The following is a 60,763-nucleotide window of genomic DNA, read 5'->3' as shown; positions in this document are numbered from 1 at the left end:
CCGCCTTCATCAATTCCGACGCCGAACCTCTCGAAAAAATCATTCGCTGAAGTGGTTGCACCGTCTCGGGCTTCGAAAACCGCAAATACGACACCTCATAAATACTTTTTTGCGGACTCGCCACCGACCGCTGTCGGTACAATTTTGGCTGGCGACAAAGGTCCAACATTGCTGTTTACAGATGCCGAGACCGAAGTCCTCGCAGCTCCATTTAGATTTGCACTAGTAGGAAAATTTTCGCATGGAGCACCCTCGTACAGCATGCTGCACAAACTGATCGCGGGAACTGGCATAAAAAATAAATTCACGGTTAGTATGCTAAATAACAGGCATGTCTTAATTTCCTTATCTTGTGAAGCAGATTATACTCGCTTGTGGCTGCGGCGTATTTGGTATATCCAGGGGTACCCAATGCGCGTCTTCAAGTGGACTCCTACTTTCACACCGTCTAAGGAGTCATCAATTGTACCGGTGTGGGTTAGTTTTTCGGAGCTACCAGCACATCTGTTCCGCAAGGAAGTTCTATTCATGGTGGCGAGCATGATTGGAACTCCTCTGCAAATTGATGATGCGACACTCAATCAGTCCAAGCTCTCCAAGGCAAGGGCATGCATTGAATTGGATCTTCTCAAACCGCGCCTTGAAGACTTTCAAATCCAGATTTGTGGGGCTACTATTGTGCAGCGTATTGAGTACGAGGATATCCCACACTATTACTCGTTGTGCAAACATGTTGGGCATCGAGACTCAGACTGCTATACGGAAGGGGATGCTCCCAAACCACCCCCAGAAGCCGAGCAATCGGGCTGTCACTGAGAAAATGAAAGGAAAGAAAGTTGCTGAAGAGGTCGGGCGGGACAAAGCAGTAGCAAAGGAACAGGTTGCGATTGAGACAGCCAAGGCATTTGAGAGAGGTGAATCAAGCAGGTACCCTACTAATCCCTCTAATGATGATGTTGATAGTGATAAACGTGGTACTGATATTGCTGATATCGAGACGTCGGATGTTAACTATGACTCGAATATGGAAAATGAAATGCATGTTGATAATGCTAACTGGTCAGCACACGAGCCTGCCGATAATCTTGTTGTGGGTGAGAACCACGTGGTTGTGCATGATAACATTGTGTCTGTTTTATCGCTAACACTACCTGCGATGATGGAAAAATGGGTGAGGAGAATTCGGAAAATAAAATGGCTGAAGGAAATTGGATATAAGTGGGAAATGCGACCATGCTTTTACAACAGAATTCAGATAAGGTGGAGACTTTGGTTAGTGATGCGACACCATTAAAGATCTGTGAACCACCTTGCTTGACCAATTGCAACCCTGCAGACTCGATTGAGCAGCTGTTACTGGAGCTGGCATCCCCGGACAAACTGCCTAGAAATGATTTCATCGTAGAGAGGTTACCGGAATACTTGGTCAAAAATACATCGTTGAAATTTCGAGTGATGAAACAGAGGAGTACCCCATGCGGTCCAATTTATTTTCAATGAAGAAGGGATGGAGACCCCGAAAAGTTTCCCCCACCTTCAGGTGTTTATCTATAAAAAAAAAAAAACCCTAAACCCTTAACCCTAACTACCAACCACGACCAAACCACCACTTGTTCAGCCTCACCACCACCTCCAACAGACAGCCCACCTCCTCCTCCACCGCGGCGTCACCGCCGCGCCGCCGTCGGCCGGTCGCTGGAAATTTCCACCGACGAGTGAAGCCACACGCGCACCACCATTGGATGCGTCTCGTAAAACCTGTCACAATGGTGCTGGTTGTGCAGTGATCGAACTCCGGACGCCGCCGGATGCGCCTTCCAAAGCTGCCTGAATCGCGCCATTTTCGCCCTTGATTCGCCGGCGACTTCTCTCTAAAATTTCGGCCGTTTTCCGGCAAGTTGCCGGCCGTACCATACACCATTTTGCTCGCCTTGACGAGCTCTACAATTCCTCTCCATCAATTTCACGATTCCTCCACGCATGAAGATGGGCTTCGACCTCGACCGCCGCTAGCCTCCGCCGTCGATTCGCCGTCGTCAGGGCGACCCACGGTCGAGGACCACCAGCGTTCGAATCCTCTTCTCAGTGCGAGTTGTTTGAAACTAGGCTCGCCCAATTTCATGGCCAGAGTGAAGAGATCTTACAATTCCCGTCCGTGCGCCGTCGCCAACGATCGGGCCGCCGTATCTCCGCCGTCCGACGTCGTTTCAATGGCGGACCACCACCATTGGCCTCGCCTGTCAAGGCGCAGCCAACCGTCCGGTCAGAAACAGCCACCGGAGAACGGCCAGAAGCTCCTCCACCAGCTGTTGACCGAGTTGACTCGGTCAACCCAATCAACCCAACAAATCCAACAGCCTGCTTCCTCGATCCCGACGCCGATCCTTCCGAAGAAATCATTTGCTGAAGTTGTGGCGCCTCCAAAGGCCTCGAAAACTGCAAAATCGGCACATCACAAATATTTCCCTACGGACTCGCCACCGGCCTCTTTCGGAACAGTTTTAACAGGAGACAATGGTCCAACATTGCAGTTTACAGAAGCCGAGACCGAAATCCTTGCAGCTCCAATCAGATTCGCGCTCGTCGGAAAATTTTCGCATGGAGCACACTCGTACAGCATGCTGCACAAACTGATCACGGGAACTGGCATAAAAAAATAAATTCACGGTTAGTATGCTGAACAACAGACATGTCTTAGTTTCCTTATCTTGTGAAGTAGATTATACTCGTCTGTGGTTGCGGCGCATTTGGTATATCCAGGGGTACCTGATGCGCATCTTCAAGTGGACTCCTACTTTCACTCCGTCTCAAGAGTCATCAATTGTACCGGTTTGGGTTAGTTTCCCGGAGCTGCCAGCACATCTGTTCCGCAAGGAAGTTCTATTCACGGTGGCGAGCATGATTGGAACTCCTCTGCAGATTGACGATGCCACACTCAATCAGTCCAAGCTCTCCAAGGCAAGGGCATCCATTGAATTGGATCTTCTCAAACCACGCCTTGAGGATTTTCAAATCCAGATTTGTGGGGCAACTATTGTTCAGCGTATTGCGTACGAGGATATCCCAAACTTCTGCTCCTTATGCAAACATGTTGGACACCGGGATTCAGACTGTTATTTAAAAGGCGATGCTCCCAAGCCACCTCCTCGGAAGCAGAGGAAGAGGGCTGCTGTGGAAGTGGAGCGGGGCAAAGCAGTTGTTCAGGAAGTTGGTGAGAGTTCAAAGACGAGGGACCAACCAGAACAACTTCAGCCTGCTAAGGACACCAGGTACCATACTGAGCACCAAACTGAAACTATGACTAGCGTCAATGAACTTTCTGTTCTTGCTGATGAAGTTAATATTCCCTGTGAGGCTGGAAAAATGGGTGATTTGCCTGCAGATAATCTTGTTGTTAGTTTTGTGGAAAACATTGTGGAGACTAATTTGCCTTCCGATAATTTGGTTATTGGTGCTGTGTATACTCTTATTGGGGGGGTGGAAATCCAAAGGAGGAAGAAACGGGTTAACCCAGGTAGCCCACGGCCAGTGAAGATCCAGGATCCAGTTTGCTCGTTGAACCTTAATCCGTCTGAGATCGAGGAAGGAGAACAGTTCTTTGCTTCTCCAACCCCGCCACGAAAATACAGACATCGTTGCACGCACTGGATCACTACAACCACTACAACCACTTAGAAACTTTTAAATATATTCTGTTTCACAATGTTAAGGAGTAGTACTCCTCTGGTTTCTTAAATGTTTTGTAAGACATCTGTTATTTATTTTTTAATGAAGATGGGATGGGGACCCCGATAAGCATCCCCCACCTTGGGGTGTTTTGACTAAAAAAACAAAAAACCCTAAACCGTAAACCCTAAACCGACAGTCACATTCTCCATTCATTCAGCAGCTTCACGCAAGAGGCCGATGCCGTCGTAGCTTACCAGTGAACCAGAAGATATGGCGATAGTACCTGCCGTAAACGAGGGAGAAAAGGTTCACAACGCTGTGTTGCTTTTCAACCGCTGGTCCTACGATGAAGTTCAGATTAGTGATATCTCAGTGGAAGACTACATCACTGCTACGGGAGCCAAGCATCCAACATAGATGCCTCACACAGCTGGGAGGTACCAAGCAAAGCGATTCAGGAAGGCTCAATGCCCAATTGTTGAGAGGTTGACCAACTCCCTGATGATGCATGGGAGGAACAATGGGAAGAAGCTCATGGCAGTTCGAATTGTTAAGCATGCCATGGAGATAATTCATTTGTTTACTGACTTGAGCCCCATTCAAGTCATTGTTGATGCTGTTATCAATAGTGGGCTAAGGGAAGACAGTGATGGCCCCTAACACGATTGACTTTCCTACACTCAAAGCTTCATTGGGCTGAGTCAACTCAGCTGAGTCAACTCGCTCGTCTGACAAGAAGCAACCCTCAGTTGCTGAAGCACAAACACCTCCACCATCTACCAAATCATTTGCTGAAGCACTCGCAAACCCCTCTCTACACCGCACCCGTGTCTCTACTGCGGCGGACCTGCACAAGTATTTTCTTGCCAACTCGACTCCAGCGAACGTTGGGAAGCAAGCCACACTTGAGGGGCGACAGACTCTCATTTTCTCTGATACTGAGACACTTTCATTTGTAGCGGCCTATCGTTTTGCTCTTGTTGGTAAATTCTCATATGGAGCACCGCAATATCGCAACCTTCACCGACTGGTGGCTGGGCTTGGAATCCATGGTGCTTTTACGGTTAGTATGATCAATGCTAAGCATGTTCTCATATCCATGTCAAATGAAACAGATTTCTCACGTCTCTGGTTAAGACGAATTTGGTACATACAAGGATATCCGATGCGGGTATTCAAATGGACCCCGACATTTACTCCTGCTCAAGAATCCTCTGTTGTTCCAATCTGGGTTAGCTTCCCCGAACTCCCAGCTCACTTATTCCATAAAGATGCTCTTTATGCAGTTGCTAGTATGATTGGAACACCACTGCAAATTGATGACTTCACTTTCAACCAGTCCAAGCTTTCAAAAGCAAGAGTCTGCATTGAAATCGATCTGCTTACACCGCTCATTCAGAAATTTGATATCCAAATCAATGGTATTTCGATTGTACAGAAAGTCGAGTATGAACAAGTGCCGGAATGCTGCACTTTATGTAAACATGTTGGCCACCAGGACTTGGAATGCTACTCCAAAGGGAACAACCCGAAACCAGCACCTCGTCGTTGAAATGAGGAGAGGAAGGAGCCTACTGCTGCAACGAAGAAAGGCAAGGAAAAAAAAGGGAAAGAAGCTACCAACACACCTACCAAAGCACTTGATGGAAAGGCAGAAAAGAGTAGCAGACGGACTGAGAGAGGTGAATGTTCGTATACCCAGGTACCGAATGCTGAACCCCAATCTTTTGCTATCAACGATATTAATTTACATGTTCATAATGATGAGATATTAACTGTTGGTAATGATACTATTGATAATATGCCTGTGGTTTGTGATAGAAATGCATCAAGTATGTATAATGTGCATGAGTTAAATTCTATTGTTGAGGAATTGAGAGATGATGATATTGTTGGGCATTGTGAGGGGGTAGCAAAGGAGGCTCCCCTCCAATGTGTTGCTCTTATTCCCTTTTCCCCAACCCATTTGCTATGCTTATTAAGAAGAATGAGGAGCAAGTGCTCAAAATGAATCAACCTGATCAACAACAAGGTGATGACGATCAGAGAATCTCTAGAAATCAGCAACAGACCTATACCCTTAACCAAGCTGCTAACGAACTTCCCTCACCGCCTGAGAATTACTATGATTTTGAAATTGAACTCGTTGAAGAAAAGGAAGAGGAATCAGCGCATATGGAGCAGATTCAAGATGGAAAATGCAAAACCGATTGGAACGCCATTGGGAAATCAGTTCAAACTATCCAACAGTGATTCGCCCAGACTGACTCCGAACGTGCAAAGATGAGAGTCACACCGTATGCCTCAGTAATTGGGAGCCTGATGTATGCTATGATCTGTACTCGACCGGATATAGCACATGCAGTGGGAGTAGTTAGCCGTTTTATGAGCAATCCAGGAGTGATGCACTGGGAAGCTGTGAAATGGATTTTTAGGTACCTAAGGGGTACTAAGGACCGAGCATTGGTGTTTGGTAAGGGCAAGCTTACCTTGTTTGGGTTTGTTGACGCTGATTTTGCAGGGAGTGACTATGACAGAAGGAGGAGCACTACAGGGTACGTGTTCACATATGACGGTACAGCCGTATCCTGGGTCTCAAAGCTGCAGAAGGTTGTCACACTGTCCACAACGGAAGCTGAGTACGTGGCAGTTACTGAGGCGGCTAAGGAGCTCATTTGGCTGCAACACTTCTTGGTGAATTAGGGAAACCTCAGGCAGATGTGATTCTTCATAGCGATAGCCAGAGTGCGATCCATCTAGCAAAGAATCCCGCGTTCCATTCGCGGACAAAGCACATCGAGATTGAATACCATTTCATCCGACAACTTCTGGAGAAGAAGGCACTGCAGTTGGAGAAGATCCAAGGAGAAAAGAACCCTGCGGACATGCTGACCAAGGCGGTTGCTATGGAGAAGTTGAAGCTGTGTACGGCTTCGACTAGCCTTGATGACTAGAGTGGACAAACCCGGCGGTACCAAGAAAGAAGTGGAGAAAAGCTAATCAATCTTCAAGTGGGAGATTGTTAAGTTGTGAAGATTGATTTGGAGAAGGAGAAGGATAACCCAATTCAACTTAGAAATCCCAAGTTGAGTTGGAGAAGGATAACCCGATTCAACTTAGAAATCCCAAGTTGAGTTGGAAAAGGATAAGTCATGGCTATAAATACTACTCTTATTGGCATTGTTTTGAAAAGCAGAGTAGAGAGAAAAGAAAGAGTTAGACGAGAGTGAGTGTTGTCTTTCACATGTGGTGAAGACTTACATACTGGTGTGTGTTGTACTCCTAAATTTTCCTCCTTTTTGAGTGTTTTCTCCTAGCTTGGTATCGCCCCCAGACGTAGGATTTATATCTGAACTGGGTTAACAAATTCGTGTCTTTTATCGCCTTCATATTCCAGCTGTTGTGCATCTTGACCCGATCTATTTCCTAACAGTTGTCGTAACCCGAGCAGGGATCCAACATGCCAAGACACGCCAATCACCACTCACGCGCCCATTACGTACGCAATGCCCGAGTACACAAACCAACGCCCGCCGTCCCACGACGCTTTCAAGCGTCGCGGCAGGCGAACTGCAGCAAGCACGCCCAAACACGCCCCGGTAGGCACAAAGATTCGGGATGAAACACGAGTTGGGAACCGAGGAGCACAAACCTAGGGACCTGAGCGGCTTGCTTGTGCGGACCGTCGTCGCCTGCCCCTCAACGCCTCCACTTCCGCAGGCGACGGGCTACTAGCAAGCGCACTCAAAAGCATACCCCAGCTCCCGAGCGGGAGCCTTGCAAGCTGGGATTGTCGACGTTTGCCCACCACAAGCTACTAATTTCAGCGTTGCAAGCCACAAGCGGCGACAAGCACCCCCGACCGTCGGATCCCGAAAACACCCACATCGGTCCGCTTATGCGAGGGGAGGCCGACCAACCTTGCTTGGACGGAGCTCGTGTTGGCCATGTTTTAGCAAATCGCAATCGAAGCTCACCCCCAACGATTTGCCGTTGCTGACGTGATGGCGTTCGGCGCACACGATACAAATGGGCATCGGCCGCACGCAACACCATAGATTCCCGCTCGAGCGCCCCGCCGGAAAAGCTCGCTGGACTCTTGCCGCCAAAATAGGGCCAACACAAGCCACACCCAAGCCATGAGGGCGGCCAAGGCTTAGGGGCTGCGGGGTGGCCGCCTTGCCCCTGCCCGTCCCCAGCGCCGAGACCCCCCTCAAACACCCTCCTCCCCCTATAATAGGCTTAAAAAAAAAGCTTTGTGACACGACTAGACATTGAAAAAGATGAGGAAGGCACTTTTTTGCCATTTTTGAATCATTTTACCGTATTTTTGCATGAAAATTTGCATGTCACCCTAAAATCACATGATTAATTCATTTTTCTTCAAATAATTTATTTTTAAGTTATGAAAATATTTATTTAATTATTAAAAAAATAATAAATAAAAGAAAAAAATTGAAAAAAATATGAAGACACATTCGACAAGTGAGAGAAATATGTGGAATAATATTTTTATTTTTTATTCACATATTCTTATCGCGAAATATTTACTTTATTATCGATCGGTCATATTATGCGTCCAAAAAGTTTGAAAAAGATTCGGAAAAAATTGGAGGGTGCACTTTCAAATTCCTTGTTTTCCAATAAAATCATTATGTATACATAAGCAGTGCGTCTTCACGAGCACTTCCGTGCAAGTTATCAGATGGAGCAACATCGATGTTTTTCCGGAATGCACTTTCAATTGTCTTCCCACAATCATCAACATCGGACAAACAAGCTTCGGGATGTCTCGAGACCTGACAAATAAGTCGTGGGCAAGATGTCTTTACATTCTAATGTCATCGTCGGAAGTGATCGAAGGCGACGGCCACGAGAGCAGTGCCGGACGGCAGCAGACGCGCCAGCGCCCACAGGCCGATGGCAGCAGACAGTGCAGACAACGCCTGCTGATGTGCGCGGGTGCAGGCAGACGAAAGCAGATGGTGTAGGCAGCCCCTGCTGACGTGCGCGCGTGTAGGAGGACGGCAGCACACGCGACCTGGCCGACCACTACCGACATGCGCGCGTGCGCCTGGAGCCTCTGTTATCAATGTGCGCGCGCGCCTGTGCACACACTGACGACGCGTGCACTCAGACAGACGTCAGTAGGCGGGCGCCTATGCAGGAAGCCCCTGCCGACCTGCGCGGGGGCGCCTGGAGGCTCTGTTGCCGACGTGTGCGCGCGCCTAAAGCCTCTGCTGTCGACTTACGAGCGCGCCTGTGGGGATAGTGCCGACATGCGTGCGCAGGCAGACGGCAGCAGACGGGCGCCCGTGCAGGCAGCCCTTGTTGGCCTGCGCGCGCACCTGCCCGGCCACTACCGACGTGCGGGCAGGCCTGGGCAGACCCCTGCAGTCTCCCGCCCGCGAGCAGGCAGACGGCAGTAGATGGGCGTGTGCGCAGGCCTTGCCAACCACTGCCAAAGTGCGTGAGCGCCTCGAGCCTCTACACTGCCGACGAGCGCGCGCGCCTGGGCCGGCCCCTGCCGATGTCTCTGGACTCCCTAACGTTGCCGTCAACTGCCGCGTCCCAGTTCAGGAAATTTAACCCGATTCCCTCTTGGAGCACGCGCTGAACGCACTGTCTGTCGGGCTTCCCCCGACCCTTAGGATTGACTAACTCATGTGCAAGTGTCGTTCATATGGAACCTTTCCTATCTTCGGCCTTCCAACCTAGCGACCGCCACGATCGCCGCGCCCTCCTACTCATCGGGGCCTGGGCCTTGCCCCGACGGTCGAGTATAGGTCGCGCGCATGAACGCCATCCATTTTTGGGACTAGTTGATTCGGCAGGTGAGTTGTTACACACTCCTTAGCGGATTTTGACTTCCATGACCACCGTCCTGCTATCTTAATTGACCAACACCCTTTGTGGGATATAGGTTAGCGCGCAGTTGGGTACCGTAACTCGGCTTTCGGTTCATCCTGCATCGCCAGTTCTACTGATAAAAAATGGCCCACTTGGAGCTCTCGATTCCCTGGCACGGCTCAACAGAGCAACCGTGCCATCCTACTTATTTAACGTTTGAGAATAGGTCGAGGGCATTGCCCCTCCCCCCCCCCCCCCGATGCCTCTAATCATTGGCTTTACCCGATAGAACTCGCGCTCGAGCTCCAGCTATCCTGAGGGAAACTTTAGAGGGAATCAGCTACTAGATGGTTTGATTAGTCTTTATCCCCTATACCCAAGTCAGACGAACGATTTGCACGTCAGTATTGCTGCGGGCTTCCACCAGAGTTTCCTCTGGCTTCGCCGCGCTCAGGCATAGTTCACCATCTTTCGGGTCCCGACAAGTATGCTCACTCGAACCCTTCTCAGAAGATCAAGGTCGGTCGGCGTTGCACCCCTCGGGGGAAATCACGCCGGTCAGCTTCCTTACGCCTTACGGATTTGCTCGCCCGTTGACTCTCACACATCTCAGACTCCCTGGTTCGTCTTTCAAGATGGGTTGAATAGGGACCCCGCTGGCCAGCACCAGGAGTGCGCAATTGTCGAAGCACGCCGGAGGCGCCCACTGTACGCCGCTATCGGGGCGACGGCATTCCGCGGGTATATCGACTGCCCGGGCTTTGGCCGCCGCCTCAATTCGCGCTGGTCCGCACCCCGAGTCGATCGACGGATCGGCTCTCGCCGTTCCACATCCGACCAGGGCACATCGCCGGCCCCCATCCGCTTCTCTCTCGACAATTTCAAGCACTCTTTGACTCTCTTTTCAAAGTCCTTTTCATCCCTCACGGTACTTGTTCGCTATCTATCTCTTGCCCGTATTTAGCCACGGACATAATTTACAGCCCGATTAGGGTTGCATTCCCAAACAACCCAACTCGCTGACAACGCCTCGTGGTGCGACAGGGTCCAGGCACGACGGCGCTCTCACCCTCTCCGACGCCCCTTTCCAGGGGACTTGGGCCCGGTCCGCCGCTGAGGACGCTTCTCTAGACTACAATTCCGACAGGGAAGCCGCCCGATTCTCAAGTTGGGCTATTCCCGGTTTGCTCGTTGTTACTAGGGGAATCCTTGTAAGTTTCTTTTCCTCCGCTTATTGATATGCTTAAACTCATAGGGGATGTTGTCACTGCCCGAGCAGGGATCCAACATGCCCATACACGCCAATAACCACACACGGGCCCATTACGTATGCAATGATCGCCATCCCACGACGCATTCAAGCGTCTCGGCAGGTGAACGGCAGCAAGCACGCCCAAGCATGCCCCGATAGGCACGAAGATTCGGGACGAAACATGACTTGGGAACCGAGCACAAACCTAGGGACCGGAGCGACTAGCTTATTTGGGCAATCGTCGGCTGCTTCCCGACGCCTCCACTTTCGCAGGCAACGGGCTACTAGCAAGCGCACCCAAAAGCATACCCAGCTCCCGAGCGGGAGCCTTGCATGTCGGGATTTCTGACTTTGGCCACCCACATGCTACTGATTTCGGGGTCGCGGTGTCACGGGCTGCCCGCACACTAGGCCCCCGTGACGCGCACTTCGGCCACTCAACCGTTCTACATGGCCGACCACTCAGCCTTCATCGACAGACGACGGACACCCAACTGTGTTAGAGTCTTAGGTGTAGGCCTTTTATTGCTTTGTTATTGCTTTGTTATTTGCTTTATGTTGTTTAGATTCCTCAAGGGGACGTTACGCCTCTTGAGTTGCAAATTTCAGCTTTCCTAGTGTCTAGTGTAGGCAATAGGATTTATTTTTTTAAGCCTATTATAGGGGGGAATGAGTTCAAGAAGCTTGGTTTAGTGACGTGTTGGAGTCCCCCTCAAGGCGAACCCCTTGCTCTAGCATCGTTGATCATTGTATACGCATTTTCAGTTCAATGCAATTTGGTTTTCTGAATCCGCGTGCGCAATTTACTGTTTTGTGATTGTTCCTCCCGACTCTGATATATTCGGCGCGCTGCATTAGTGCCGAGCGGAGGTATTGGCGGACGTAGTCAGCGGACTACTAGCCACACGACGCGTTGTGTGATAGGCGCCTCGTGAGAGGTGGTATCAGAGCCTCGTGCCACGATGGGGCCGAGGCGGACCGCTACTGCTGCGAGGGCATCGGGGCAAGATCCGGAAAGCCCGCGACATGCCGCAGCTTCAACCAGCGAGAGAGCTGAGAACCCGGAGGACGGACACTCCCGGTTGGTGGAATTGGAGACGAAGGTCTCTTCTCTAGAATCTGAGATCACGGTGCTGAATTCGGAGTTGGACGAGTGTCGGCACGTGATTCAGGAGATGGCTGGCGTATTCGGAAACGACAGCATTGCCGATATGCGGCGTGACATGGAGCAGATGTCCATTCAGATTGGACTGCTCCAGCGTGCAGTGGGTAGCACGCCTATGGTTGCTCACGACCCCGGTGCTAGGCTTCGAATACCAGAACCGAAGGCCTATAGCGGTGAGCGTGATGCGAAGGAGGTCGAGAACTTCCTCTTTGACATGGAACAGTACTTCCTTGCGGCAGACGTGCGGGACGAGGCAAGGAAGGTTGCGACTGCGACCATGTACCTGACTGGTGACGCAAAGCTGTGGTGGCGGACCAAGTTTGCGGAAATCCAGGCTCATCAAATACAGCTCGACACGTGGGCTCTTCTACGGGAGGCGATCAGAGAGCAGTTCTTCCCCGAGAATGTGGAGTACAATGCCAGGAGGGCATTGCGAAAGCTTGAACATACAGGTTCCGTGCGGGAATATGTCAAAGCTTTCTCAGCGCTGATGCTGAACATCCGAGACATGTCGGAGGCAGACAAGCTGTTCACTTTCATGGAAGGCTTGAAACAGTGGGCGAGAAACGAGTTGCAGAGGCAACGAGTGACTGATTTGAGTTCGGCTATCATCGCGGCCGAACGCCTGGCAGATTTCAACCAAGAGACTCGGAAGGATAGGCAGGCGACGCCTGGTCCTGCACAGAATAAGTCGAATGGGATGAAATCGTTCAGGAATATCTTCAACAGAGGTGGGGGAGACCAGAAACCCCACGCTCAGAATGGCTCGCAGGGCGGTTCAGACAGGAACAGGCCCCAAGAGAACAAGCAGGGAGCACCCGAGAGGAGGAGAGGGTGTTTCTTCTGCGATGGTCCGCATGGGTATCGGGATTGCCCGAAGAGACGGGTGTTGAATGCATTGGCAACGACCTTTGCCGACAATGCGTCATCCTCAAAGAGTGTGGAGCCACAAGCAGAGGCAGGTGGTGAGAATGACACGGAGGAGGATGAGGACAACTTGGGGGCCGTATCCCAATGGTGCAACACAGTCTCTATGGTGGCGGCGAAGAGAGTTGTGCCACCCCTTGCGAAAAAGACTGTCCCGGCTCTTACTGTGGAACAGCCGGAACTGAAAGAAGAAGAAGTTCAGCCCCGGATTCCTAGGAAGAAAGGGTTGATGTTCGTTGATGTGAAGATTCATGGCAAGCCGATTCGAGCCATGATCGACACTGGAGCCTCTCACAACTACCTTGCGAGCGCCGAAGTGGCGAGACTCGGGCTCGTGCTGGAGAAGGGAGTTGGGCGTGTGAAGGCGATCAACTCGGCTGCACAACCCATTGCCGGTGTAGCCAAGTCTGTGCAGATTAAGGTTGGTGCTTATGAAGGAAAGACCAATCTTTCGGTTGTGGTAATGGACGATTTCAAGCTTATCCTCGGGCTTGAATTTCTACGGGATACACGCACAGCTGTTCTACCCCATGTCGACTCGCTGATGATGATGGGAGCGAAACCGTGTGTCATCCCTACCTTGGCCGGACGTACTGGAGAGAGGAATTTGTCGGCCATGCAGTTTGAGAAGGGTCGCAAGCGGAATGAACCATCCTACTTGTGCACTCTTTGCCTTGATGAAATAGAAGAGGTGTCAGGGCCCATCCCGGGCGGCATTAAGAAACTGTTGATGGAGTTTGAAGACGTGATGCCAGGCGAGCTGCCTCGGAAGCTACCGCCGAAGAGGGCAGTGGATCACGAGATTGAGTTGGTGCCTGGCACGAGGCCGCCCGCCAGGGCACCGTACAGAATGTCGCAACCTGAGCTTGTGGAGCTTAGGAAGCAGTTGAAGGATATGTTGGAGAGCGGAATCATCAAACCCGCGAAGTCACCGTATGGAGCGCCGGTCCTGTTTCAGAAGAAGGCCGACGGCTCCCTACGCCTGTGTTGTGACTATCGGGCACTGAACAAGATCACTGTGAAGAACAAGTACCCGATACCGTTGGTGGCAGACTGCTTCGACCGTTTGAGTGGAGCGAACTACTTCACGAAGATAGACTTGAGGTCGGGCTATTGGCAGGTCCGAGTCAAGGAGGGTGATGAGGCGAAGATGACAGTTGTCACGAGGTACGGAGCTTTCGAGTTTCTTGTCATGCCTTTCGGCCTAACTAATGCTCCCGCAACCTTCAGCACCTTGATGAACCAGGTACTTCACGGTTTTCTTGATGAGTTTGTGGTGGTGTACCTGGACGACATTGTGATATACAGCAGAACCTTGGCCGAGCACGAGGACCATTTGCGGCAGGTTCTGACGAGACTCCGCGAGCACGAGCTGTACGTGAAGGTGTCGAAGTGCTCGTTTGCTCGGGAGACTATCAGTTTCTTGGGACACATCGTGGAGAGAGGACGCATTCGGATGGATCCCAAGAAAGTACAGGCTATCGAGGAGTGGAGACCGCCGAGCGATGTTCATGACTTGCGCTCATTTCTTGGCTTGGCGAACTATTATCGGCGTTTCGTGAAGGACTACTCCACGATCGCACGGCCTTTGACAGACTTACTGAAGAAGACGGAGACTTGGAATTGGACACCCCAATGCCAAGTAGCCTTCGATGATTTGAAGAGAGCGATGATGACAGATCCTGTGTTGGCCTTACCAGATATGTCAAAGCCATTCTTGGTGGAGACAGACGCTTCAGACTTTGCTTTAGGAGGAGTTCTGATGCAAGATGGCCATCCAGTTGCCTTTGAGAGCAGAAAGTTGAAGGATGCTGAACGACGTTATTCAGTGCACGAGAAGGAGTTGTTGGCCGTAGTTCATTGCGTTCGACTATGGCGACACTATTTGTTAGGCTCTCCCTTCGTGGTCAGGACGGATAACACTGCAGTGAGTCATTTCATGTCGCAGCCGAAGCTGACCAGTAGGCAGGCACGTTGGCAGGAGTTGTTGTCAGAGTTTCACTTCGTGTTGGAGTACCGGGCCGGCTCCAGCAACCACGCAGCTGACGCCTTGAGCCGCAGGGCGGACTTGGCGAACTTGGAGTCGATAGCAGCGCTCTCCTCTAGCGCGGCTGCTATCTCTGTGAAGGATCAGGTGCGGGAGTTACTACCGAGGGATCCCGCAGCGCAAGGCCTGATTCGGCTTGTCGAGCAGGGCAAGGCTCGACACTTTTGGATCGAGGATGGATTGTTGATGACCAAGGGAAACCGCGTATATATTCCGAGAGGCGGGGACCTACGGAAATCACTTCTTTCCGAATGCCACGACACACTTTGGGCGGGACACCAAGGACAGGAGCGCACGTTTGCCTTGGTGAAGAGGGCCTACTATTGGCCACAACTGCGGGACGATGTCGAGACGTATGTCCGCACTTGCTTGATTTGTCAGCAGGACAAGGCAGACCATCAGAAGAAGGCTGGTTTGCTACAACCACTTCCCATCCCAAAGCGTCCATGGGAGAGCGTCTCCATGGATTACATCTCTGGATTGCCTAAAGTCGGGGACTTAGGCTCTATTATTGTCGTGGTCGATCGTTTGTCAAAATATGCTACATTCATCGCAGCACCCAAACACGTTACAGCAGAAGGGACGGCTCATCTCTTCTTCAAGCACATCGTCAAACATTGGGGACTGCCAAAAGATATTGTCAGTGATCGTGACTCCCGTTTCACTGGCGTCTTCTGGACCGAGTTGTTCAAACTCCTCGGGTCCACACTTTCCATGAGCTCGAGCTATCATCCACAGTCCGATGGTCAGACAGAACGCTTTAATTCTATGTTGGAGGACTACCTTCGGCACTTTGTGCGAGGTACGCAGAAGGATTGGGTGAAGCTCCTGGATGTCGCTCAGCTGTGTTTCAATGCTCAAAAGAGCTCTTCGACTAACAAGAGCGCTTTTGAAATCGTCACTGGGCAGCAGCCGCTCCTTCCTCACACTCTTGACATCCCACAAAGTGTGAGATCCCCTCTTGCTCGAAGTTTCTCCCAGGAGTGGAAGCAGAATGTTGATATCGCTAAAAGTTGCCTGGAGACAGCTCAGAAGCGGATGAAGAAGTATGCAGATCAGAATCGCCGCTTCGTTGAGTTCAATGCGGGAGACCTGGTGCTGGTGAAGGTCCCGGATCCGAGATTGTCAAAGTCATCAAGGGGGAGAGATCCTCGGTTGATGCAGAAATATGTTGGTCCTTTGCCGGTCCTTAGGCGTATTGGGACGGTAGCATACAAGGTGGAGCTGCCGCCGTGGTGGAAGATCCACAACGTCTTCCATGTCAGCCAATTGAAGAAGTACTCAGCAGACAGGGAAGACGATACCCGCAATCAACCCAGCCGCCCACAACTCGAATTGAAGAAGATGAAGGAGAAGGTGGCTGAAGCGATCCTAGATCACCGAGTGACGAGTACCGCGAAGAAAGACCACACAGAGTACTTGGTGAAATGGAGGGGATGCAGCAGCGAGGAGAACACTTGGGAGCGAGTGACGAACCTAAAGGCGTTTCTACCCCTTGTCGAAGCGTACCGTGCTTCCGTAGCGCCGGGGACGTCGCTATCTCAGGTGGGGGAGAATGTCACGGGCTGCCCGCACACTAGGCCCCCGTGACGCGCACTTCGGCCACTCAACCGTTCTACATGGCCGACCACTCAGCCTTCATCGACAGACGACGGACACCCAACTGTGTTAGAGTCTTAGGTGTAGGCCTTTTATTGCTTTGTTACTGCTTTGTTATTTGCTTTATGTTGTTTAGATTCCTCAAGGGGACGTTACGCCTCTTGAGTTGCAAATTTCAGCTTTCCTAGTGTCTAGTGTATGCAATAGGATTTATTTTTTTAAGCCTATTATAGGGGGGAATGAGTTCAAGAAGCTTGGTTTAGTGACGTGTTGGAGTCCCCCTCAAGGCGAACCCCTTGCTCTAGCATCGTTGATCATTGTATACGCATTTTCAGTTCAATGCAATTTGGTTTTCTGAATCCGCGTGCGCAATTTACTGTTTTGTGATTGTTCCTCCCGACTCTGATATATTCGGCGCGCTGCATTAGTGCCGAGCGGAGGTATTGGCGGACGTAGTCAGCGGACTACTAGCCACACGACGCGTTGTGTGATAGGCGCCTCGTGAGACGCGGGCAACAGACAACGACAAGCACACCCAAGCTGTGTGGGTGCTACCGGAAGTCGACAGGCGGGGGTGCAAGCCGTCGCCGGCCGCCCTTGACGCCTCAATTTTTGCAGGCAACGGGCTACTAGCAAGCGCACCCAAAAGCATACCCCAGCTCCTGAGCGGGAGCCTTGCATGCCGGGATTTCCGACGTTTGCACACCACAAGCTACTAATTTCAACGTCACAAGCCACAAGCGGCGACAAGCACCCCCGATCGTCGGATCCCGACTGCACCCACATCGGTCTGCTTATGCGAGGGGAGGCCGACAAGCATTAGCGGACTGACCAACCTTGCTTGGACGGAGCTCGTGTTGGCCATGTTTTAGCAAATCGCAATGGAAGCTCGCCCCAGACGGTTTGCCGTTGCGGACGTGATGGCGTTCGGCGCACACAATGCAAATGGGCATTGGCCGCTCACAACACCGTACACCGGAAAAGCTCGTCGGACTCTCGCCGCCAAAACAAGGCCAACACAAGCCACGCACAAGTCATGAGGGCGGCCGAGGCTTGGGGGCTGCGGGGGGGCGCCTTGCCCCTGCCCGCCCCCAGCGCCCAGACCCCCCTCAAGCACCCTCCTCCCCCTATAATAGGCTTAAAAAAAAAAGTCTTGTGACAAGACTAGACATTGAAAAGGCTGATGAAGGCACTTTTTTGCCCTTTTTGAAGCATTTTAGCGTATTTTTGTATGAAACTTTGCACATCACCTCAAAATCACATGATTAATTCATTTTTGTTGAAATAATTTAATTTTGACTTATAAAAATATTTATTTAATTATTTTATTTATTAAAAAATAATAAATAAAAGGGAAAAATGGGAAACATATGAAGACACATGTGACAAGTGAGAAATATGTGGAATAATATTTTTATTTTTTATGCATCGTATTTGTATCGCGAAATATTTATTTTATTATATTCAGTTATATTATGTGTCCCAAAAGTTTGAAAAAGCAGCGAAAAAAATTTGAGGGTTCACATTCAAATCCCTTGTTGTCCAACAAAAATATTATGTATACATGAGCATTGCGTCTTCATGAGCACTTCCATACGAGTTATCAGATGGAGCAACATCGATGTTTTTCGGGAACACCCTGTCAATTGTCTTCCCACAATCATCAAAATCGGACAAATAAGCTTCGGGATATTTCGAGACCTGACAAATAATCGATGGGCAAGATGTCTTTACATTCTAATGTCATCATTGGGATGAGTGTTGCAAAGGTTTATGAAAAACAGCATGATGGAAGGCGATGAGCACGAGAGCAGTGCCGGACAGGAGCAGACGCCCCAACGCTCACTGGCCGACGGCAGTAGACGGTGTACGCAGCCGCTGCCAACGTCTTACAGGCTTGCTCTTCTTTCTCGCAGCGGAATGTAATTCTGATATACTTTTCCCCTGTGCGGCCTCAAAAGTGACGCCTTACCTTTGATAGGTCTTCGCACATATCAGAGTATAGGCACAGTCCGTCGCGTGTCTTTGACACTGAAACTCGCTAGCGCAACATCTGAACGCCTCCCATTGCTGCACCGCGTGCCCTTGCGCTCGTCTATCCAGAATGCCCATACTCGCTGAGGCTCTCGGCACTCGTGCCTTAACATACAATCTCGAAACCTGTCGACGTATTGCTTAATGGGAAGGAGCATCCTCGCTCCGCCTCGGCATTATGGCACTACGCTTGCGCCGGCGACGCCCATCTCATGCCCAATACTCACTTGGTTCATCCTAGGCGCTCGCCCTCGTCATGGCCGCCTTCCATGCGTTGCCCAAGTAGGACCGGATCATAAGTCCGAGGCGCAATCGCTATGCCGACATCTTGCCATTATCTCGCACGGCATGCCCAACATGCCTCCTTGCCTTTCAGCTTTGGCTTCATAATATGCCCACAGTGCGGCATCATCCCACGATCGCTCATCTTTAGCTAAAGGACCCCCATGGACTGCTTGAACTTAATAGCGCATTCCATGAGTTGGATCACGAGGTCTTCGAATGATTGCCTCGATCACCCATTCGCACCTGATCTATCGCAGCCTGCGGGGCAACCTTTCACATCACACGAGCCTCTCGGCAGTCTCGGCGCCCAACATAAGCCATCCTGGCCCTACGTTGCCAGTCAGGTTTCCAAGCCCTACGGGGACTCTAGCGTTCCTCTCATGAGCTGCCTAGAGCCGGCTCTTGAAGGCCCCCATCATGCCCCCAAGAGATGCTCATTTATTGCAGACGTCTTCTAAAGCTACTGCCGTCGTGCACGGGTAGGGCTGGCTGGAGCTCACCACTACATGCCCCCCCTTATAATAGGCTTAAGAAAATAATCTCTTGTTCCAAGAGTAGAACACTCAAAAGGCTGAGGAGTGCACTTTTCCAGCATCTCCAAGGATAAAGCACTCTGTTTCACACATTAAGCTCCTACTCGCGCCTAAGGTTGCGCTCCATCATTGCTGCGTGCTGGCTGACATCCCCTAGTCACCTGCACGTCCGCCACAAGTGTTACAGCCAACCTCTAGCACAAGGTGCGGCCTGTGACACCCTCACCCACTCGTTCTGTTGACATCCTCGTCAACACATACACGAAGGATTGATGTGTATGCGGTGCCCAATACTCTCTCTCAGTATCTCGCGACACCAGACCGACCTCCTGCTCTTTCGAGCGCTCCATCGTGAAGTGCCTCTCCAGCACAACATGTTATCTCCCACAACGATGCCTCTGCTGCACTCGAGGTGATCAACTCAACCCAAACGAAAGTCTGTGTGCTCGTCTACACCTTCGTCCTAAATCGGTTGCTAAGCTCCCCCACAAAACATAGTGTCTCTCATGCACTCATTTAATACTAAAATTGAACGGAAGTATGCGCTTCTCTCTGCACTCTCTTCCAAAGGTGGCAGGTAACTCTCAACAAACAATGCCTCAGATACACTGCCTGATAGCCTCAAGCAGGTAGTCTGTGTACTCGTCTACACTCTCTTCCACAATATCGCTCACATTAGAAGTTTGTGCCTTTCTCTAGACTCACTTCTCAATGTAACTTGCTGAAGTCGGAAGTTCGTGCCTCGCTCTACACTCTCTTCCCAACCGTCGCTCACATTACAAGTCTGTGCCTTTCTCTACAGTCTCTTCTCAATGTAGCCTGCTGAAGTCGGAAGTCTGTGCCTGGCTCTACGCTGTCTTCGGAAGTCTATGCCTCTCTACACTCTTTAGAAGTCTGTGCCTAGCTCTACACTCTCTTCCCAATTCTCTCAACTATGCTCAAAATCTTGTGAAGTGCGCCTCTGAAATATCCGATGCTCCTCAAGATACTGCCTCCAATACATTCGAATTGATCTGGAATGAAAGGAGTGTCTGATGTTCCTCAAGATAGTGCCTCATATACACTCGAATTAATATGGAATGACGTGCGAAGTGGGAGTCTATGTGCACTCTTCGCACTCCCTCACCCACACGAGGTGTTGCCGCCCTCGGCAAACACGCAAACCCGCCCCTTTGGTAGACCACACTTAGACACTTGCAAACACCTAATGGGCCAAATGCCCAACTGTCGGGACCGCGCCGCTCGTAGACCGAACGTCTCTACAAAGGGTTCTCGCTCAACCCAATGTGAAAATGAGACCCCTGCCCCGAGTCTGGTTGACGACCAAGCTCAAATCCTACTCGACCGCAAAACTCAATCTCATTGCCTTGGCCCAAGCGCTTGACTGCAACTGCAAGGATAGGATCTATGAATTCCCATCTAGCAGTAAACTCCAAACGCTAGTCTCGCATCTGTCCAATCACTAACAAGAATGGGATGTTCAACTCCTGTCTCGACTGCACTAACAAGGTTGGGGTTTCTCGCTCCCAATCCCTGCCCTAATATCACGTTCAAATCTGGCTTGCGCGAAAGTCAAACTCAAGCGCCTCAAACTCAAATTCAACTCTAAGCCCGACCGACCCGGCCGCACCATGCCGTACATGGTGCCGATGGAGCTTGATGCTCCCCTCGCGATTCTCAACTCGGTAATCCCCGTCGAAAATCCTTAAACCAAAGAGCCCAAAATATGGTGTCAGAATCCCGTCGAGGAACCTTCTCAATTCAGCTCAAACTCGTGCTCCTGGCGAGCACCCAACACATGGATTAGTGGGCTGCTCCCACTCAAACTCCACACAAGTTATCTTTCTCACTTAACTGATGCCTATGCTCCTTGGTTCTTGAAGCGTGCCGTCTCTCTCTCTAGACGCACCCTCACCTACCACAATAGCACTTCATCACATAATTCTCGGCCACACACGGCTCGCACTGAATACTGCCCACAACGAAAAGGGTCTCAACGTCCACTCCTCGCAACCCCAAGGGTGGCTTGTTCCACGCACCTCATGTGCAACTGTGATTCGGCTCCTGCATATTCAGCACATCCTCCTCTGCTAGAAACTCTTCATACTAATGAGAAGGTGGCCCTTCATCCACCACTCTCAACTCAAGGTGGTATCTCGCCCACCAAAATGGCCTCGTTGCAACGACCGCCTCCTGGCTTACGGCAATCAGCACACATGGTTGCTACACTCACTCACAAACATGGCTCTCGCAGTCAACCCAACTCATTGGCATGTCCCGCTCTCGCTCAGGGAAGTCAAGTGAACTCTGAAATCTGAATATCAATCTGCCGAAAAGCTTTGAACCACGGTTGACAGCTCGCCCAACACATCTGCGGCACCCACACACCTGCCAACTAACAACAATGAAGTTGGACCGTAGCCACTTGCTCTCTGAAGCAACCTAAATGCGCATAAAGGACTCTACCCAACATGATCTCTGGAGTAAACGTCCCCCAAAATCATATGATGTCTCTCAGAATCACAACGATATGATTTTGTCTCAACTGATGGTCTCAACTGATGCCAACTCGCCTCTACCTGACGTAGAGCTCATATGCCATTCATCAACCGGGAGGTCTCGTCCTCCAGGCTCGAAATTCACCTTGGCCCATGAAGGCAACGAGGCTCTGATACCAAGTCTCACAGGCGTGCTCTTCTTTCTCGCAACGGAATGTAATTTTAATATATTTTTCGCCTGTGCAGCCTCAAAGGTGACGCCTAACCTTCGACCGACCTTCGCACATATCAGAGTATAGCGACAGTCAGTCGCGTGTCCTCGACACTGAAACTCGCTAGCACGACATCTGAACGCCTCCCAGCGCTGAACCGCGTGCTCTTGCGCTCGCCTATCCAGAATGCCCATACTCGTTGAGGCTCTCGACACTAGTACCTTAGCGTCTCGCCCACAATCTCGGAACCTGCCGACGCACTGCTTAATGGCAAGGAGCATCCCCGCTCCACCTCTGCATTACGGCACTACGCTTGCGCCCGCAACGCCTATCTCATGCCCAACACTCACTCGGTACATCCTACGCGCTCGCCCTCATCATGACCGCTTTCCATGCCTTGCCCGAGTAGGACCGCATCATAAGTCCGAGGCGCAATCGCTATGGCGACATCTTGCCGTTATCTCGCACGGCATGCCCAACAGCCTTTCAGCTTTGGTTTCATAATATGCCCACAATGTGGTGATCAGCCTTTCAGCCATGGACTGCTTGAACTTAATAGCGCATTCCATGAGTTGGATCACGAGGTCTTCGAATGATTGCCTCGATCACCCATTCGCACCTGATCTATCGCAGCCTGCGGGGCAACCTTTCACATCACACGAGCCTCTTGGCAGTCTCGGCAGTCTCGGCGCCCAACATAGGCCATCTTGGCCCTACGTTGCCAGTCAGGTTTCCAAGCCCTACGGGGACTCTAGCGCTCCTCTCATGAGCTGCCTAGAGCCAGCTCTTGAAGGCCCCCATCATGCCCCCAAGAGATGCTCATTTAGTGCAGACATCTTCTAAAGCTACTGTCGTCGTGCACGGGGAGGCCTGGGTGGAGCTCACCACTACATGCCCCCTCTTATAATAGGCTTAAGAAAATAATCTCTTTTCCAAGAGTAGAACACTTAAAAGGCTGAGGAGTGCACTTTTCCCGCATCTCCAAGGATAAAGCACTCTGCTTCACACATAAAGCTCCTACTCGCGCCCAAGGTTGCGCTCCATCATCGCTGCGTGCTGGCTGACATTCCCTAGTCGCCCGCACGTTCGCCACAAGTGTTACAGCCGACCTCTAGTCCAAGGTGCAGCCTGTGACACCCTCACCCACTCGTTCTGTTGACGTCCTCGTCAACACATACACGAAGGATTGATGTGTATGCGGTGCCCAATACTCTCTCTCAGTATCTTGCGACACCAGACCGACCTCCTGCTCTTTCGAGCGCTCCATCGTGAAGTACCTCTCCAGCACAACACGTTATTTCCCACAACGATGCCTCTGCTGCACCCGAGGTGATCAACTCAACCCAAATGGAAGTATGTGTGCTCGTCTACACCTTCGTCCTAAATCGGTTGCTAGGCTCCCCCACAAAATATAATGTCTCTCATGTACTCATTCAACACTAAAATAGAACGGAAGTCTGCGCCTCTCTCTGCACTCTCTTCCAAAGGTGGCGGGTAACTCTCAACAAACAGTGCCTCAGATACACTGCCTGATCGCCTCAAGCAGGAAGTATGTGTACTCGTCTACACTTTCTTCCCCAATGTCGCTCACATTAGAAGTCTGTGCCTTTCCCTAGACTCTCTTCTCAATGTAGCTTGCTGAAGTCGGAAGTTTGTGCCTCGCTTTACACTCTCTTCCCAACAGTCGCTCACATTAGAAGTCTGTGCCTTTCTCTACACTCTCTTCTCAATGTAGCCTGCTGAAGTCGGAAGTCTGTGCCTCGCTCTACACTCTCTTCCCGACTGTTGTTCACTGAAGTTGAAAGTTTGTGCCTGGCTCTACACTCTCTTTGGAAGTCTGTGCCTCTCTACACTATCTTCGGAAGTCTGTGCCTCTCTACGCTCTCTTCGGAAATCTATGCCTGGCTCTACACTCTCTTCCCGATTCTCTCAACTGTGTTCCAAGTCTTGTGAAGTGCGCCTCTGAAATCTCCGATGCTCCTCGCAACCCCAAGGGTGGCTTGTTGCACGCACCTCATGTGCAACTGTGCTTCGGCTCCTGAATATTCAGCAGATCCTCCTCTGCTAGAAGGTCTTCAGACTAATGAGAAGGTGGCCCTTCATCCACCACTCTCAACTCAAGGTGGTATTGTAGCACCCCCTTTGCTACAAGGGCTATACCTACCCTAAACGTCATACTTATTGTAATCCCTGTGTTTATATATATAAATGCACATAATAATTTAATCCATGTGTATACGTAACCCCAACGTCATAATAGGTATTATCAACCCACAACATTATATATATATATACATATCACACACCACAAGGTGATTCGTCACAAGTAATCCGTACGCTTATATTCTCTCTGTACAAGCAAAATGTAGTTTGTACTCTAACTGACAAAGAGGAGAAAACTGCATACTGGCCCGACCTGCCTGGGTATAGCGCGTTGACCTATTCTTCAACAGTCAGATACCTCAAAGTCTATTCCTGAAAGAAAATGTCAGCAGGGAAATGAGCCTGTCACTCAGTAAGCAAATAACCAGTCCTATCTATATATGCATGTCAACCATAGCCCAAACAAGATAAACAAGCAACACGAATGGAATACAATCAATTTAATTCCAACATAATCAACTTTATTATACCACATAACTATCTCATAATGAGACAACTAACCAAACTCCATTTTTCCTAGTTTGCTTACCAGAAGGTGATATTGTGTTTTTCCCACCAACTCAATCTCACCGTTATATAAATTTAAGTGAATCCCCTTGACAGCCGGCTCATCAATCTCATTTCGCACATAGCATTTTCATTTTGCATCAAAGCTCTTTCATTGCGCACATAGCTTTTTCTTTTCGCACATAGCACTTTCTTTTCGCACATAGCATTTTCAACACGTCAAGGGGTATTCACACCACAATTATATTCAATTTCCACCACTCCCTCATTTCCACATATCACCATTCTTGTAAGCAACTAGCAATGTAAAACCATATATCAATACATTCTCATTCTCAGACACTCACAACACATCAAACAACAAACATAATATTTCAACGTACTTTCTCATTCCACGTACACATTATCGTCAATCAAATTACATCATTCACCACTCATATATATTTTCAGATAAATCAAAGTCAGCTTAAACCAAAAAATCATATAACAGTAATACCACAAATAAAGAGGACATATATAGATAATACTAATTATTTACTTACCTCGACCTTACAACGTTTCTTTCTACTCAATCGCTAATTGTCAGTCCTTTCACTTCACCACCGTAGCCTATAATGAGTTATACCATATACAATTAATATATCGAGAATATCATAATTTCTTTTAAATATAATATTAAATCTCTTTTGTACGATTTCCAATAATTCTTTAATACTCCACTTTTATCAAAATATAAATCTTCGTCCTAGTTCTCAATAACTAGACACTATAGGCTTCATAAAAATATTTATAATTTATCAAGTGATTCATAGAAATTTATTTAACGAAACCCCTTATATATTTATAGCTATCATTTTTAATAACATCCGTAAATTATATTACCACTGAAACCCCATTTTCTCTCTTTCACAACATAATATTCTTTAAGTATAACTTTTCGAAACATTTCTATGAATTTTCTGTCAATTTATTGTTGCTATACAATTTAATTAAGCAATAATACATAGAATTACATATTTGGTTAATCATTTCGATGGAATTGTGTAAATTAGCTATAATAATAATTAAAGCTAACAAATCTAATATTTTAATTACCCAACTATATCATTTTTATAGCAATTGTGATATTTAATACGATACTAATTTAAATAGCCAAACTCGTAAAATACTCCAATTAAATAGTACATCACTTAGTATAAATAATATTTAATGAATGAACTAATTAAATAATATAATTATATAAATTAATAAAAATTAAAATTATATTTTCGTACCTCGGTTTCTCTCTTCGGTTTTCGGCCGAACAATTGCAATTTCCACTACTTGTATTGTGTGTGTGTGTAATGTGTATGCGTGTAGTGTATGTATTTTAAAATGAAATTGGGTGAAGAGAGAGGCCCCACCGCCTCCATTTCAAACTCTCTCTCTCCTCACTTATTACACACAGATATATATACTATTTATATATATAAAGTATTATTATTATTATTATATATATTTAATTAAACTTTTCTTAAAATACCAATCACGTCCTTTTTAATTTTCTTAATTACTATAATTTGTTCTCAAATGTTATAACGAGCTCCAATTTAATTCATTCAAGTGTTATTATATTCCAATTATGGCCCATAATTTATTTACTAATTAACTAAGTTTTATAAAAAATTACCAATTAATCTCCCAACTATATATTATAATTTTTGGGGCGTCACAGGTATCTCGCCCATCAAAACAGCCTCGTTGGGACGACAGCCTCCTGGCTTGCGGCAATCCGCACACATGGTTGCTACACTCACTCACAAACATGGCTCTCGCAGTCCACCCGACGATCGGCATGTCCCCCTCTCGCTCAGGGAAGCCAAGTGAACTCTGAAATCTGAATATCAATCTGCCGAAAAGCTTTGAACCACGGTTGACAGCTCGCCCGACACATGTACGGCACCCACACACCTGCCAACCAATAACAATGAAGTTGGGCGGTAGCCACTTGCTCTCCAAAGCAGCCTAAATGCGCACAAAGGATTCTACCCAACATGATCTCTGCAGTAGACGTCCCCCAAAATCATATGATGTCTCTCAAAATCACAACGATATGATTTTGTCTCAACTGATGCCAACTCGCCTCAACCTAACGTAGAGCTCATATGCCATTCGTCAACCGGGAGGTCTCGTCCTCCAAGCTCGCAATTACCTCGCCCCATGTAGGGAACGAGGCTTTGATACGAACTCGCACAGGCGTGCTCTTCTTTCTCGCAGCGGAATGTAATTCTCATATATTTTTCACCTGTGCGGCCTTAAAGGTAACGCCTAACCTTCGACCGGCCTTCGCACATATCAGTATAGCGACAGTCCGTCGCGTGTCCTCGACACTGAAACTCGCTAGAGCGATATCTGAACACCTCCTAGCACTGCACCGCTTGCCCTTGCGCTCGCCTATCCAGAATGCCCATACTCGCTAAGGCTCTCGGCACTCGTGCCTTAGCGTCTCTCCCACAATCTCGGAACCTGACGACGCATTGCTTAATGGCAAGGAGCATCCTCGCTCCGTCTCGGCATTACGACACTACGCATGCGCCCGCAACGCCCATCTCATGCCCAACACTCACTCGGTACATCCTAGGCCCTCGCACTCATCATGGCCACCTTCCATGCCTCGCCCAAGTAGGACCGCATCATAAGTCCGAAGCCCAATCGCTATGCTGACATCTTGCCATTGTCTCGCACGGCATTCCTGACATGCCTTCTTGCCTTTCCGCTTTGGCTTCACAATATGCCCACAGTGCGGCGTCGTCCCAACCCCGCTCATCTTTAGGCAATGGACCCCCATTGACGGTTAGAAATCGATAGCGCATTCCATGAGTTGGATCACGAGGTTTTCGAATGATTGGCTCGATTACCCATTCGCACGAGAGGTGCTGCCCCTGATATCTCGCAGCCCAAGGGCAACCCTGCACATCACATAAAACTTCTCGGCCGTCTCGGCGCCCAACGTAGGCCATCCTGGCCCTACGCTGCTCGTCAGGTTTCCAAGCCCTTCGGGGACTCTAGCGCTCCTCTCATGAGCTGCTTAGAGCTGGCTCTTGAAGGCTCCCCATCATACCCACAAGAGATGCTCATTTACTGTAGACGTCTTCTCAAGCTACTGCCGTCGTGCACAAGGAGGGCTGGATGGAGCTCACCACTGCATGCCCCGCTTATAATAGGCTTAACGCTAAGGAGTGCACTTTTCTCGCATCTCCAAGGATAAAGCACTCTCCTTCACACATTAAGCTCTTACTCGCGCCCAAGGTTGCGCTCCATCGTCGCTGCGTGCTGGCCGACATCCCCTAGTTGCCCGCTCATGTTACAACCGACCTTTAGCCCAAGGTGCAGCCTGTGACACGACGACAGTACACGGTGCGGACAGCCCCTGCCGACATGCACGCGTGCAGGCGGACGGCAGCCGACGCCACCTGGCCGACCACTGCCAACGTGCACGCGCGCGACTGTGCACACACTGCCGACGCGCGCGCGCAAGTAGACGGCAGCAGACGGGCGCCCGTTCATGACGTCTGCACTAAATGAGCATCTCTTAGGGGCATGATGGGGGCCCTCAAGAGCCAGCTCTAGGCAGCTCATGAGAGGAGCGTTAGAGTCCCCGAAGGGCTTGGAGACCTGACGGGCAGCGTAGGGCCAGGATGGCCTACGTTGGGCTCCGAGACTGCAGAGAGGCTCCGTGTGACGTGTAAGGTTGCCCTGCGGGCTGCGAGATATCTGGGGCAACGCCTCTCGTGCGAATGGGTGATCGAGGCAAGCATTACAAGACTTCGTGATCCAACTAATGAATGGGTGACCTACAACTGAAGCGGCTTGGGGGGATGTTGTCGTTGCCCGAGCAGGGATCCAACATGCCCACAAACGCCAATCACCACTGACGCGCCCATTACGTACGCAATGCCCGAGCACACAAGCCAATGCCTGCCGTCCCACGATGCATTTAAGCGTCGCGGCAGGCGAACGATAGCAAGCACGCCCAAGCATGCCGCTGTAGGCACGAAGATTCGGGACGATTCACGAGTTGGGAACCGAGGAGCACAAATATAGGGACCGGAGCGGCTTGCTTGTGCGGGCCGTCTCTGGCTGCCCCCGACGCCTCCATTTTCGCAGGCAACGGGCTACTAGCAATCGCACCCAAAAGCATACCCCAGCTCCCGAGTGGGAGCCTTGCATGCCGAGATTGCCGACGTTTGCCCACCACAAGCTACTAATTTTAGCATCGCAAGCCACAGGTGGCGCCAAGCACCCCCGACCGTGGGATTCCGACGGCACCCACATCGCTCTGCTTATGCGAGGGGAGGCCCACCCCTCGCATAAGCGGACCGACCAACCTTGCTTCGATGGAGCTCGTGTGCGATATGTTCTAGCAAATCGCAATTGAAGCTCACCCCCGACGGTTTGCCATTGTGGACGTGATGGCGTTCGGCGCACATGATGCAAATGGGCATCGGCCGTTCGCAATACCGTAGACCCCTGCTCAAGCGCCCCGCCGGAAAAGCTCGTCGGACTCTCGCCGCCAAAACAAGTCCAACACAAGCCATACCCAAGCGATGAGGGCAGCCGAGACTTGGGGGCTGCGGGGGGGCCGCCTTACCCCTGCCCGCCCCCAGCGCCCAGACCCCCCTCAAGCACCCACCTCCCCCTATAAGAGGCTTAAAAAAAAAGCCTTGTGACAGGACTAGACATTGAAAAGGCTGAGTAAGGCACTTTTTTGCCGTTTTTTTAAGCTTTCTACCGTATTTTTGCATGAAAATTTGCATGTCACCCCAAAATCACATGATTAATTTAATTTTCTTGAAATAATTTATTTTTGAGTAATGAAAATATTTATTTAATTATTTTAATTATTAAAAAAATTATAAATAAAAGGAAAAAATGGGAAAAATATGAAGACACATTGGACAAGTGAGAAAAATATGTGGGATAATATTTTTATTTTTAATGCTCATATTTGTATCGCGAAATATTTACTTTAATATCGATCAGTCATATTATACGTCCCAAAAGTTTGAAAAAGCATCGGAAAAAATTAGATGAGTCACTTTCAAATCCCTTGTTTTCCAACAAAAACATTATGTATACATGAGAATTGCCTCTTCATGAGCACTTCCGTGCTAGTTATCAGATGGAGCAACATCGATGTTTTTGGATAATACACTGTCAATTGTCTTCCCACAATCATCAAAATCAGACAAACAAGCTTCAGGATGTTTCGAGACCTGACAAATAAGCCGTGGGCAAGATGTCTTTACATTCTAATGTCATAATTAGAATGAGTGTTGCAAAGGTTGCCAAAAAACGGAGTGATAGAAGGCGACGGCCACGATAGCAGTGTTGGACGGCAGCAGACGGTGCAGACAACACCTGCCAACGTGCGTGTGTGCAGGCGGACGGTAGCGGATAATGCAGGCAGCCCCTGCCGAAGTGCGCGCATGTGCCCCAGGCCAACCACTGCCGACGTGCGCGCGCATGCCTAGAGCCTCTACTACACTGCCGACGTGCGCGTGCAGGCAAACGAGAGCCCGTGTAGGAAGCCCCTGCCGACCTACGCGTGCGCACCTGGCTGACCACTACCGACATGCGCGTGCCCCTGTGCAGACAGTGCCGACCCGCGCGTACAGGCAGACGGGTGCTCGTGCGAGTAGCCCCTGCCGGGCTGTGCAGACACAGCCGACGGGCGCGCACAAGTAGAGGACTGCAAACGGGCGCCCGCACAAGCAGCCCCTACCGGCCCTTCCCACGGGCGCGTTCAAGCAAACGACAGCAGATGGGCGCTCGTGCAGACAGCCCCCGCCGGCCTGCCACTGCCGTCGTGCGCGCAGGCCTGGCCGACTACTGCCGAACGTGTGCACAAGCTTGGGCCAACCAGTGCCGACGTGCGCACAGCGCGCAGGCCTGGCCTACCACTGCCGACATGCGCGCGCGCGCCTTGGCCGACCATTGTCGACTTGCGCGTGCGCCTGGAGCCTCTGCACTCCATTGTCGACGTTCGGCAGTTGTAGCCAAGGACAACGCCTATTTCCACTGGGCTATAGGGCACATTCTCGGGGACGCAGACGGCGAGCAAGGGAACGGGCAGGCACGCCCGTGAGCAGGTAGACGGGCGCGCGCGCAGGCAGCCCCTGCCGACCTGAGCGCGCGCTCCTTGGCCGACCACTGCCGACGTGCGCGCAGGCCTGGGCAGACCGCTGCCTACGCAAGCTCGCGAGCGGGCAGGCGGCATCAGACGGGCGCGCGCCTGGGCCGATCACTGCCAACGTGCGCGCAGGCCTGGCCGACCACTGCCGATGCACGCGTAGGCCTGGGCCGACCACTGCCGACGTGCGCGGAAGCTTGGTCGACCACTGCCGACATGCGCGGAGGCCTGGCCGACCACTGCCGACGTGCGCACAGGCTTGAGTAGGCCCCTGCCGACGTGGGCACGTTGGGGCGGACGGCAGCAGGCGCCGCAGCGCTTGCGGGCAACGTCCGGCCGACCTACGGCCGTGCACTTGACGTTCGGCGGCTGTAGCCTTGGACAACGCCCGTTTCCACCGGGCTGTCCGGCACATTCTCGGGGACGCGGACGGCGAGCAAGGCCACGGGCACGGATGACATGCGCCACACGCCGAAGGACATGGACGACCCGATCGATGCGCACGTGTTGGATTTTCGTTATTTCACGCAAGGTACCATCTCTTTCGTGCGGAAGCGCGCACACGCTCGCCCTGTGGGGGTCGAGCGACGGTCCAGTTTTGATCCGGGACTTGGCCATTTTTTCAGGACTCAGGCGAAACAAGGCACACGAGCCGGGGGTAGCCTCCTGGCTGTCTCGGGCAAAAGAATGAGGATTAGAGGGGACATGGAGGAGGGGGGGAGGGACGAATCGAAACGACAAATGGCTGAATCTCAGCAGATCGTGGCAGCAAGGGCACTCTGCCGCTTACAATACCCCGTCGCGTATTTAAGTCATCTGCAAAGGATTCTACCCGCCGCTCGATGGGAATTGTACTTCAAAGCGGCCAGCGCGGCTCGTCCGCCGCGATGGCTTGGCCAACGACACGTACCCTTGGGGGCCCGGGGGCCCCTACTGCGGGTCGGCAAGCGAATGGCGGGCGTACGCATCGCTTCTAGCCCGGATTCTGACTTAGAGGCGTTCAGTCATAATCCAGTGCACGGTAGCTTCGCGCCACTGGCTTTTCAACCAAGCACGATGACCAATTGTGCGAATCAACGGTTCCTCTCGTACTAGGTTGAATTACTATTGCGATACTGTCATAAGTAGGGTAAAACTAACCTGTCTCACGACGGTCTAAACCCAGCTCACGTCCCCTATTGGTGGGTGAACAATCCAACACTTGGTGAATTCTGCTTCACAATGATAGGAAGAGCCGACATCGAAGGATAAAAAAGCAACGTCGCTGTGAACGCTTGGCTGCCACAAGCCAGTTATCCCTATGGTAACTTTTCTGACACCTCTAGCTTCAAATTCTGAAGGTCTAAAGGATCGTTAGGCCACGCTTTCACGGTTCATATTCGTACCAGAAATCATAATCAAATGAGCTTTTACCCTTTTGTTCCATACGAGATTTCTGTTCTCGTTGATCTCATCTTAGGACACCTGCGTTATCTTTTAACATATGTGCCGCCCCAGCCAAACTCCCCACCTGACAATGATCGGCCCGCCGGAGCGCGCTTTGTGTCCAAAAAGAGGGGCGTGCCCCACCTCCAATTCACGGAATAAGTAAAATAACGTTAAAAGTAGTGGTATTTTACTTTCGCCTTTCGGCTCCCACTTATCCTACATCTCACAAGTAATTTCACAAAGTCGGACTAGAGTCAAGCTTAACAGGGTCTTCTTTCCCCGTTGATTCCGCCAAGCCCGTCCCCTTGGCTGTGGTTTCGCTGGATAGTAGACAGAGACAGTGGGAATCTCGTTAATCCATTCATGCGCGTCACTAATTAGATGATGAGGTATTTGGCTACCTTAAGAGAGTCATAGTTACTCCCACCGTTTACCCGCGCTTGGTTGAATTTCTTCACTTTGACATTCAGACCACCGGGTAGTTATCACATTGCATGAGAATCCGTAGGGACCATACAGTCGGATTCCCCTTGTCCATACCAGTTTTGAGTCGGTTGTTCGACGCCCGGGGAAGGCGTCCGAGGGAGCCGTTCCCAATGTGGATCCATGTGGATAGTCCCTATGTGGATCCATTTCATAGTAATAGTTACTTCTTCTCTAAGCTTACTCAATTCTTCAAGAATTTCTTCTTTAGGAATTAATTGCATCTCCATCACATTACCAGTAAGTTTCATAGGTATAGCAAACTCACCTGAACTTACTTTGTAGATTGTGTGATGCTTCCTTTGGCCAGTCCTATCTGGTTCAGGACTTTCCTAATTCCTCCAATCCTAAATACATCGTATGGGCTGAGGTTGGAATCCTGCCGCATGATTCTTTCCATGATTTTGTTTGACATCATCATTTTGGAAAAGAATCCTGATAGGCTTTTAGAAGTTTAAAGCCTATCTCCTTCGTTGTAATTATTCTAACTCGGTTGAAGATCTATCAGAATCAGTCTCTATTTCTTCTTCATAAACGCTTTCGTCTGAAGGAAGATCTTCGAATTGATAGATAGGTACCAAATCGCCATAGTATATTGCATCTAAGATATCATCTGTGGCTTCAGATTTTCTCGATTCACCACATTTCTGCGGGCAATCGGGAGATATATGTCCTTTTGCTCCACAAGTCCAGCAATTGCAATTTTTGAAACTTTCATTGGCTCAGCTATGGGCCTGTCTGAAACTTTCAGTGGATCTTGCATCGGTTTGTCTAGATCCTTGGGATGAAACCCTTGTTGGTCCTATTTTCTGTCCAGATTTGTATGTTCTGGCTTTGGACTTAGACCACCATGATCTCTGCTGGGAAAAGGTTCTTCTGGAACTCCTAGAGTAGGAGTCACTATTATGTTTCCTCCTTTTCCTTGGCTCACTTGATTCTCCTATAATAGTTGAAAAATCATTGTTATCACAACAAAGAGGGGTTCGCTTGATTTTACCTCTCAGTCTTTTTATATTGTTCTGGATGGATGTTTTATAACACCAATCCTTCAGTTTGTCTTTAAGGAAAGACATTCTTTACGCCACTGAATCTAGCTGTCCTTCAGGTACTTTGTATGACTGGATCAACATTTTCCTCCATGGAATGCATATCTTTGCGAAGAACATTGGAGCTGCTACTTCCGTTGCTACTCCTCTCTGGAAGAAATACTTACGAAACCAATAGATGTATTCATCTACTGCGCAAATACTTCTAAGTTCAAAGCTGAAGAGAGCCTGTGCATATTCTCTAGCCTTTTCTGCTCTACTTCCTTCTAAGTATCCATCTCCGATGAAGTGTATCTTGATAAATCTTCCTAGCCGGGTCTACTATGGCACCTTTTGAATCTCTGGCAAGGATGCTGGCTTTGGTATCTTCTGAGGTATTATCCCATCTGATCTTTACAGATCCCTCTAAGCTCAACTCCACAAGCTTTATGAAGTTTTCTTTGTCAAGCTCTAGGGTAGTTGATGTTATCTTGATTGTCGTAACCCATTCGTCTATCAATTTCTTGGTATTTCAGAAATCGATAATATCCAGATTCAATATAGCGCCATATGGATGTAAAGGCTGCAGCATGGTCCTTGCCCAAGGTGTATTCTCCGTCACTCTTTTTGGATTTCTTCCTGGATTTTCCTTTAGCCTAGTTCCCACAAACGTTGGAGTGGCATTAGTGTGGAAACTCGCACTTTCTCTCATCGATTGATCCTGTGGAGGATCATTAGAACATGTACTTCCCTCCGGCGGTGGTAGTGTTGGAGTGATTTCATTTGTCTGGATATTAACTAAATCCACAATTCCCAGTTGGAAAAAGAATTCTGCCAATTCTTATAGATCTGATAGATCCGCTCTTGTTACCTCCATTATTTTATTGATCTGATAGATGCGATAATCAGACCTTCTCTGGACTTCGACTTTGGAATCTCAGAGGCCTTCCCCTTTTTGTGTAGAAGAGGTATTGTTCCAAGGGCGTCCCTGATTCGCTCCTGTCTGGATCTAGATGTCTCAGGGCTCTCCGTTGATTTCTTTTCATATCTGTAAGACCCTTATGTAGATCGGGAAGGATCTTAAAGACCTCGTCCACCTTTCGGCTTAAAGATTCTATTTTCATAGGTATATATATTAACCTATGTCCATAGTCTTGAACCGTCTTTTGTATCTCTCTCAGACCTTGAGAGATCTTTGATGTATCCGGCTCGAGTTTCTTCCAATCAGTCATAATTTTTATCACTGAAATTATGTAGGAATTTACCCATTCCCCTTCTCCTGGTGGGGATTCTACCATGGACTTCAGTGGTGTGTAGACGCCTCACTGCATTTCCTGGTAGCACTTGTCGGACTTCGAAATTTCTCAGCCATTCTTTTTCCTCTTCCGGAGTGAGAAGTCTTGGATCAATCCTCTTGGGACTGCTGTAACACTTGTCAAGAATTTCCATAAGAAATTTTGTTCTCTGTACCAAAATCTGAAAATATTCCCTATTTTCAGAGTAACTCGAACTTTCGTTCGGTTCCATTTCTCTCAAAGAGTCTCCTCCATTAGTGGATTGATAATATCAAAATATAATATAATCATATATTTTTTCAATAAATCTAGGCTCTGATACCATTCTAGGCGAGCATGGGTAAAAAATGCATAAACATGCAAGAATAGTGAATAATGGACTAAAATTCGCTCTTGAAAGTAGTTCAGGGGTAAAATGGTCCAAAATTTAGCCCAGCTCCGCGCATATTCCTTTTAGATTCTGTCGGGGGACCAAATTGAGTGGTTTTGAAAAGTTACGGGACTAAAATGAGAACGCAAAAGTTAAAGGACTAAAACGAGTAGCCAAAGTTAGGGGACTATTTTTGTCTTTAATCCTAATATTTATGTAATGATAATTACCATGCTTTAAGTCCATGAGTTACATGTAATTATGTGATAAGGATTAAGAATATTTAGTGTGAAGAGTGTAACTATTTTTGTTGATGGGAGGAAACAATAAAGACAAAGGAATATGAGAGATCCCTAGCCTAGAGTTGTATATATATGTGAGTTTGTGAAGGATATTTCCATCATACAGAGTACAAGCATAAGAGTCTCTTAGGTTATAAAACACTCTTGAAAAATAAGAAAAATAAGTGAAGGACAAACAAGTGGTGTTAAAGACTCTCTTTCTCAAGAGTTGTCAAATAATAATAAAACTTGAACAAATATGATCGGAGTTAATATTCTATGTAATTTTTTTATACATCCATATAGTAGTTTTATGCTTGCTAGATGATGTATTGCTCCTCAGAGGATTGTAGTTGCTAATTTTGCGAGTGTGTTTTGCCCCACTAATCACCTGAATTTTGGATTTGAAATGAGTAGCACTAGTGTAGACACACTCCATTCCAGTAGCATGTCCATACACGGAGTTTGAAAAATACACAAATTCTGGGGTGTGTTGGTAAAAGTGCAAGACTAATTTGACCCATGATGTTTTAACTTTGATGTGTCTAGCCTTGATGATATTAAAAGACTAATTGGTTTCTTGGTTTTGTTGAAAGTAAATACTAGAATTCCATGCATGTATTTTGTTGGTTTCATTAAAAAGGGTTAAAGTCTTTTATTTTATGGATATATGTTTTTAGTCTAGATTTATTTATGTATTTCGTCCCACCTTTTATATGACTTAACTCGTTTTTAGGATTGAATGAGAAGGAAGAAAGAACATGTTAGTTTTGCCAAATCACTACAAAACACACCAAACATTGAGTTTTTATTAATAGTAACACTATTGATTTTAGTAATTAAAAGACTTTTCTTGAAGGTCCCATTTCTAATTTATTTACTTTAATTATAAAGTTTCATTTGATTAACTATTATTTGTATAAAAATTAATTTCTCTGTTAAAACTATTTCATTAAAAATTTAAATGCACATGTTTCTTATTATCTATACTAATTATAAAAAGAAAGCATCTTTCGTGTCTAGAATGGAAGTTCTTTTAGGTATTTTATAAAATTTAGCCTTCGCTTTTGCATAATTTGTTTCTATATTTCTTTCTACAAAGTGAAATCTATAATTTGTGGAGGGCAAAAATAGAAATTCAATATAATAGTGGTAGTTCTCACATTATCTAATTATTTACGTGTCGAGAATAATTTGGTATCATGATTTATTAATAGGTTAATATTTGACTTCTAAGAGAGTATTATAATATATTTATATATAATCATAATACATAAAATTTTATTTATTTATGAAGGCATAGGATTATTTTTGTCCATAAAGAAACAACACTGAAATTTGAACCCCTGCAGGCTGTGCTATGGCGGCCCACATCTTTAAGAAAATCCGCCCGGCCGGCGCCACCGCCGTCCTCCGCCGCACTAAAACCACCTCAGCCCAATATGTGGACTCAAGATTCCGGGACCCTACATTCGAAAAGTTGATGGAGAAATACAAAAATCTGCTAAAAGTCATATCCATACAAGACCTCATCCTCGCCTCAAACTCCACTCCACCTTCCGTCTCCCTCGACTTTCTCCACCGCGTCTCCCAGAGGCTCCACCTGAACCGCGGCCCCGCCGCCTTCCTCCGCAAGTATCCCCACATATTCAATCACCCCGTCAAGCTCCAACCCTTCTGCACCCTCACCCTTGCCGCCCTCAAAATCGTCCGCCAAGAATCCATGCTATAGATAACTCGCTGCCACTTGTAGTAACCCGATTGGTCAAGCTTCTATCGATGTTCGTCTCCAAGAAGTTGCCGCTTCGAGCCATTTTCAAGGTCTGGAGAGAATTGGGACTGCCAGATAACTTCGAGGACTATGTTATTTCAAGCAATTCTGACATTTTCTTGCTTCAAGATGGAAATGAACCCAATACTCATTTTTTGGTGCTCAATGATGGTGAAGCATTTAAGGATTGTTTGATTCATGCGGTTGAGAATTGGAGGATCGTGGAGTGTTGTAAGGAGGATTGCAGTGTGGATAGGACCGACCTCAGGTATAGCTTTAAGCAGGGGTTTCCACCGGGGATGCGATTAAAGAAGAATTTCAAGGCGAAAGTTAAGTAATGGCAGAGATTGCCATATGTTGGACCGTATGAGGAGCTGGGGCTGGAGGAAATGAGGAGGACTAAGAGTAGGATGATGAGAATGGAGTAAAGGGCAGTGGGGATTGTCTATGAGTTTTTTAGCTTGACTGTGGAGAAGATGGTGGAGGTGGAGAAGATGGTGGAGGTGGAGAAGATTAGTCATTTTAGGAAGTGGTTTGGAATTGATTTGAATGTGAGGGATTTGTTCTTGGACCATCCAGGGATGTTTTATCTGTCAACCAAAGGAAAGAAGCACGCAGTGTTTTTTAGGGAGGCATATGAGAGAGGATGCTTGATCGAGTCAAATCCGATTTATGAGGCTCGGAGGAAGCTTCTTGATCTTGTTCTTCTGGGCTGTCGTGGGTTGGAAAGAGGTGATGATAACTCCAATAGTGTGGATCAGAGTGAAGAAAATGAAGTGGAAGAGATGTACAAAGATTGAGGTGTGTTGTCGGGTTAAGCTCTTCCTCACTGTGGCGTTGCAAAGTTGGGAGGTAGAATTAAGTTGAGGTTCGCAGATCATATCTAGAAAGTACATTAAGCACAATGCAACATGTATTGGAATGAATGCTTCTGGTGTTGTTTGCTAGTTATGAATCATCCGTAGCTTAAACATTCAAGTGGAGAGTTCACACAAGGTAACTATGTCTCTACTTCATCACGTCACCTCCATATTGTTGGAATATATGACATTGTTATATGCTTGTTTGCTTGCTTAGATGATTGATGTTGTCGTTAAAAATTGCACAGAGGGAATAGAATATGATGACAAGAGATTAAGACTTGAAAATTGACAAATTAAGTTATTCGAAACTCAAACTAAAAGATTTTGTCTTCATTCGTAAGTGCTTGAGTGGCTTGATGATGTAGTCAAATATTCGTGTTTTCTTTGTACACAAGAGGACATATTCATGTTTTCCTTGATGTGAATAAATTTGCATTTTGATACACTTATATTTCTTCCTCTGGACCTAATCTTTTAGGCAAATGGATATACATTGAAGTGATGAGTAAAGGACTTAATTTCTTTAATTACGCAAAGTAGTAACAGAGTTATAGTAGATTAAGTTGTTCAATGTGATAAGCTTTTCTCAAGACTGTTTCTTTACTTCAATGCTCTTTCTTCTCATGATTTATAATTTGCTAAAATTGAGTGGTTCATATAGCTTGAGTTGCATATCAAGGGATAATGTGATAAGCTTTTTTGTTGCGGCAGGCGAACGGCAGCAAGCACGCCCAAGCATGCCCCGGTAGGCACGAAGATTGGGGACGAAGCACGAGTTGGGAACTGAGGAGCACAAACCTAGGGACCGGAGCGGCTTGCCTGTGCGGGTCGTCGTCGGCTGCCCCCCGACGCCTCCACTTTCGCAGGCGACGGGCTACTAGCAATCCCAGCATGCAAGGCTCCCGCTCGGGAGCTGGGGTATGCTTATGCAAGGCTCCCGCTCGGGAGCTGGGGTATGCTTTTGGGTCCGCTTGCTAGTAGCCCGTCGCCTGCGAACATGGAGGCGTCGGGGGGCGGCCAAGGGCTTCCCGCACAGGCAAGCCGCTCCGATCCCTAGGTTTGTGCTCCTCAGTTCCCAACTCGTGCCTTGTCCCCAATCTTCGTGCCTACCGGGGCATGCTTGGGCGTGCTTGCTGCCGTTCGCCTGCCGCAACAAAAAAGCTTATCACATTATCCCTTTATATGCAACTCAAGCTATGTGAACCACTCAATTTTAGCAAATTATAAACCATGAGAAGAAAGAGCATTGAAGTAAAGAAACAGTCTTGAGAAAAGCTTATCACATTGAACAACTTAATCTACTATAACTCTGTTACTACTTTGCGTAATTAAAGAAATTAAGTCCTTTACTCATCACTTCAATGTATATCCATTTGCCTAAAAGATTAGGTCCAGAGGAAGAAATATAAGTGTATCAAAATGCAAATTTATTCACATCAAGGAAAACATGAATATGTCCTCTTGTGTACAAAGAAAACACGAATATTTGACATCATCAAGCCACTCAAGCACTTACAAAATGAAAACAAAATCTTTTACTTTGAGTTTCGAATAACTTAATTTGTCAATTTTCAAGTCTCCATCTCTTGTCATCATATTCTATTCCCTCTGTGCAATTTCTAGCGACAACATCAATAATCTAAGCAAACAAACAAACATATAACAATGTCATATATTCCAACAATATGGAGGTGACGTGATGAAGTAGAGACATAGTTACCTTGTGTGAACTCTCCACTTGAATGTTTAAGCTACGGATGATTCATAACCAGCAAACAACACCAGAAGCATTCATTCCAATACATGTTGCATTGTACATAATGTACTTTCTAGATATGATCTGCGAACCTCAACTTAATTCTACCTCCCAACTTTGCAACGCCACAGTGAGGAAGAGCTTAACCCGACAACACACCTCAATCTTTGTACATCTCTTCCACTTCATTTTCTTCACTCTGATCCACACTATTGGAGTTATCATCACCTCTTCCCAACCCACGACAGCCCAGAAGAACAAGATCAAGAAGCTTCCTCCGAGCCTCATAAATCGGATTTGACTCGATCAAGCATCCTCTCTCATATGCCTCCCTCAAAAACACTGTGTGCTTCTTTCCTTTGGTTGACAGATAAAACATCCCTGGATGGTCCAAGAACAAATCCCTCACATTCAAATCAATTCCAAACCACTTCCTAAAATGACTAATCTTCTCCACCTCCACCATCTTCTCCACAGTCAAGCTCAAAAACTCATGGACAATCCCCTTTGCCCTTTTCTCCATTCTCATCATCCTACTCTTAGTCCTCCTCATTTCCTCCAGCTCCACCTCCTCATACGGTCCAACATATGGCAATCTCTGCCATTCCTTAACTTTCGCCTTGAAATTCTTCTTTAATCGCATCCCCGGTGGAAACCCCTGCTTAAAGCTATATCTGAGGTCGGTCCTATCCACACTGCAATCCTTCTTACAACACTCCATGATCCTCCAATTCTCAACAGCAGGAATCAAACAATCCTTAAATGCTTCACCATCATTGAGCACCAAAAATGGAGTATTGGGTTCATATCCAAGCAAGAAAATGTCAGAATTGCTTGAAATAACATAGTCCTCGAAGTTATCTGGCAGTCCCAATTCTCTCCAGACCTTGAAAATGGCTCGAAGCGGCAACTTCCTGGAGACGGACATCGATAGAAGCTTGACCAATCGGGTTACTACAAGTGGCAGCGAGTTATCTATAGCATGGATTCTTGGCGGACGATTTTGAGGGCGGCAAGGGTGAGGGTGCAGAAGGGTTGGAGCTTGACGGGGTGATTGAATATGTGGGGATACTTGCGGAGGAAGGCGGCGGGGCCGCGGTTCAGGTGGAGCCTCTGGGAGACGCGGTGGAGAAAGTCGAGGGAGACGGAAGGTGGAGTGGAGTTTGAGGCGAGGATGAGGTCTTGTATGGATATGACTTTTAGCAGATTTTTGTATTTCTCCATCAACTTTTCGAATGTAGGGTCCCGAAATCTTGAGTCCACATATTGGGCTGAGGTGGTTTTAGTGCGGCGGAGGACGGCGGTGGCGCCGGCCGGGCGGATTTTCTTGAAGATGTGGGCCGCCATAGCACAGCCTGCAGGGGTTCAAATTTCAGTGTTGTTTCTTTATGGACAAAAATAACCCTATGCCTTCATAAATAAATAAAATTTTATGTATTATGATTATATATAAATATATTATAATACTCTCTTAGAAGTCAAATATTAACCTATTAATAAATCATGATAACAAATTATTCTCGACACGTAAATAATTAGATAATGTGAGAACTACCACTATTATATTGAATTTCTATTTTTGCCCTCCACAAATTACAGATTTCACTTTGTAGAAAGAAATATAGAAACAAATTATGCAAAAGCGAAGGCTAAATTTTATAAAATACCTAAAAGAACTTCCATTCTAGACACGAAAGATGCTTTCTTTTTATAATTAGTATAGATAATAAGAAACATGTGCATTTAAATTTTTAATGAAATAGTTTTAACAGAGAAATTAATTTTTATACAAATAATAGTTAATCAAATGAAACTTTATAATTAAAGTAAATAAATTAGAAATGGGACCTTCAAGAAAAGTCTTTTAATTACTAAAATCAATAGTGTTACTATTAATAAAAACTCAATGTTTGGTGTGTTTTGTAGTGCTTTGGCAAAACTAACATGTTCTTTCTTCCTTCTCATTCAATACTAAAAACGAGTTAAGTCATATAAAAGGTGGGACGAAATACATAAATAAATCTAGACTAAAAACATATATCCATAAAATAAAAGACTTTAACCCTTTTTAACGAAACCAACAAAATACATGCATGGAATTCTAGTGCATGGACCTTCAACAAAATACATGCATGGAATTTTTATACAAATAATAGTTAATCAAAGTTTTATCAAAACACACATATTGATCTTCAATTGCCTTTAGAAAGTCTTTTACTTTAGTGCATTTTGGATTAAACCTCAACTACCTTTGTTGATATGCTTCTTTATGAGCATCAAACTTAAACCGTTAGACCACTCCCACTGCTCATAAGAAGCTGTCTCAGTAGGCGTAATTTTGAAGATCAAGATTTTTTTTCTACTGATATAAGAAATAGGAATAAATGATCTCAGATTAGGCCTAATTATAACATTTAAATAGTTTACTAAAATCATTCTCCCACTAAATGTAATAAAATCATTCACTGTGTTCGTGTTGTGACAGTGAAAATATAAAATTAAGTATTACTTCACTTTCAATTAAGATTAGGTATCATCACTCAATTTAATTAAAACTTAGACATTTGGACAACTATTTGTATACGTAGATATATTATCTCCTTCCTTTGTCTTTTCCAAAACCTTTTAAATTGCCTTCCAATTTTTAAACACATTCAAATATGGAAATCAACATTGTGACCACACCTACACTCAAATTTGTGTTGGTAAGACAATTGTGCCAACTGAAACTTGACCCCAATCTATTCTCATAATTCCAATTGATAGAGAATGAGAACCAGCCTGCTATGTTTAAGGGTCCAAGCCTAACAAATTACCATTACTTCTGGACTGTACAACCGCCTCACCACCATGTACACCTCTTGCTTCATACACACAGAATCACACACACACACTGCTCTCCCACAACCCATCACGCCTTCAACTGTTGTATTTTTGACTAACACAAAGCACACGCACTCCCACCCACTTATTTTCACTGTCACAACACGAAACATCAGCTCCACTTCACTCAAACCCCAATTTCTCATCATTAACCTCAAGAACAACAATTACACAACGACTAAAATTGCAGAAATTGCAGAAATTTCACACAGAGGGAGGGAAATTGCAGAAATTTCACACAACGACTAGAATTTTTCAGAAATTGCAGAAATTTTCCAGAAATTACAACATTACATACAACATTAGATACAAAATTTTTCAGAAATTTTGCTGAAAACAAGATGCTAAAAACACACCCAAACCCAAAAAAAAGAAGAATAAGTAAAATGCAACAAAGAAATAAGGATTACCTGGAGAATCCTCGCTCTTCGCCTTCCTCGTTGCCGATTTACCGTCCTTGTTGCCGTGAGTTTAGGGCTAGGGTTCTAAGAGATGGGTTTGTAGAAAAAATGAGAGGAGAAAGATGGAAGCCGTCCTCGTCCCCGTCCTCGTTGCCGACCTGCCTCCTTGTTGCCGTGAGTTTGGAGTTAGGGTTCTAAGACATGGGTTTGAGGAAGAAATGGAGATGGGTTTGGGGAAGAAATGAGAGAGGAGAAGGAATGGAAAAGAAAGACAAGTGAGAAAGAACAAGGAAGAAAAACGATAAGAGAGAGAAAGAGATGAGTTTTTAATTTTTAACTTTTTGTATAATTATTATTATTATTAATATATTATTATTATTATTATTATTAGTATTATTAGTATTTGTATTATTATTAGTATTTGTATTATTATTATTGTTACTGTTGTTATTATTATTATTATTATTATTATTATGAAATACTTTTTAAATATAAAAAATTAAATAATAAATGTACACTTACTAAATCTATACATAAAATAAATGAAAAAATTTTAATGGCAACCAAATAAATGAATTTTAGATTGTATCCTAAAATTTGTAAATCTTTTCTTTTGAATAAAGACAAATAATTTTACACTTATACATATTTTAATATAAATATTTTCTTATATGGTAAAATAAATTACAAAGAGACATGAGAGAATTGTGTTTCAAAAAATTAAATAAATTAAATGTTATAATGTAACAATGACCAATTGATAAAAAATAAAATTTTATATGATAAAATAAATATTAATGGATATAAAAGTAAATTTCTTGGAGGGCCTCAATATTTATATATTATTATATATATAGACCAGCAACGGCAACAGTTACATGCAGTCTCTGCGCGTATTACTCAACTGAACGCAACTTAAAATTACTCTCAATTTTCCGATTGTCCATATTTTATAATTAATTAGAAAATAAGACAACATATTAATGTTTGGATGTATACTAAAGCATATATATAATTCATTTTTATACACAAATTGCACCATTGTCTAACAATGGTATTACGTAAAACAAATAATATTCCAATTTATATCAAGTCAAATAGTAAATACTATAAAAAAGAAAATTAGTACCATTCAAAATAAAAAAAAAAATATTTATATCTTAAATAAAATCAAAATTTATAATGTTAATTTTATAATATAAGACGTAGGAATTATGAATAGGACTCAAGCGGCCATGACAGAGTAAGCATTTGTGCCCTTAAAATGTGGTTGAGGCTAAGAAAGAGGTCCCATAAACAAGTTCGAAGCCATAGATTTAAGTCCCATTAAATGTATGTGTGTTTATTCACTTTATGTATGTTACCATAATTTTTATTAGTCATCCTGATATATTGGTTGAATCAATATAATCTATTAATTATTATTCTTAGTCATATTAATATAATGACTGAATTAATATATCACCCCCCCCCCAAAAAAATCCCTTTTCTTTATGTAAAGTGATTTAATTTTCTTGAGTAAAAAATACAATTTAGTCCCACGTGATATTGCAAATATCCAAATTATCCCCTATAAAAAGATTAGCAATTTATCCCCTTGTATTTTTTAAAATGTAGCAATTTACCCCTTTATGTTTTTTCAAATTAAGTAATTTACCTCCCTAGATAGGGGGATAAATTAGTATTATTTTTTTATAAAGGGATAATTTTCTCATTTGTAATATCACAGAATAAATTGTATTAAACCCATTCAATTCGTTGACGTGTCGGACATATTTCTATCAATCTCAGTCAATTTTAGATGGGACAAAATAATAAAATAATTTAAGAGAATCAATGAAAATCTATTAAGCGTCGAAAATTCCGTATTAAGAAAATTATTAACTCATAATTTCAACATGTCTTTTATTTGCAAATAAAATACACATAAGACATATTAAGACAAAATAATTATTTATTTTTGGACTATTTTGATATTTTTGTTTTCAAGTAGTTGTAATCTTCTTACATTTCCTCTTTCTGTCTCCAAACTACAAGAAAATTTAATTTATTACCAACAATATAATTAATTATGATCAAATAAAATTAAATTAAAAAATTTAACTTCTTTTCATAATTGATCAATATTTATCATGATTTTTAGTTGTATATGATCAAAACATTAACTATGATTTTAACTATGAATAGTATTTGTTTCATTTGCAAAAATACGATTAATAGCCATCGTGCAGTCATAGGTAATTTTATTTGCCATGATTTTTTTTAATTATAATAATTAATTATAATGAAAATTCATATGATTTTTGGTGCCAATTTTAAATTTTATTTTTCGTACAAAATTTTAATACTAGGTGATAAAATGCTTAAAAAAGGAGAAAATTGTAATTTCGGTTCCAAAATATTAGGATAATTTACAAAATTAGTCACATACTTTTTAAAATACCCAACATTAGTCACACACTTTAAAAAATATTACAAAGTTAGTCCTATATTTTGTAATATTAGTTCCACATTTTGAGAAAATATATAAAAATTAGTTCCACACTTTAGAAAAATATTGCAAAGTTAGTTCCAATTATTAATTTTTCAACGTTTTTCCTAAAATATGGGACTAATTTTGCCATATTTTTTTAAAGTGTGGGACTAATATTGCAAACCACTTTATATTTTAGAACCAGAATTGCAATTTTCTCGCTAACAGAGTGTTGGAAAGTTGATCAGGGGGAAATCGCTCCAACAAAAACATTTCAAGGGGCAATAGTGCATTTTCTTACTTTGTAGGGGGCTGGAGTAATTATCAAAATATAATTTCTTGAGGGAGTTAAGTGCAATTCGCAGTATTATTTTATATACTTTAGCACCGCCCCCCGACGCCGCGCCACCGTCATCAGCATCATCACTTCCGAGAAACGTTCCAGTATATCTGCAATCTCCGGCGCCACCTCTCAAGTTCCGTCCCATTCTAATCCAACAATCCGACGGTGCAGAATCAAAACGAGTCCTCCGCACATGTGCATGCCTTTAGATTTACGTTTTCAGCCCAACATAAATCAGATTTTAAAATGCGATTTTCTTACGTGGATGGATTGAAATGCTTTTAAGTAGACTTATTTATTTCAATAAATAATCATTTTTAAATAATTAAAAATTTATCGATATTTTTTTTTCATGCATTTTTGGGGAAATAATGTCATATAATAAAATTAAAATTAATTACTATTTTATAAAATATAATTCAAAATCATAATTAAAAAATTATATAAATAAATTTAAATAATTGGAAACATTTCACTCCCTTCCCTGATATAATTACGTGTAAACTACTTGTGGTTAGAAAAATTATATATAGTACCCACGAGGTTTGCTTTCATCTAATTAATATGTCACTCGTTAGTCAAAATTTATTGAATTTGTCAATATTAATAAAAAAATTGAAAGACAATTGATTTTCACCTTGATTGATTTATTACTAACTTATTGCAGGTCAAATAATTTATTTTTACTAAACTACCCTTAACGTGTGAAGGGTATAAGGGTAATTTGATCATAAAAATATCTATTTGATTTGCAATAAATTAGTAACAAATCAATTAAGGATAAGTATGAATTTTTATCAAGTATTATTGTTAATTTTAACTAATTCGGTGAACTTTGGCTAATTGGGGAACTAATTTTAACAATTTTCTCATTTTTTTAGCATTTTATCACCTAGTATTAAAATTTTGTACGAAAAATAAATTTAAAATTGGCACCAAAAATCATATGAATTTTCACTATAATTAATTATTATAATTAAAAAAAATTATGGCAAATAAAATTACCTATGACTGCACGATGGCTATTAATCGTATTTTTGCAAATAAAACAAATACTATTCATAGTTAAAATCATAGTTAATGTTTTGACCATATACAGCTAAAAATCATAATAAATATGATCGAAAAAAAGTTAAAATTTTTAATTTAATTTTATTTGATCATAATTAATTATATTGTTGGTAATAAATTAAATTTTCTTGTAGTGTGGAGACAGAAAGAGGAAATGTAAGAAGATTACAACTACTTAAAAACAAAAAATATCAAAATAGTCCTAAAATAAATAATTATTTGTCTTAATATGTCTTATGTGTATTTTATTTGCAAATAAAAGACATGTTGAAATTATGAGTTAATGATTTTCTTAATACGGAATTTTCGAGGCTTAATAGATTTTCATTGATTCTCTTAAATTTCCACAAAGGGATAAATTGCTAAAATCCTTTTTATAAAGGATAATTTGGACATTTGCAATATCACATGGGACTAAATTGTATTTTTTCTCCACGAAAATTAAGTCATTTTACATAAAAAAAAAAGGGATTTTTTTTTGGGGGGGGGAGTAATATATTAATTCAGTCATTATATTAATATGACTAAGAATAATAATTAAAATAATAATTAATATTACTACCAATTGCCTTGTTAATTTCTCTGGAGAAAAAGTTCAAATACCATAAACCAACATAATTAAAATGTTTCTTTTGAGACTTAACTCCACACATACTTTTTTCGGTTAAGGAAGGAATAACAATTCTTATTGTAGGAAATATTGAAATTAATAGAAGAAATAATTTGTTCTTGTTGTCTTATGCTACTATTTAATTTAAATTTCATTCTGGTCAACTTATAAGTTTTTCGAAACATCTTATAAGACGTTGTAAAGCCTTCGATAATTTCTCTATAAAACGAACTTGTAAGATCAATAAATAAGATGTCAGAAGCTTTTAAGCGTAAAAGTAAGGAATAAACGTGTTTGGCCCGTTATTAGCCTGCTCCAAGTGAATCGGTGTACGACCAAAAAATGGAGCCATGGAAATGTTAGAGAATATTTTTTCAATACTTAGAAAAACATATATATATTGCAATACTTGAGAATTGAATATTTTTATTTTTAACAAAGTAGGATAATTATATAAATAGTTGTTGAGATTTAATTATGTAATCTTCTGGGCTTTTGAAATTACAGACAAACATGTCTATTAATCTTGTGCAGTTCAAAGATTCCTCCTATCAAATTTTCCAAATCAAAATCTGTTCATGTCAGCCCAAAAAAAAGACAGAAGGTATATTTTTGTTAATTAATTTCTTTATTTTTTGCTTTTTTGAAAGATTATAATTTATTTTTAACCATTGTTATTAAGATTTAATAATGTAAATAATAATTTATTAACTCAGTGCATACGTATTTAGTTTTTAAAAAATATATGTTTCTATCTATAAATAGGATGATTTTTAATTTATAACTAATTTTTAATTAACTAATTATTTAAAAATAACTCAGTAATTAATGGACTATTTTATTTTATTTTAAACTAAAATAAATAGATAATATATATATATATATATATATTTTTTTTGTCTTCTTCCTCATTATTTCTCTCCCCAACTCACCTACCTATCATCCTTAAACATAAATGCAACGGTCCCTTGTTTGAGTTCTACAATTAAATTATTGTGAGTTCAATTTCTACAAACATAGCTATTTACTAAACATAAATATAATAAAATTTTTGGATTTTTTGTTTGAAAAATAATGAATACCGTTTGTTGTTTAAAAAAAATATAAAAATTCCTTAAATAAAAAATAATTGTACAATCTTTATACGGTGAGGTGGAAATTAATACTTTACTGTTATTGAATTTTTCTTTTCTCTTAAAAAAATATGAAAATAAGTAAAGTAAAAGTATATTACTTTACAAAAAGATATTTTAAAAATTTTAAATTATATAAAATTAAAATTCATAATTTAAAAATATATTTTAATTAATTTATTTAAAAATTAAATAAAAACTAATAAAGTTTAATTATTAGGATATTGGAACAGACCTCCATCATCCTTCCCTTTTGAGGCCCACTGCAGAAACCTACGGCAGAAGTTGTCGGGTGACTCTCCCTCTTACAGAACACAGTACATAGTACAGACATATCAAGGACAAAAATAAATATATGACGTGTTAATGCATACAATGAATGCCTCCATCTTGATGTGACACTTGAAAAATTATATCTAATACTCTTGAAATTTATTTTTATACAGCAAATAAGTTTATCTATTAGTCAAAATTTATTAAATTTGTTAATATTAACAAAAAAGACATGAATTAAAATTAGTATTTACCTTCGATTTACTTATTGCAGGTCAAGCAAATTTTTTTATAACTAAATTATCCTTAAAACTGTGAAGGTATACTTCACGTGCATTAATGCGTGAAGATGTATAATGGTAATAATTTGATCATAAAAAGATTTATTTAACTTGCAATAAGTCAATCGGCGATAAATACGAATTTTTATCCGATTTCTTTCGTTAATATCATCGAATTTGATGAATTTTAACTAATTGAGAAATTTATCTGATAGACAGAAGCAAACCTCGTGGATATTAAATATAATTTTTCAGACCACATGGGGTCTACGTAAAACTACATCAAACCTAATGAGAGGAGAGTGTAATTACCCCTTAGAAATAATAATTTCAAATTTCGAATTACAAGTTAATTAGGAATAATTGCACTCTCTTTCCTCCAAGTTTGATGTTATTAAAATCTACATCTTTTGAGGTTTGAAAAATTAAATTTAGTATTTTTTTAAGTTTGCTTTCATTTAACAAATAAGTCTCTTATTAACCAAAGTTCACCGAATTAGTTAAAATTAACAATAATATTTGATAAAAATTCATACTTACCCTTAATTGATTTGTTACTGATTTATTGCAAATCAAATAGATATTTTTATGATCAAATTACCCTTATACCCTTCATACGTTAATGCATGTAGAAGTATATTTTCACCTTTATAAGGGTAGTTTAGTAAAAATAAATTATTTGACCTGCAATAAGTTAGTAATAAATCAATCAAGGTGAAAATCAATTGTCTTTCAATTTTTTTATTAATATTGATAAATTCAATAAATTTTAACTAACGAGTGACATAATAGTTAAATGAAAGCAAATCTCGTGAGTACTATATGTAATTTTTCTAACCACAAGTAGTTTACATGTAATTATATTAGGGAAGGGAGTGAAAATTTTCCAATTATTTAAATTTATTTATATAATTTTTTAATTATGATTTTGAATTATATTTTATAAAAGAGTAATTAATTTTAATTTTATTATATGACATTATTTCCCCAAAAATGCATGAAAAAAAATATCGATAAATTTTTAATTATTTAAAAATGATTATTTATTGAAATAAATAAGTCTACTTAAAAGCATTTCAATCCATCCACGTAAGAAAATCGCATTTTAAAATCTGATTTATGTTGGGCTGAAAACGTATATCTAAAGGCATGCACATGTGCGGAGGACTCGTTTTGATTCTGCACCGTCGGATTGTTGGATTAGATTGGGACGGAACTTGAGAGGTGGCGCCGGAGATTGCAGATATACTGGAACGTTTCTCGGAAGTGATGATGCTGATGACGGTGGCGCGGCGTCGGGGGGCGGTGCTAAAGTATATAAAATAATACTGCGAATTGCATTTAACACCCTCAAGAAATTATATTTTGATAATTAGTCCAGCCCCACAAAGTAAGAAAATGCACTATTGCCCCTTGAAATGTTTTTGTTGGAGCGATTTCCCCCTGATCAACTTTCCAACACTCTGTTAGCGAGAAAATTGCAATTCTGGTTCTAAAATATAAAGTGGTTTGCAATATTAGTCCCACACTTTAAAAAAATATGGCAAGTAGTCCCATATTTTAGGAAAAACGTTGAAAAATTAATGATTGAAACTAACTTTGGAACATTTTTCTAAAGTGTGGAACTAATTTTTTTATATTTTCTCAAAGTGTGGAACTAATATTATAAAATATAGGACTAACTTTGTAATATTTTTTAAAGTGTGTGACTAATGTTGGGTATTTTAAAAAGTATGTGACTAATTTTGTAAATTATCCTATATTTTGGAACCGAAATTACAATTTTCTCATTTTTTTAGCATTTTATCACCTAGTATTAAAATTTTGTACGAAAAATAAAATTTAAAATTGGCACCAAAAATCATATGAATTTTCACTATAATTAATTATTATAATTAAAAAAAATTATGGCAAATAAAATTACCTATGACTGCACGATGGCTATTAATCGTATTTTTGCAAATAAAACAAATACTATTCATAGTTAAAATCATAGTTAATATTTTGACCATATACAGCTAAAAATCATAATAAATATGATTGAAAAAAAGTTAAAATTTTTAATTTAATTTTATTTTATCATAATTAATTATATTGTTGGTAATAAATTAAATTTTCTTGTAGTGTGGAGACAGAAAGAGGAAATGTAAGAAGATTACAACTACTTGAAAACAAAAAATATCAAAATAGTCCTAAAATAAATAATTATTTTGTCTTAATATGTCTTATGTGTATTTTATTTGCAAATAAAAGACATGTTGAAATTATGAGTTAATGATTTTCTTAATACGGAATTTTCGACGCTTAATAGATTTTCATTGATTCTCTTAAATTATTTTATTATTTTGTCCCATCTAAAATTGACTGAGATTGATAGAAATATGTCCGACACGTCAACGAATTGAATGGGTTTAATACAATTTATTCTGTGATATTACAAATGAGAAAATAATCCCTTTATAAAAAAATAATACTAATTTATCCCCCTATCTAGGGAGGTAAATTACTTAATTTGAAAAAACATAAAGGGGTAAATTGCTTCATTTTAAAAAATACAAGGTGATAAATTGCTAATCTTTTTATAGGGGATAATTTGGATATTTGCAATATCACATGGGGTTAAATTGTATTTTTTACTCAAGAAAATTAAATCACTTTACATAAAGAAAAGGGATTTTTTTTTTTGGGGGGGGGAGTAATATCTCTCACAAGCTTCCGGATCAATTTAAAATCCAATCGAACTCCTGCAATCCATGAGACATAAACAGCTATTTGTATCAGATTTTCTTCTTCTCCATTCAAAACATAAAAATTAAACGAAATCAGACGTAGCCACAGACAGATTAGAGATGGAAAAAACGTGCAAGAAGCCGAGCTCCAACTCACTCTAGATAATGACAAATGCATGCAATGCAATAAATGTATTTGCTCGTCCGAACAAGATGCTTGTGTGCGTGTGTGTGTGTTTATGACACATAGAGAGAGAGAGAGAGAGAGAGAGAGAGATTCATACGAGCTTTCAGTGGCTGAAATTGGTGGAAGGCTAAAGGAACAGGGGAAGCTGTTTGATTGATCTCTCCAAGGTATACGAATCAGACCTATCGCTGTTATTTGCTCCTTCATCCTTCTATTTTACGTAAATTATACTTTTGCCCCATTATTGTTATATATAGATATATACTACTATATTATATTATAAACTAGTTAGTACCATGTGTCCAGATATGGGATAACTGTATTTTTTAAATATACTTAAATAAATTATAAACACTTTTTCAATATAAAAAAAGTAATAAATAAATTAAAATTAAATTAATCAATAAGTATAAAAACTACAAAAATATATTTATAATATTTTACTAACTATTTACCTAAAAAAGTGAGTGAATCTTTTGGACAGAAACAAACAAATAATTATACAAATACAAATACTAATAATAATAATAATATATTAATAATAATAATAATTATACAAAAAGTCAAAAATCAAAAACTCATCTCTTTCTCTCTCTTCTTATCGTTTTTCTTCCTTGTTGTTCCTCACTTGTCTTTCTTTTCCATTCCTTCTCCTCTCTCATTTCTTCCCCAAACCCATCTCCATTTCTTCCTCAAACCCATGTCTTAGAACCCTAACTCCAAACTCACGGCAACAAGGAGGCAGGTCGGCAACGAGGACGGGGACGAGGACGGCTTCCATCTTTCTCCTCTCATTTTTTCTACAAACCCATCTCTTAGAACCCTAGCCCTAAACTCACGGCAACAAGGACGGTAAATCGGCAACGAGGAAGGCGAAGAGCGAGGATTCTCCAGGTAATCCTTATTTCTTTGTTGCATTTTACTTATTCTTCTTTTTTTTGGGTTTGGGTGTGTTTTTAGCATCTTGTTTTCAGCAAAATTTCTGAAAAATTTTGTATCTAATGTTGTATGTAATGTTGTAATTTCTGGAAAATTTCTGCAATTTCTGAAAAATTCTAGTCGTTGTGTGAAATTTCTGCAATTTCCCTCCCTCTGTGTGAAATTTCTGCAATTTCTGCAATTTTAGTCGTTGTGTAATTGTTGTTCTTGAGGTTAATGATGAGAAATTGGGGTTTGAGTGAAGTGGAGCTGATGTTTCGTGTTGTGACAGTGAAAATAAGTGGGTGGGAGTGCGTGTGCTTTGTGTTAGTCAAAAATACAACAGTTGAAGGCGTGATGGGTTGTGGGAGAGCAGTGTGTGTGTGTGATTCTGTGTGTATGAAGCAAGAGGTGTACATGGTGGTGAGGCGGTTGTACAGTCCAGAAGTAATGGTAATTTGTTAGGCTTGGACCCTTAAACATAGCAGGCTGGTTCTCATTCTCTATCAATTGGAATTATGAGAATAGATTGGGGTCAAGTTTCAGTTGGCACAATTGTCTTACCAACACAAATTTGAGTGTAGGTGTGGTCACAATGTTGATTTCCATATTTGAATGTGTTTAAAAATTGGAAGGCAATTTAAAAGGTTTTGGAAAAGACAAAGGAAGGAGATAATATATCTACGTATACAAATAGTTGTCCAAATGTCTAAGTTTTAATTAAATTGAGTGATGATACCTAATCTTAATTGAAAGTGAAGTAATACTTAATTTTATATTTTCACTGTCACAACACGAACACAGTGAATGATTTTATTACATTTAGTGGGAGAATGATTTTAGTAAACTATTTAAATGTTATAATTAGGCCTAATCTGAGATCATTTATTCCTATTTCTTATATCAGTAGAAAAAAAATCTTGATCTTCAAAATTACGCCTACTGAGACAGCTTCTTATGAGCAGTGGGAGTGGTCTAACGGTTTAAGTTTGATGCTCATAAAGAAGCATATCAACAAAGGTAGTTGAGGTTTAATCCAAAATGCACTAAAGTAAAAGACTTTCTAAAGGCAATTGAAGATCAATATGTGTGTTTTGATAAAACTTTGATTAACTATTATTTGTATAAAAATTCCATGCATGTATTTTGTTGAAGGTCCATGCACTAGAATTCCATGCATGTATTTTGTTGGTTTCGTTAAAAAGGGTTAAAGTCTTTTATTTTATGGATATATGTTTTTAGTCTAGATTTATTTATGTATTTCGTCCCACCTTTTATATGACTTAACTCGTTTTTAGTATTGAATGAGAAGGAAGAAAGAACATGTTAGTTTTGCCAAAGCACTACAAAACACACCAAACATTGAGTTTTTATTAATAGTAACACTATTGATTTTAGTAATTAAAAGACTTTTCTTGAAGGTCCCATTTCTAATTTATTTACTTTAATTATAAAGTTTCATTTGATTAACTATTATTTGTATAAAAATTAATTTCTCTGTTAAAACTATTTCATTAAAAATTTAAATGCACATGTTTCTTATTATCTATACTAATTATAAAAAGAAAGCATCTTTCGTGTCTAGAATGGAAGTTCTTTTAGGTATTTTATAAAATTTAGCCTTCGCTTTTGCATAATTTGTTTCTATATTTCTTTCTACAAAGTGAAATCTGTAATTTGTGGAGGGCAAAAATAGAAATTCAATATAATAGTGGTAGTTCTCACATTATCTAATTATTTACGTGTCGAGAATAATTTGTTATCATGATTTATTAATAGGTTAATATTTGACTTCTAAGAGAGTATTATAATATATTTATATATAATCATAATACATAAAATTTTATTTATTTATGAAGGCATAGGGTTATTTTTGTCCATAAAGAAACAACACTGAAATTTGAACCCCTGCAGGCTGTGCTATGGCGGCCCACATCTTCAAGAAAATCCGCCCGGCCGGCGCCACCGCCGTCCTCCGCCGCACTAAAACCACCTCAGCCCAATATGTGGACTCAAGATTTCGGGACCCTACATTCGAAAAGTTGATGGAGAAATACAAAAATCTGCTAAAAGTCATATCCATACAAGACCTCATCCTCGCCTCAAACTCCACTCCACCTTCCGTCTCCCTCGACTTTCTCCACCGCGTCTCCCAGAGGCTCCACCTGAACCGCGGCCCCGCCGCCTTCCTCCGCAAGTATCCCCACATATTCCACATTTTCAATCACCCCGTCAAGCTCCAACCCTTCTGCACCCTCACCCCGGCCGCCCTCAAAATCGTCCGCCAAGAATCCATGGCTATAGATAACTCGCTGCCACTTGTAGTAACCCGATTGGTCAAGCTTCTATCGATGTCCGTCTCCAGGAAGTTGCCGCTTCGAGCCATTTTCAAGGTCTGGAGAGAATTGGGACTGCCAGATAACTTCGAGGACTATGTTATTTCAAGCAATTCTGACATTTTCTTGCTTCAAGATGGAAATGAACCCAATACTCATTTTTTGGTGCTCAATGATGGTGAAGCATTTAAGGATTGTTTGATTCCTGCTGTTGAGAATTGGAGGATCGTGGAGTGTTGTAAGGAGGATTGCAGTGTGGATAGGACCGACCTCAGGTATAGCTTTAAGCAGGGGTTTCCACCGGGGATGCGAGTAAAGAAGAATTTCAAGGCGAAAGTTAAGGAATGGCAGAGATTGCCATATGTTGGACCGTATGAGGAGCTGTGGCTGGAGGAAATGAGGAGGACTAAGAGTAGGATGATGAGAATGGAGAAAAGGGCAGTGGGGATTGTCCATGAGTTTTTGAGCTTGACTGTGGAGAAGATGGTGGAGGTGGAGAAGATTAGTCATTTTAGGAAGTGGTTTGGAATTGATTTGAATGTGAGGGATTTGTTCTTGGACCATCCAGGGATGTTTTATCTGTCAACCAAAGGAAAGAAGCACACAGTGTTTTTGAGGGAGGCATATGAGAGAGGATGCTTGATCGAGTCAAATCCGATTTATGAGGCTCGGAGGAAGCTTCTTGATCTTGTTCTTCTGGGCTGTCGTGGGTTGGGAAGAGGTGATGATAACTCCAATAGTGTGGATCAGAGTGAAGAAAATGAAGTGGAAGAGATGTACAAAGATTGAGGTGTGTTGTCGGGTTAAGCTCTTCCTCACTGTGGCGTTGCAAAGTTGGGAGGTAGAATTAAGTTGAGGTTCGTTGATCTTAGCTGGAAAGTACATTATGCACAATGCAACATGTATTGGAATGAATGCTTCTGGTGTTGTTTGCTGGTTATGAATCATCCGTAGCTTAAACATTCAAGTGGAGAGTTCACACAAGGTAACTATGTCTCTACTTCGTCACGTCACCTCCATATTGTTGGGATATATGACATTGATTATATGCTTGTTTGCTTGCTTAGATGATTGATGTTGTCGGTATACTATAAGAACAATACTACTATCAGGGGGGTGGAAACCCAAATAAGGAAGAAACGGATTAACCTCCAACAGGCATCTAAACTCTTCAAAAGCTTGAAATGTTTTGGAGTGGTTGCTCGACAACTAAGGGATTGGGATGACACCGATGAATCAGAAGGGGAAGACGATGATGGCAATCCGGTTAGCCCACAACCATTGAAGATTCAGGACCCTATTTGCTCGCAGAACAGTAATCCAACCGACACAGAGGAAAGAGAGCAGTTCCTAGTTCCCGCTCCTACCCCGCCAGACAAAAACAGACGTCGCTACAGGCAATTCTGATACTGTTCTTTTAAACCTTTTGTTGTTTATTAATGTAAAGGAGTAGTATTCCTCCCTTTATGCTTTCCTGTTTTATTTGTAATGTTAACTATTGCTCTTTTTATGAAGATGGGATGGGGACCCCGATAAGCCTCCCCCACCTTCGGGTGTTTTGATAAAAAAAAATAAAAAATAAAAAATAAAACCCTAAACCCTAAACCCTAAACCCTAAAGGTCACTGGACACTACAGCACATGCTATTTCATATCAACCTATTCCTAAAGCACATGGATTACTCATATCTATCAGGAAGGAAATATGGCGGCAGACCACTTGGCCAACCTTGCTTGTACAACCAAATCAGCTGAAGTTTACCGGGGGGATGAACTACATGGACACATTACTGGTATCATTAAATGCGACGGCTTGGGAATCCCATATATTCGAGCAAAATGAGAAAGAGTCTGCCGTATCAATGTCTGCAGCTGCTGCTGTTATTACTGTTGCTGATGCCGTCTCTTTGGTGTAGCATGAACAACAGGACAGAATTTTCAGGGAGTATCCTTGTCTATTGTGAATTCAAATATTTTTTAACAGTTGCTTGTCTCAGTTCCTTGCTACAGCAGCAGACGGTGCACGAAGGAGTCCCACAGCCTCTCTGCTGCTGCTGCTGCTGTCCTTCTCTGCTGCAGCGCTTCCGTCGCTGCTGCTTTTTGCTCCAGACAATCACCTCCTGCTGCTGCAAGTTCCGTACTGAAGCAGCACTCTGTTTGCTGCTCTGCTGCAAGGCTTCGTTGGCTGCAGAGTAGCAGCTGTTTCTTTGCTGCTATTGCTGCTGTTATGCTGCTACTGCTGCTGTGCTTCGCTGCTGCTGTTATGCTGCTACTGCTTTGCTGCTGTGCTTCGCCGCTGTTGCATCACTGCGCTGCTACTGCTGCTGTCTTTTGCTGCTGTTGCTGTGCTGTTCATCCACACTGCAGCTGTTCTTTGGCTCTGTGGCAGCAGCTGTTGGTGTGGCTGCAGCAAGCAATTTCAAGGGGCAATTATGCGAGGATTATTGATCTCACTTCAGGGAGTTTTCTTAACCTCTCCTATCATCTTGCTAGGCTATCAATTAACTCTGCTTTTCTGTTGCAGAACCATGGCACTGTGACAGCAGCTGCTTTTTGCTGCAACGACCTTGCTTTTACTGCTGCCATGCCACTTGTTGTTGTGGCTGCAGCAAGCAACTTCAGGGGGCATTTATGCAAAGATGATTCATCTCACTTCAGGAATTCATGGTAATAACTCTGTTGCTGCAGATACTGCTTTTGATTTTTGGAACCAATATGCACATCCCCAGCCCTTGATCAACCTTGATGTACTCACCTCTCGTACACTCAAGTGTTTCTTTGGCCTCTTCTCATTCCTTGAACAACTGAAAGGTTTGCTCTTGTGCAATCTGTCATCCAAAAAGCTGGGGTCTTGGAACGTTTGCCTCCTTCCCTCACATCTCTTCACTTCATCTTTCAACTTACACAACCTTGAACTAACTCTCCTAATTATCAACGAGCACGCCTTGCTTCACTTGCACAATCACTTGAGCACTAACCATTTTTTGTCTTATTGTGACCACCACTCAAAGTACATAATTTTCCTCCACACCCCCTTTTGTTTCTTGGCAACAAACTGTCTCATTGAAGTTTCTCGGCTCTTCATAGTCCTTGGTGCAAAATTCATTTTGTGTTGGTTTCAATTAGTTGAAGTGTTTCAACCCCGTTTCAACTTCTCAAAATTAGCACGTCTTTCCTTTGATGCTTTTGGTTTTTCAATTGTTGGTCTTGTGTACTTGTGTTCTTATCTTTTAGAGCGTCTTTTCCCCTCACTTATTTGGGAGATTGAATAGGGATTTTTCCTTGTAGGCTTGATTTTGTATGCATTTCTTTTCCTCATTTTTCAATTCTCTAAAATTTGGGCTGATTTTATTTTGTTTCATTTTTTGGATTGTGTCTATTTTTCATTCATAGACTTGGGCTTGTTTTGTTTTGTTGAATTGGGTTGAACACTCTTCAGTTTTTTGGACTCAACTCCCTTGGACCGTCCAAGCTGGAAACCCATTCCTTTGGGTGCACCTAACTCCAGACTGTTTCTTTTGGGCCTAAAATTCTCGCTGGGCCGAAACTCTCAACTGGACCGTCCAACTCTTTGGTCTGCACCACCTGATTGTATACTTGCTGGACTATGCATTGCAAGTGGGCTGCGCTCAGACTGGGCTGCACGCATTCTGGACTGAGGAGGCAGACTGGCCTCACTGGGCTGCACTGCTACTGGTCTGTGAGACTGGGCTGAACCAAGGACTGCTGCATTGGGCTCTTTCTGGACCACCTCGCGGGCTACCTCTGCTGGACATTAAACCCGGGCCTCCGATCCAATTGGGCAATTTGACATTGAAATTTCATTTTGCAGCTGCCAAGATTTTTGGGCTTCTTTTTGTATAGCCCAAACACTATTTTTTGGGGTTCTTTCTTGATATTTTTTGTGGGTTTGAATTTTATGTACAAAACGTTAAGTACATTTTAATTGTTATCTAGAAGGGATGGGGATCCCGACAATTCCCCTATTTCTTAAAAACAAAAAAAAAACCCTAAACCCTAAACCCTAAACCTTGGCCATTTTTTCTCCACATCTCACTACAATTGTGTGAGATTTTCACACACTTGCACTTCCACCTCTCACCACCACCAAACCACCACTCTTTCAGCCTCACCACCACCACCGATAGACAGCCCATCTCCAGCTCTGTCGCGGCGGCGGCGCCGTGCCATCACTGGTCGCCGGTCGGAAAATCTCGCCGGCGCGTTCGAGGTCACGGCCACCACCGTCAGGCTCGCCTCGTCGAGTACTGTCCAACCATGGTGCGTGTGGCCTGAACGGAGCACGGACGCGCCCTCACCGGCCGATCGAAAATTGCAGATTCGCCCTCAAAGTCGCCGGAATCTTCTCTCTAAGATTCTGGCGCCGTCTCGTCGAATTACCGGCCGTGCTATATACCAAAAGAATCGCCTTGATGAGTAGAGTATTTCCCCCCAAACAATTTGAAGTTTCGTGCACTTGGGACGATGGGCTAACTCCTCCACCGCTGAACGCTTCCACCGTCGTTTCGTCGCCGGTGAGCCGACCCACGGTCACGGACCAGTACCGTCGTCTTCCTCTCTTCATGGCGAATCGTTTGGGACCAATCTCGTCCAATTTCATTGCCTGTACGAAAAGATCTTTTTCTTCTCCTACTCGCGCCGTCGCCGCCACTCGTCGTGCTGTTCCGCCGCCGTCCGGCCACCGTTCGCAAGCGGACCACCACCACTTGACTCGCGCTGGGATGACGAAGCCGACCATCCGTTCAGATCATGGTTCCGTTCAGTCGCCGGAATCTCCAACTCCGGCGGTAGGTGGCGGTCAAATGGGTTTGACCGAGTTGACTCCAAAAAGAACGTTCACTGAAGTCATTGCACCCTCAAAAGTGCCACAAACAGCTTCGTAGAAATTTTTCTTTGCAAATTCGCCACCGCCCTCCATCG

At 43.4% G+C, this 60,763-nt stretch overlaps 2 protein-coding genes, 1 long non-coding RNA gene and 5 pseudogenes across 5 annotated transcripts; 4 read left to right on the top strand and 4 right to left on the bottom strand.

Annotated features, from left to right (window-relative positions):
* Positions 1–315: 315 nt before the first annotated feature.
* LOC148788014 (uncharacterized) lies at positions 316–816 on the top strand. Its single transcript, XM_088880706.1, has one exon. It carries the CDS (start codon positions 316–318, stop codon positions 814–816), a length of 501 nt encoding a protein of 166 aa, XP_088736832.1.
* Positions 817–9,393: 8,577 nt separating this feature from the next.
* On the bottom strand, positions 9,394–10,141 carry LOC148788013 (25S ribosomal RNA; annotated as a pseudogene; the record flags this gene model as incomplete).
* Positions 10,142–24,241: 14,100 nt separating this feature from the next.
* On the bottom strand, positions 24,242–27,731 carry LOC148788012 (uncharacterized). Its single transcript, XR_016065570.1, has 3 exons — positions 26,016–27,731; positions 25,284–25,350; positions 24,242–24,546 (listed from the first exon to the last, which is right to left on the bottom strand). It is a non-coding gene; the product is annotated as an uncharacterized LOC148788012 (long non-coding RNA).
* A 3,908-nt stretch (positions 27,732–31,639) lies between these two features.
* Positions 31,640–33,064, bottom strand: LOC148788011 (25S ribosomal RNA; annotated as a pseudogene).
* On the top strand, positions 32,135–36,586 carry LOC148788010 (uncharacterized; annotated as a pseudogene).
* A 352-nt stretch (positions 36,587–36,938) lies between these two features.
* On the top strand, positions 36,939–38,429 carry LOC148788009 (protein ROOT PRIMORDIUM DEFECTIVE 1-like; annotated as a pseudogene).
* A 1,408-nt stretch (positions 38,430–39,837) lies between these two features.
* LOC148788008 (protein ROOT PRIMORDIUM DEFECTIVE 1-like) lies at positions 39,838–43,768 on the bottom strand (annotated as a pseudogene). Its single transcript, XR_016065562.1, has 2 exons — positions 43,479–43,768; positions 39,838–41,540 (listed from the first exon to the last, which is right to left on the bottom strand). The product of XR_016065562.1 is annotated as a protein ROOT PRIMORDIUM DEFECTIVE 1-like (transcript).
* Positions 43,769–53,171: 9,403 nt separating this feature from the next.
* On the top strand, positions 53,172–59,774 carry LOC110011526 (protein ROOT PRIMORDIUM DEFECTIVE 1-like). 2 transcript variants are annotated; one of them, XM_088880585.1, is made up of 5 exons: positions 53,172–53,463; positions 55,402–56,808; positions 56,891–57,220; positions 57,519–58,489; positions 59,262–59,774. In XM_088880585.1, exon 2 carries the CDS (start codon positions 55,410–55,412, stop codon positions 56,610–56,612), a length of 1,203 nt encoding a protein of 400 aa, XP_088736711.1. In that variant the 5' UTR covers positions 53,172–53,463; positions 55,402–55,409; the 3' UTR covers positions 56,613–56,808; positions 56,891–57,220; positions 57,519–58,489; positions 59,262–59,774. The 2 variants fall into 2 exon arrangements, with proteins under 2 accessions (XP_088736711.1, XP_088736710.1); XM_088880584.1 differs by having other exon boundaries at positions 57,519–59,774.
* The last annotated feature ends 989 nt before the right edge of the window (positions 59,775–60,763 follow it).

The sequence above is a fragment of the Sesamum indicum genome, linkage group LG5 (assembly GCF_026168435.1).
Source record: "Sesamum indicum cultivar Baizhima isolate 11 linkage group LG5, ASM2616843v1, whole genome shotgun sequence".
In the NCBI taxonomy this organism is placed as follows: domain Eukaryota; kingdom Viridiplantae; phylum Streptophyta; class Magnoliopsida; order Lamiales; family Pedaliaceae; genus Sesamum; species Sesamum indicum.
This window is presented reverse-complemented; position numbering and strand designations above follow the sequence as displayed.

Coding starts and splice junctions, on each gene's coding strand:
- LOC110011526 (XM_088880585.1), top strand. CDS start 55,410: ATGGCGGCCCACATCTTCAAGAAAATCCGCCCGGCCGGCGCCACCGCC.
- LOC148788014 (XM_088880706.1), top strand. CDS start 316: ATGCTAAATAACAGGCATGTCTTAATTTCCTTATCTTGTGAAGCAGAT.